Below are 72089 nucleotides of genomic sequence, written 5' to 3'. Positions count from 1 at the left end.
ATTTAAAACCTTAAAAGAAGATCATCATTTTACAAAAGCAAGAGAAAATAGCTATAAAGTCAAAATAAAAGCTTGTGAAAAAGATGTTAAAAGTTTAAAAACAAAACTTGCTGAAAAAATTGAAGTGATTGATTTAAGTTATGAAGTTTTGGAAGAAAAAACCAAACTAATTGCTGATAGAGAAAAACAGATTGCTGATTACCAGGTAAAAGTGATGGAACTGAATAGAAAACTAGAGCAGTTTAGAAATTCTTCTGCTATTCTTGATCACCTTGTTAGTGATCAAGGTTCCTCTGCTAAGAGAGGAGGAATCGGTTATCATGAGGTTCCACCACCTTATAATCACAATTACACTTTTAACCCTAGTGTTCAGAAATCTGTTGATTTTGAGGTTGCTCAGACAGTACCAGTTAAAGTAACTTGTAAAGAACCAAATTTTAGTGGAGGCGAAACAAGTTCGCCTGCTTCAAGTGTTAAAATTTCTGATTCAAGTCCAGTCTCATCGGATTCGGATAAGTCATCCGAGTCTGGTAAGGCAAAAGAGGAGGTGGTACTGCCCAATGGTGGAGAGAAAGATAAGACGAATAAAAAGAGTACTCCACTAAACCCGTACATCCCACCATATGTGACGAACGGGCGGTAATCAGGCCTCGACATCTAAAACACCGGTTGATAAAAAGGTTGAATATAGGTGCTGTTTTAGGTGTAATCAATTAGGGCACCTTGTTGCAGATTGCCCTCTGAAGCAGCGATTCAGAGGTGTTAGGCCTACTAAAACTGAGAATAAGCCAAATAATAATTATCAAACTGCTAAAAATGAAAACCATTCAAAATTCAAAAATGTGACTAATTCAGGTTTTCATAGAAACAAATCTCAGTCTTACACTGCTAATAACCAAACCACAAGCTATAATTCTTTCAATTCACAAAGGTTTGGAAGGCCTCACAATCAATCTTCAATGAGATATCCTAATGGGACTTACAAGAATTATCGAGATACTAACTTTGGAAAGCCAAAGTTTGGGATGTATAGATCCAAGACCAATTGGTCTTGGGTCCCTAAATTCTAATCTTTTGCTTTATTGTGCAGGAACAGTTGAACAGGGCTGCCAACAATCTTTGGGTTGTAGATAGCGGCTGTTCCCGGCACATGACGGGTAACAAAAACTTGTTACACGATTTAAAACCTGTTCAAGGAGGGAGAGTGAGCTTTGCCGGTGAAAGTGGTGGCAAGATTACTGGAATGGGAACGGTGTCAAACGGAAAGATGACTTTGGAGAAGGTTAACTTTGTAGAAGAATTGAAGCACAATCTGCTGAGTGTGTCACAGATCTGTGATAAGGAGTACACCGTTCATTTTACAAAGAATGAGGCGATTGTGTTTAAACCTGGTTTTCAGATACTAGAGGAGTGGATTGTGATGAAGGCTCCACGTGAAAGAAATACATATATTATGGATATGAGATCAACTGAAATGGCCACGGAAGAATCATGCCTTATGACAAAAGCGAGCGAATCGGAGTCCGAATTGTGGCATAGGAGAATGGGACACATTCATCTTCGGAAGATGAACCACATTGTCAGGAATGGACTTGTGCTGGGCGTTCCCTTGAAGAATTTCAATTTTGAAGATAAATGTATAGCGTGCAAGAAGGGAAAGCAGCACAAGAAATCCCATCTCACCAAGAAAGTCAATTCAATTGCCAGTACTCTGGAGTTGCTTCACATGGATCTCTTCGGTCCCGTGAATGCAAAAAGTCTAGGAGGAACTTCTTATTGCTTGGTGATCACTGATGACTACTCACGATATTCGTGGGTGTATTTCCTGAAATCAAAAGACGAAACGGCTCAGATGGTGAAGAGTTTGATTACCAAAGTTGAGAACGTTATGGATAAAAGGGTTAAGTTCATCAGGAGTGACAATGGAACGGAGTTCAAGAATTTTGAGATGGAGATCTTCTGCCTTCAGAAAGGGATTGAACACCAATACAGCGCTCCGTATACACCGCAACAGAATGGAGTGGCTGAAAGGAAGAACATAACATTAATTGAAGGAGCCAGAACAAAGCTGGCTGATTCGAAGCTTCCTGTGGTGTTTTGGGCTGAAGCTGTTGCTACAGCCTGTTATGTTCTGAATAGAGTCTTAACTGTTAAAAGACTTGGTAAAACGTGTTATGAGCTTATGCATGGGAGAAAGCCCAACTTGAGTGGTCTTGAACCATTCGGGTCCCCTTGTTCGATTTTAAAGACAAATTCTAAATTTGGTGAAGTAGCCGATGAAGGAATCTTAGTCGGTTATGTTGTTGGGACTCCCAACAGACGTGTCTTTAATACATCGACCAGCAAGGTTGAGGTGGTGTGTAACACCGATATCACAAGTTACCAACCACCAAAACCAAGCAACGGACCTGCTGAGTTTTTCGACTATGTTAAACTTTTTAAGTCTTTTAACATACCGTATTTGGATATTGCTGAAGAAGAAGAGAGAGTTGCTACGAAGATGATCTTTGATGAGGAAGAAAACCTATTGCAAAGACAGCTGATCGATAAATGTCAACCTTCCTCATCAAATGCTGTCGATACCCCTGCTACCTCGACTGAAGAAGAATTTTTCAATCCATTTCACTATCAGCATGAAACAACCATTGACGAGCTCTCTTCTAACTTGGAAGAAAATTTGCATGTCGGTTCTGTTCCGACCACGAGAATTCATAAAGATCACCCTTTGGAGAATGTGATTGGTGATGTGTCCTCCGGTGTACAAACAAGACGTAGCTTGAATGAGCACACCTGTATTTACACAAGCATCAAGGAGACAGGCATAATCAACGAATGCTTGTACACCTACTTTTTCAGCCAGATTGAACCGAAGAATTATCAAATGGCTCTCAAGGACAGCTCGTGGGTCGAAGCTATGCAAGAAGAGTTGGCTCAATTCAAGAAAATGGAAGTTTGGACTTTGGTTGAAAAACCGAAGCATGTGCATGCGATAGGCACAAAATGGGTGTTTAAGTGCAAGAGAGATGAGAAAGGGATTATCATAAGAAACAAGGCGAGGCTAGTCGTTAAAGGTTTTAATCAACAAGAGGGGATTGATTATAATGAAGTGTTCGCTCCTGTCGCAAGGTTGGAAGCCATTAGATTGTTTTTGGCGTTCGCTGCTTATAAGAAGATGAAGGTATTTTAGTTGGATGTGAAGAGTGCGTTTCTGAATGGGAAAGTTGATGAGGTAGTGTATGTTGAGCAACCTCCGGGTTTTCCTGACCCAGACTTTCCTGATCACGTGTACAAGTTAAGCAAGGCATTGTATGGACTACATCAGGCACCTCGTGCCTGGTATTCAACTTTATCAGATTACTTGCTTGAAAATGGGTTTGAAAGAGGGAAGATTGATAGCACGTTGTTCGTTAAGAGAGAAGGAAGCGACTTCCTGCTGGTGCAAGTCTACTTGGATGACATTATCTTTGCTGCATCTAAAGTCTCCATGTGTCAGGAGTTTGAGGCCGTCATGAAGAAAAGGTTTGAAATGAGTGCTATGGGTGAACTAACTTTCTTTTTAGGATTGCAGGTTGATCAGAAGAAGGATGGGATGTTCATTCATCAGACCAAGTATGTCCATGATGTGCTCAAACGCTTCAAGATGGAGGACATCACTCCATTCGACACTCCAATCTGCGTCAATCACAAATTGGGTGCTGAGTCAGACGGTGATGCAGATGTGGACCCAACTCAGTATCGGGCTATTATAGGTTCTTTAATGTACTTAATTGCTTCTAGGCCTGATATAATGTTTGCTGTTTGTCTTTGTGCTCGTTTTCAGGCAAACCCAAAGGAATCTCACATGAAGGGTGTGAAGAGGATCTTGCGGTATCTCAAGGGCAAACTGAAGTTGGGGTTGTGGTACCCGAGAGGAGGAGACTTGGAGCTAGTCGCTTACATAGATTCTGATTATGGAGGGTGCAATCAAAGTCGGAAGTCAACAACTGGAGGATGTCAGTTTCTGGGTGGCAGATTGGTGTCGTGGCAATACAAGAAGCAGACTTCGGTCGCAATTTCAACCTGTGAAGCAGAATACATGGCAGCATCCAACTGCTGCTCCCAGGTTCTTTGGATTCAACAACAGTTGCGCGACTATGGTCTGAATTTCTTACTTACTCCTATTTGCATTGATAACACAGCTGCTATCTCAGTAACTAACAATCCCGTGAAGCACAGTAAAACTAAACATATTGACATACGTCATCATTTTATACGAGATTGTGCTGAGAAGAAACTGATTGTGCTTGAAAAGGTGGATACGCTTGATAATTTCGCTGATCTTTATACTAAAGCGTTTGACAAAACAAGATTTCAAAACCTTATCGAGCTGAATGGGATGATCAATCCAACCATGCTTTTCATATTATATTTAAAAAAAAAAAAGCGTGCGTGCAAATACAATATCATCACAACCCATGAAGCACAATCAGCATCCAACTGCTGCTCCCAGGTTCTTTGGATTCAACAACAGTTGCGCGACTATGGTCTGAATTTCTTACTTACTCCTATTTGCATTGATAACACATAGACTTTAATGTAAGCCAATGGTACGGACTAAATTATCATCACAACATAAAAGGAATCACAATATCTATTAAAAAGCGTGCGTGCAAATACCCATTTGTTTTTAAGTTACCGTTGCCATAACATCCAAAAATGGAGATCACGTTATTAAGCTTTGTCAACAAAAAAAAAAAAAAAACGTCACTATCGCTTGTCAACAATAGAGTGATAGACTTTAATGTAAGCCAATGGTACGGACTAAATTATCATCACAACATAAAAGGAATCACAATATCTATTAAAAAGCGTGCGTGCAAATACCCATTTGTTTTTTTTTTTTTTTTTCATTTCAAAAAAAAAAAAAAAAAAAAAACGTCACCATCGCTTAAAAATATGTCGGTTGCCTCAGTTTGAAGGACTTGTCTTCGGATATGTTTTGGTCCTCATTCTCTACTTGTAGAATTTGAGGATAGCCATTAACCAAAGGACTGAAAGTGACCGGGGCGGTTTATGATGAGTTTTCATTCTTTCGCTTAAAATTAGTCGATCATATTAATTAGTTAGAAGGACACATACTAGTATGTGGTCGGTCCAGCTGATCCATTGGATCTTCGGGATAGCCGTTTACCTGATGACTTTGTTTTGGTCGGGGCGATTAATGTTAAAAATTTTTTTTGGGGGAAATGAAATTATTTTTCAAGTCTACTACTTCGTAAGAAGTTCGTTTGCTATGTTTAACAGAAAATTGATCCAACCTTGGAAAATGATAGATATACTGATTCTGTGTGCTTAACTAGTGAAGTTATTAGGCTTAAAAGGCTTTAGGACAGTTATTGTATGTCATGGTAGCTTTTTATGGTGCGTAAAGTAGATGTGATACAAGCTAAAACTACTTGATTTTACGTGGAAACTCCTTATAAGTTTTGCATGTCTCCATATATATCTTTCCGAATGATAGGCAGAAAAGCGATTACCCAGTCATACACGAGCCCGTAAGTGTTCTGATTCCCGTGAAGATAGCGTTTCAAGAAACAGCAGTGATCCAGATTCGGGACTTGCAGTTGTTTACTACTCTGAAGTCTATATGAATGTTTAAAAAAAAAAAAAAAAAAAAAAAAAAAAAAAAAACTTATGAGTTATTGAAACATTCTAGAGTTCAAAATATCAAGACTTCTTAATCATGGAGTAAGAAAGAGAACGGGAAGCAGATGAAGAGTATTTACAAACTTAATCAGACACTAAGGGTCGAGGTCAATTCGGGGTGACTTGGGGAAAGCCAAATATGCTTTGAGAATAGATAGGAGGCATCATAATCTCTGAGTTGTTGCCCACTTAATTTTTAAGCTTAATTGAACTTAACTCGTATCACAGAAACGATGAAAACCATCTTAAGTTATTTACCTGCTTACAACCTGTTTCTTTATGTCATAATACAGCTAAACACGGATCTATGTGACAGTCACGTAATTAGTATGATTCCTGTTCGGATCTTTTCTAAAACGTAGTAGTCCCTATCGAGACTGAAATTTGATCCCTTATACTTTAATTTTTTAAAAGTTTTTTCGTACTTAGGTAGTTTATGATTTTATAATTGGTTACTTGGACTTGATCGTGTCATTTAATTCTTAAAGGAAAGTTTTAAAACTTAATTGCAAAATGATTCAAATTATAAGGTTTGATTTTGTAAATATAGGCGATGTTGTTAAACAGGCGAACTTGTGCATAACTTCGCCTAGGCGAAGTTAACCATAACTTCGCCTGTATAACAGCGCCCCTATATAAGGATTTTCAAAGGTCAATCGTTCATTATTCTTAAATATCAGCGAACTTATTCTCTCCGAAATTTCAGCGAACTTATCGATCAATCTGTCAATCATCTTTGTTTTCTTTCTTCGATTTCAAACCGATTTAAAGGTTGGTTGGGTCATTACATCGTGTTATCTGTTCTTTGATGTTAATCTAAGGTTGTTTCGATAACCGGTTAATAACCTCGGCCGATCGATCCTTAAACCCGATTTCAAACCTTGTTTTCACGTGGTCATGTACAACCTGGTCGTCTAGTTATCCATAAAAACTTGTGTTTCAGAGTCCTTAATCTCCACATTAACCAGAAACACCAGATTTTCCGGAATGTAATCGACCTTACTGTCGCCGTTTCAGATTCAGGCGAACTTAAGGTTTGGGCGAAGTTATCCGTAACTTCGCCTGAGGCTTAACTTCGCTTGAGGCGATGTTCTGAGGCGATGTTGAGAGGCGATGTTCTGAGGCGATGTTGTGGTGAGGCGAAGTTAACATTAACTTCGCCTGGACCTTTTAACTTATCAGTTATCAGACGAACTTAAAGCTGAAGCGAAGTTGTTCTTAACTTCGCCCCAACTTTAACTTCGCCGATACAGATTTAATCACAACTTCGCTCATGGTAACAAGCGAACTTGTGTTATGCTTTAACGTGTATCTAACTTGATTCGTTTGTTGCAGATATGGCTGCTGTTGCCGGTGCTGGAGGTGCTGGAGGAGATGACGGAGGAGATAATCAGAGACAATTCTTCCCGGGTCACAACATGTTCATCACCTTAGACCCGGAAGCGAGTGGTGTGGAGGATTACAGCGAGATAATCACATTCCTCCTTCGCTCGAGGATATTCCACGCAATCACTACGACTCTGCCGATTTCCTTACCCAATATCGAGGATTTCTGGCAGACCGTGGAATACGATTGCCGCGTTGAGCCCCCGGTTATGCGAGCAACCGTCAACAATCAGGAGGTTCAGTTCTCATCTGAACAAATACGGGTGGCTTTACGGTTCGGTGAGGAGACTAGGGATGACCCTACAGAGTTTGTGGCTCCGTTCCGTGATGGAGCGTTTCTCCGAATGGGCTAATCTGGTCCATTAGGTGATACTCAGAGGAGGAAGGGTTTCCTACTCGATCAGTGGCGCTTCCTCATGCACGTAATGATTGTATGCATGTCAGGGAGGAAGGCGAGCACTGACGGTATGGGTGCGACCATGCAGTCCGCAATGACTGCTCTGACCTATAACAAACGTTATAGCTTCAGTCAGATGGTCTTTTATGAGATCGACAGACAGAGGAGAGCGATAGCCCGTGAGAGGTTCATCATGTATCCAAGATTCATTCAGATGATCTTGAATCATGTTGCTCCCACGTTGCCTCAAAGACGTCCAATACTATCACGTGGAGAATGTGAGCAAACGTATCTTCGCTCAATGCCGCACATCCAGTGCGAGGAGCAAGCCTGAACTGCGTCCAAGGCATACTCCACTCTTTGGGTACTTAATAAACCCGGGGTATGTGCCAGCTCGTGGGGATGAGTTCAGAGACCCTCAACCACGACAGGTAGGAGCACCTCGAGATGTACCTGCTGTGCCTGTTGTGTCGGCTGTGGAGGATGTAGACCTTGATGCTGCATTTGGCGGCCAAGGATTCTTCGACATGGACCGGTTTGATCCGCAAGAAGAGGTGCAGGTCTCTGCTGCACAGGTTCGGGAAGTGAATGTTACTAGAGCAGCTACGACGGTGGCTGACTCAGATCTTGATGATGTTATGGATGAGGCGAGAAGGATGTTGGTGAGACGAGAAAGGACGATTGGGAAGAGAAAGAGGACAGTTGATGATACTGAGTCAGAAGAAGAAGAAGAAGAAGAGGATATTCATAAGTTGATTAGACGTTCTAGACGGGAAAGGACAGGTGCAGGTATGGGAGCTGGAGAGACTTCAAGAGTTGTACGTTTCGCTCCATCCGCACTGTCAGGTATGTCGATTGTTCCTACATCTGTACAGGTCACAGGTTTAAGTGCCGCGGAAGTTCCCGTGGTGGCTACATCAGCTGTCGGCATCCCATCAATCACTACTATCCAGCTGACGACTCCGGAGATTGTGTCTTTACCACGTCCAACGCTTACTCCTTCAGAGGTGGTGGCACAATTTGTAGAGTCGACAGTCGTTGCAACTGCAAGGTTGTCGGTCACGATACCACCTGCGGTTACGTCCACAACTGCTTCTGATGTCCCGGTTACATTCGAGATCCCTGCTGAGTATACTCAAGACACATCTAACATGAGGTTTGATTTCGATGCAACCCTCTCAGACTCGGAGAGAATAGCTGCACTTGAACGGGTCGTGGCAGAGCAATCGAGGATAAACTTTATCCAGACCCAGGCTATTCAGTCGTCCCTCCTGGTTGAACATGGGCGAATTATAGATGCTATGAAGGAGTTCTTGGCATCTCAGGGGGAGACAAGCTGTAGAGGCGACGAGTTAAGGACAAAGAAGAGGAATGACAGAGACGATGATCCCAATGCATCGAAAGGTGCAGGTGGTGAGTTGCCAAGAACTACTCAAGCTCTTGGGACTTCCACAGCTCAGGGGGAGTCTGCAGGTGCGGCTGGCAGTTCTGGTGGTGATGAGGTGGTGTTGGTTGATGATGAAGGAATGGGAGATGATGTGATTGATGCTTTGAAAGAGTTAGATGATGATATGTTTAGTGATGATGTGTTGTTTGATGATGATGTGTTGCCAATTGAGGAGATTGAGAAGATTGGAGCGCAGATTGTGATTGAAGAAGATGTTGAGGAAGGTGAAATAGTAGAAGAGAATGTAGAGCATGACATTCCAGGTGTGGAGAAAGCAGATATGGGTAAGGAGACAGTAATCGATGAGACTGAATGGGAAGAGCAGCCTAGGTGGAAGGAAGGCTATGCTCAGTGGTTCGTCAAAACGAAGAAACCAGCGGTCCCTACAATGTTTAAGAAGAGTTACAATATTAAAGACTATGCTGAAGCGAAGAAAGGGATTATTTGCTGGATCTATGATGAGCAGTTGAAGCTCTTTGTGATTAAACGGTATGACGGCGTTCAGTATTTTAAAAGAATGTTAAGGTCGTTGAATACACTGCCGGAATGTGAAGTGAAACACTTAGCCAGATTGGGGTTAATCAATCGAAATGACGATAATATGTCTAGAGTCATTGAGAAAATTGTATGGAGAGAGAGTATAAAAGAGAAGAAGTTTGAGCTGTTGAAACCGCAGAAGGGAAAACTTGTTGAAGACAAGGATAGAGGTTTGAGAGCTGATGGAAAACCTTGGATGGTCATGAAGTATAAACCGATCCGGTGCCTTAAAGAAGTACCGATGAAGCTAATGCCCAAGGATGTGCTTAAAGACCTAAAGTGGTGGTATGTGGATTGTGAGACAGCAGAGGCAGTGATGGAAGACGAGGATGAACAGGAGCTCCTAAGAGTTTACGATCCGATGCATTTGGTAAACTTATCGCAAGCTGATCTGAAGGTGCTTAATGAGAATAAAATCTTTTATATTCCTGCTTGGAAGGACGAAGCGAGGAAGTATCAAAGAGTTGTGTCAGTTTGTGTTAGAGAAGGAGTGCATGCGTGAAGAGACAAGATTGAAGATTACGAGACAAGTGCTTAAAGATCAAGATATGAAGCTACTGCCAAGGGGGAGTCTGTTGGTGCATAGTGTCAGTAGTTCATAATCTAGTGTCTGTAATCGAGTCTGTAATGTTTAATTATGTTTTGTATGTTTAAGCGAAGTTACTGACAAGTTCGCTTAACAGGCGAACTTGTTAGTCAAGCGAAGTTATGGACAACTTCGCCTGAACATGCCAGGCGAAGTTGTCGTGTATTTATATACCAGCTTAAGGCTTGGTTTAGAGTTAGTTGTTTTAAGTTCGTTTCAGTAGTTCGAGTTCATTGTAACGTGAGGACGAGAGTCTGTAATAGTGATATTACGTCACGTGTTTGAGTTATAATATATAACGTGTGTTCGGTTATTCGTGTGTTTGTTTGGTTTGTGTTCTATACTCGTAACGATCTACGCAGGGATTCCGCACCTGAGTAGACCGATATATCTCGCGCGATCCGTCCAGGGAACCTACAATTCCTATAATTACCCAATGTTCTAAACATGCATGGCTTATTATTAATTTATAGACGAACAATCATGCAAGTGTACTAAGATGATATGCAATAATGATCAATTTTTGTTAATAATTTGTACGGATATTTAGCTGAATTTTGTCGATTGTCACATCTATGCATTGTGTTATAGGTTTTGGTCATTGTATTTTTAATTGGTACTCATATTAAAGATAAAAGTTAAAACAAAAATTACGTCATTGTGTCTTTTTATTCATCATTGTGTCTTTCTGTTCATCATTTCTTTTTCTCGTAATTGTGTTTTTCTATTCATAATTGTATTTTAGTCATTGTGCATTACATTCATTGTTTTTTATTCAGGATTGACATGAGGCATTCACTTAATTTGAGAAAAATAGTATTACGTTCATTGTTTAATATGCATTTTCTATTGTGTTTTATATTTCAGGTTATTGTGTAATTTGTGTTAACCATAGTGTTTTACGTTTTAGGTTATTGTGTAATATATATTTATCATTGTGTTTTATGTATTTGATAATTTGTTGTTATTTTATTTATATATACATATTATGATTACACAAGGGTGTTACTAGTATTGGAAAAAGAACACAATGATGATTAAAAAGACACAATGATAAGCAGAAAGACACAATTGCATAATTTTTATTGTAATATTTATATAACAAAGTCATACTAATATTAAAAATAAAAAAACGCTTGTTATTATGGTGATTTTTTTAATATCATATAAAAATGTTTAGACGTTTTAAATGATGGAGAATTAACATGCACCTTGCATGTGAAAAGATAAAATATGCGTTATTACTTTTATCTACTTCTCATTGACATATAAATTAATTATGGTTTCTCACACTTTTGATTTTCATTTGTTGTTTTAGAATAACTCAACCCATATAGTTTAATTGAAAACGTACACATTAGTTATTAATATGGTTTATTTCCTTAATTTAATTTGTTGATATCAAGCGTATCTTTTTAATATAATAATTGTAATTATTTAATAAACCCACTATATTAAAATTATAAAGTACTGTAAAAATAAAGCATAAATATTTAAAGTAAAAAGATATAACATAAAAATTTTGAAGTTAGTACTATAAAAGTAAAAACTAAAAGTTAAAAATATTAATCCACAGCACTATTAGGATAAATATCTTCATTCAACCATTCACTTAAAAAACATAAAAAATTCTCGTAACACAAAACTTATTCAGAATATTATACAATTGTGTCCAGAGTTTGAGGATGTTCATAAAACCTCCGGGGAACCTCCCACAAAAGCACGTTGATATCATCGAACTATAGATTCGAATAACCTACCACAAAATGCAGTTGAATTCTATGATAATAGGGACGTTTCGTTCTATTAAAGCAATTTCCTTGGAAAGAAACAACTAACTCAAGATTTTTGAAGACCTACGATATCATAGCAACAACCAACTATATCACATTGAAAGATTTTATGTTATTTTTACTAATTTTGTATAGTTTACGTTCCTATGAGTATTGAACAAAGAGATTGGCTCCTTTCACGTGTTAATAACGAAAACTTAACTAAGATTTGTATTTTAGTGGTTCATGTGGATCCTCATGCTGCAATTAATCCGGTATCATTCACATTTTGGCTTATCCAATGCTTGTTTCAAACGAAGTGATTGGTTCATTGTACGTGAAGTCACGAGGTTTTTTGTTTTTGTTGGTGTAAATCTCATGAAACTTGTTTGAACTATTCATTTGATTATGGAACTTGTTTAAAATGAAGATTTTTGAATTATAAATTTAGGATGTTTCACAAGTACAAACAATTTACTCTTATGTTATGTGTTGATTTATGGATCTTTGTGTTTGTTTTGTTTACCACTTTACTTTTAGATAAATACAAACAAAGCTTATGTTCTTTTGAAAGAACATGATAGTGTTTTGCCTAAGCACACTATCTAGATATCAATTGATGGTGAAAGACCTCACAGTTAAGATCCTTTTAGACCCTCCTACTTCTTTTCTTTATCTACTCCTAAATCCATCTAACTCATCTATTGCACGCCCAAAGGTCAAACGCCCTTTGGCAACGTGTTAAATCTTTATTCATCAAAGAAAGTATCTAGGTTCGATAGATCATAAACCAACACCGTATTTTAAATGCAATGCTTTTTCTTCAACACATAGAATTCCATCTTATTTTTATTTTACACTGCTCAACTTAAATATCATATCATGCAAAAATCTGTGAAGGGATCAACTATACAGACGCAGTGCACGAAACCATCTTATTTCACTCTCTTAACCTACGAATTCCTACTCGAAAACTTCTAACCTACATTGCAGATTGGAAGATCATCTCCGCAAGTTCCTGCACATTACGAAAAATCAATAATCCCCACCCTTAAAATAATAATTAAAAAATCTTACATTAAGTTAGTTAATTACCTGTTTGCCAGATGCAACTAGAGGTTCTCCCCATTCCATAGCTTTCTTTTCTAGCAACTCAAAATCAGCTTTTCCAGCCTGAAAAAAAAAACAAAATTAACAAGAGAAACAAATATTTAAACACGGGCCAAATTACATTAAGATGGGAATCGGATGATTACCTCAATTTGGGCACCAAGCTCTGAATCAAAGCTCTGATATCTCTTACGAACAAGCTCATCCAAAGAACCATCCTTTAATAAAAGAATAATTCTACCACATGTAAGACAAATATAAAAATTAAAATCTAAATGCAACAATGTAGTACCTTAATTAACTTTGCAGCATTACGAAGGCCGCGTGCAAGTGTATCCATTCCAGCTACATGAGCAATAAATAAGTCCTCAACGTCTGTGCTCTCTCTTCGTCTGTGAATCACATCATAACATCAATTTTTTTAAATCTCTATCGCTTTTTATAAGAAAAATAATATGAACCAATGTGACTTGTTAATAAGTGAAAACTCACAATTTGGCATCAAAATTGAACCCGCCAGGCGAAAGTCCACCCTGAAACAAAATTAGTTAAAAAAAAATAAAAGATACGCGTATTAGTATATTTTGACTTTACTTACTGTTTTCTAGATATCTGACAGATGGTCAAAGAATTATATATGAAAGTCAAAGATGCAATTTTGCTTACATTTCTGATAACGCTAAGCATAACTAAAGTGGCTTCATTAACATCCATCAAAAACTGGTCTGTATCCCAACCTATTATAAATCAAAAAACATTTGTCACATTCAAATAACTACACAAACATTAATAATAATAATAATAATAATAATAATAAGAATAAGAATAACAATTATAAACAAAATTAGCTTAATGTCAATATCATACCAACTTGAGGGTCACCGGTGTTTGCATCTATATTTCCTAGTAACCCATTGATTCTTGCAGTTTCAAGTTCATGATGACAACTGCAAAATACAAAAATAAAAATCAAACCTCATGAAAGTTAAATAGTAAAGTTGTAATTTGACTGTGAAACATTAAAGGTTGTGAAACATTTCATTCCTATTCTTCTATCCACTTTTTTTAAATGAACAGAAATATAAAAAAATAAATAAATCCAATTTGTCACACACCTGTGCCCGGATAAAGTAGCATGGTTGCATTCGATGTTCAATTTGAATTCACCTGCAGTGATTAATATACATTGTAGAAAAATCAGAATTGTTTTATTGAAAACTATTGCAATTATTAATTTTATAATACAATATTTCAGTCACAATCTTTGATACTTTTGCAATGAATATTATATAAAATGAATAAAATATGACCTGTAAGTCCATATTTTCGTAAGAAATTAGCTGCTGTGGCAGAATCCCAATCATACCTGATGGCATAAGCATGTGAACTCATGAGAATAACAAAAATTAAAGGGTTGATTATTTTTCTAAACAAAAATGTATAATATCTTACTGGTGTTTTGTTGGTTCTTGAGGCTTAGGCTCAATAAGAAGTGTTCCTGAAATCAAGAAAAAAATAAAGTTAACATGCATATAATTAACTTGTGACTAACAAGATACAGTTATTACTAAAATTAATCTGAAAATAAATGCTTAAATTACCATTGAATCCAATCTTCTTCTTATAAGCTACAGCAGCTTCAAAAAACCGTGCCTGCAAACAAGCAAAATTATTAAGTTTGGTAACACTATCAAAACAATTTAATTAAAAAAATGATAATATTATTTTTTACTCGTAATCTTACCATGTGATCAAGTTCTCTTTCCATATCAGTATTGAGAAGAGTCTGATAACCCTCACGACCACCCCAAAATACATAATTTTCACCCCCAAGATAATGTGTAACCTGTTTTTAAATAATAATTAACACAATAATATATCAACAGAAGATGTTTACTTCATTTACTTTAATTACCGACCTCTATTGCTTTCTTAACTTGCGCTGCAGCATATGCATAGACACCAATTTCAGGGCTGTGATGACATACAAAGTAAAGTTTAGATTTCTGATTAACTAAATATATTTTAAAAATAGATCTTGAAAATTATAATATTTTGAAAATTACCTGGTGGCACCACCGTGCATATAGCGGGGATGCATGAATAACTGAGCTGTGCCCCATAAAGGACGAATCTTGGTCCCCTGAGAAAATGTAAATTAGCGTATAAAAAAAACTGGTAAAATGCATTTTGATAAAATACACACTGAAATTTATATTAAACCAAGAGAAATTACCTAGGCCTGTAAACAAACAGGACGAATGCAATCGTATCCATTTGTTTAACTTTAACCGAACAAATGATCGAACGAGAAGAATTAGCAAACGAAGTTTCTTGCTCGTGTTCGTTCGTTTAGGGAATGAACATGTTCGTTTATGGTCGTTCGTTAATAGTACAAACGAACGGTTCACGAACGTAAAGAAACACAAAGAAACAAACATTACTTAACACATATGAATGAAAATCAATATTTTGGACCTAAAAAATTATCAGAACTAGATTAAATTGTAATTGGTGATATTTTAATTTCATAAAACTATAATAAATTGTAGTGGGCCTAGAAAATATTACGAATATCTAAACAAACGAGCGTAGAAAAACAAAAGTAAATGAACGAATGTGAACAAACATAAGTGTATGTTCACAAACACAATGAGTACACGACAGACGAGTTCATGTTCGTGCGTTTAACTAAACAAAAAAATTGTTCATGTTTGTTTGTGTATTAAATAAACGTTTATAAACAAACTTTCCACTAAACGGTTCATGAACAGTTCAATGAACGTTCGGATCGTTTACAGGCCTAAAATTACCTGAAGTTCTTTTGCAAGAGCTACAATTTCATCCAGATTTGCATTAGTTTCCTAAAAAGATAATGATATTGTCAACCAGTATGACAACATTTTCCACAAAAAAATAAATATCAAGTATAATGATAATAAATAGGGTAAAGTTACCTCTAATGTTCTAGCATCTGGAGCAATGTCTCTGTCATGAAAGCACCATCGGTCCACTCCAAGTTTTTCAAGGAACTCAAAGTTAGCTCTCACTGCAACAAAAATAAATTTTAATAAGTACAAACTCCTGCTAAATGAATACAAAAACTAAACATATAAAGTAGTGTTTTAAGGGTTCAAAAACAGTTAATCTTACTTCTCCGTTTAGCCATGCCTAACGAATTGGTACCATCTTCCCATGGCCACATCTTAGTCGCTGCACCAAATGGGTCACCCCCGGTCCCACGAAACGTGTGCCAAAATGCAACACTAAATCGCAACCAATCCTATATATTGTGAGCAAACAATAAGGTCGTTTAAATGTACAATGATCCTTTATATTTGATTAAAAAAATGTTCTAAGACAAATAGGGCTGTAAAGAGCCATGCCAAGCCAATTTGAAAGATATTCTTTTTAATGCACATATAATGCTTAACTAAGGGGATGTTTGGGATTACTTATGAAAGTTCTTTTATGACTTTTCAATAAGTTAACAAGTCACACTTTTGTGACTTATTAACTTTCCCCCCTCACACCAAAAGCAATCCCAAACATCTTATTACTTTTCAAAAAGTTAATTGGTTATAATTGGCTACTTGGCTATCCCAAACACCCCCTAATAGAATAAAATAAAAAGGTTACATATTTTATATTATAGGTTAAATTTGCGCTTAAATTTAATCTATCCAACAAGCCAGCTAAACGAGCCTAACAAGTGAGCCAACGAGCCAAGATTACTTGGCTCAGGCCAGCTCGGCTCAACTCGTTTACAAAGCAAGGTTTTGTGAGCGAGCTGTGAGCTTTTTGAACATCCCTAAAGATCAAGCTAATGTAATCTCTAAAATTCCCTAAATCAAAAGGTACAATCTTTAAAAGAATCTTTAAATTCCCTAAACAAAAAAAAAAGTAAAAAAAAAAGTGGACTTTTTAAAAAACTAACCTTCATATTCTTGCCAAGAATCTCCTCATTGGCATTGTACCATTTATACGCAAGCGGGTTCTTGCTACTCGGCCCCTACACGAAACAATTATATCAACAACAAATAATTCATCATCAAAAAAATCCAAAACTAATAATACTCAGTTCCATTACCTCGTACTTAATTTTGGGAATCCCGGGAAAGAATTCTCCTTCCCATTCACCGGAATCTTCGAAACCACAATCACCGCCACCAAGATTAGTAGCAGGACAAGTAGGTGGTTCACAAATCTACCAAAAAAAACATCAAAATAATTAATTAAAAAAAAACTTATTGATTGGGAAGCCATGCAGAAGTATTTACCACTGATTTAGAGATGACAGTGAAGCAGATTAAAGACAGCAAGAACTTCTTCATCGAATTCAAATATATATTCAATAACCTATAGATCAAATTCAAATGCAATTTTAGATCAGACAGAAAGAACTGAAAGAATTAGAATTAAAAGAAGAGAGACCTGATGGATGGTTTTGATAGGCTTCTAGAATGAAATTATATATTGATTTGTTGCAACAGACACCCGCATGTTGTTTTAGGTATTCTTATAAATATTAATGATGGAGATAAGGATGCAGACTCACAAGTTACAGCATTCTTGTCCAACCCTTCACGTTAGAGAGTGATTATGGGTGTTGTGAGTAAAGAGGTTTTATATTTTAGAAAAAACAGTGATTTTTCTGTATATTTGAAAAGTTACTGTTCACCCCCTATAATTTTTTAATATTTTTTGAAAGTGGTTGTGAGTGAGAGAAAGAGAAAAGTTAATGATAAAGGTATAAAAAAGTATTATTTAATTGAAATGGAAAGAGAAAATATAGTGAGGTTTAGTGTAATTTTTGGTTTAAGGATAGGGGGATGGATGAGAATGCTCTTATGTGGGATATTTTTAATGTTTTAAACATATGATAATAATAATAATAATAATAATAAGTTTTTATCCTGTTTTTAAATTGGGAAAATTCCCAAAATAAGTATTTATGAAAACAAAGTTCTTATTTTAGGTATCATTTGTAAAAAATTGCAGAAATAGGTATTATAAACTAGTCGTGACGAGTAGTTTGTAGAACCAATTAAAAATTGTCATGTGTCCTTAAACTAACCGTAACGAGCACGTTTACTAATCAATTAATCGTCACGACTAAATAAGTTTCATGTCTCGCAATCAATGCCCATGAGTTATTTATAAATGCTTTAGTCGCGACGACTAGTTTACCTGGTTTACATTTCCTACACGAGTAGTTTATTAGTAGTTAACACGTCGGGACTAGTTTAACCTTATAATTTACTCGTCACAACTAGTTTAACCTTATAATCTATTCGTCGCGACTAAAGAACTTATGAATTACTCGTGGGCGATGATTACGAGGCATTAAACTTATTTAGTCGTGACGAGTAATTGATTAGTGAACGTGCTCGTTACAGTTAGTTTAAGGACACATGACAAGTTCGAATTGGTTTCTACAAACTACTCGTCACGACTAGTTTATAATACCTATTTTTAGAATTTTTTGGAAATGATACATAAAACTAGAATTTTGTTTTCATAAATGCTTATTTTAGGAATTTTCCCTTTTAAATTTATGATAACGTTTGATATTTTAATATTTTATCTTTCCATTTCTTTATTTTGAAAGACTTGTATTCAAGATATAACTTCAAATTTTTATAGAATTTGTAATATATAAATCTAAATACATAATTCGTTTGGATATAAATTTATTAAAAGTTGCACTGTATCAAATATAATGTGCTTTTATACATTTGAGACAAATATGTTTTGTCAATATATTTATTTGTGTCAAAAGTATTGACCCTAACTCACAAACACGCAACTTTGTGTAAACGAACACGATACATTTAACATGTTTTTTAAACATGTCAAGTGGGTTGACAAGTGATGATCAAGTTATAAGAGCGTTAAGCATGTTGAACATGACCGGTTAGTCATGTCACACCCCGACCAAAAGCAGCGGAACATGCCAAGACGTAATTTATTGATTGGATAGTAGCTCAAAAGACACTAATTAAAGCGACAAAAATTATTTAATTTCATTAACATTAAACAAGCACACAAATTCAATAATCAGAACAAATACATCGTAATTTTGTATGTTAAAGTAAACTAGTTTTTCTACCTGGCGCGTTGCGCCGGGCAGTTTGCAAAACCCTAGCGTTGAAACCTGGGCGTTGGTAAAACCCGAGCGTTACGACAATAAGTTGACACGAATTCAATCAGTAACGGCTATGTTCGTCACGATATGGACACCATTGGCAAAATTTGAGGGTTTAATCCAAAAAATTAATTTGTCAAATTAACATATAAAAACATTAACATATAAGAAAAAAAATATTTAAGACGATATTTATTTGGTTGGCAAACCCGGGCGGTGGTAAAACCCAAGTATTGTTAGTCACGAGCATTGAGGCAGTAATTTGACATGAATTCGATCGATTTTGATTACGTGCCTTACGGTACCGGAACAAAAAAAAACGAAAAAATATAAAACTTAAGGTGGACCAACGACCAATTTGGCAGTCGGTAGTGTTGTCGGTCATGGGCTTTAAATAAGGCCGCGAGTCTGCGCAAACTTGGTCGGTTCGTTTTAAATTTGTTATGGTCCCGGAACTAAAAAAAAAATTGACGCTTGGATGATTTCTATTACGTTTATTATGATAACTAAACTAAAAAAGAATCGCCGACTAATACAGTGCCACCAAATGACCCAATAAGTCACTTGCGGCACCAAACATGTAAATTATATATATAGTAGTAATAATGTGGCCGGCTAGTATGTGATTCATGATTTTTCAGTTTTTAAGGCAACTAAATTTGCATTGACGTTAAATTAGATATTCTTGTTTTGTTAATACATTATGTTATATTAATATACTAGATTTTATTCCCCGTATTACGGGGATTATTTTACATTATTCGTTTTTAATATTTATATATGTATATTTGGATTTTAATTTTATTTATTGTAAGAAAAGTTAATAATTAATACAGTTGAGATTTGATGATAAAATTGTTTTACAAATAAATGATATGTTATAATTCGGTTGAAAAGCTATCTGGCTTTGGTGATACCCATTACCCGTTTATTTTCTTTATTACAAAATTGTTTTTTAATTATAAATAATATCTTTTTAAAAAATAAAATAGAATATTAATTTTTAGTATATTTCTATTTTATAGAATTTTCATATCAAATATTTGATGAGATTATTTTTAATATAATGAGATGTTATAACACGTTTAAGAGCTATCTGGGTTTGGTGAGACCTTTACCAGTGAATTCGGGTCAAATGCGTGAGAAGCCTTCATTTACAAATAAAGTAATCTGATGGCTTGAGAGAATGGTTGTTTTACATTTTTTATTTTTTAATATTTGTTTTTTGGATTTTAATTTTCTTTATTGTAAGAAAGTTAATAATATAGTTAGGATTTGATGATGAAAGCGTTTCATAAATAAATGATATGTTATAACCCGTTTAAAAGTTATCTGGATTTGGTAACCTATGACCTGCTTATGTTTTTTACTATAAAATTGTTTATTAATTATAAATAATATCTTTTTCTTTTTAAATTGGATATTAAATTTTAGTATATTCCTATTTTGTATGATTTTCATATCAAATAATTGGTAAGATTAATTTTTAATTTAATGAGATGTTATAACTCGTTTAAGAGCTATCTGGTTTTGGTAAGACCCATACCCATGAATTTGGGTTAAATCAATGAGAGGCCTCCATTTAAAAATCAAGAAATCTGGTGGCTTCCATAAAAGAGGGGAGCGACCACATCGCGACACATAGGATTTTTGGGTTTTCGTTTATATATATTATAGATCAAATATCTTACTAATATATTAAAGCAAGACTATGTGGGCACATGCCATCTTTTTAAAGTGTCCAATAGGATGGCACATAAGCTATTTTCCAAAATTAAACCATATTTAAATCTATTAAATTTAATATGCTACATTTATTATTATTTTTAAAATTCCAAATTAAATTTTCATTAACTCTCATTTAATGGTGATTTCCAGAAATAAAACAAAATATTTAATGTTTATTTATTTATTATGTGTTTTAAACTAATTTTTAAATATCTTATTTCAAAATATTATTATTATAAAGATCCATTTGATTTGTATAAAACAACAAACATATGCCTAAACTATTAAAGGTCTCTTTTTCGAGCGTGTGTACATTTAAATACCCAGAATTTGTCTTCTTTGAAAATTTAGTTAAACTTGGCTTGATTCTTGATTTATTTTACTATTTTAAAACTGAAGTTATCATATCGTACCATTGAATTGTATGTAAACATCTTTATTATTGATGTTATATTCTTTTATTCAGCCCGTGTATATACGGGTTACTAACCTAGTTAATTAATATATTAATAGTGTATATTAGATTGAACTAGTTTTTAACCCGGCGCGTTGCGCCGGCAAGGTCGGTAAAACTCAGACTGTGGTAAAATCCAAGTGCTGAGCGGGTAAGTCGATGCGAATTCGATATTTGTACTGGAATTAAAACCAAATATAAAACAACAAAACTATAAAAATTGAGGTGGACCAATGGGTTGGTGGCGGTCGGTAAAACTCGAGCGTCGATAAAACCCAACCGTTGTTGATCCCGGGCGTTGAAACGGTAAGTCTACGGGAATTCGGTCAGTTTCCATCGCGTTGTTTATAATACTGGAACCGAAAGAAAAATTAGCGTTCGGCCAGTCTCCGCTACATTTATTCTGATGACTAAATTAAAAAACCAAAAACAAAATTTACGGGTCAGATTGGTGCCGTCAAGTGGCCCAATAGGTCACGTGGACACCAAACTTGTCATTTGTTTATTTTGTAAGTTTTATTTGTATTTATCTTTATTGTAATAAAGATAAGGACGCTCAAAAGAGGACACGGATACAAACAAAAAAGCATAAAATTAACTGTCTCATTCAAATTTGCAATGCTTTACACACGTGTCATAAGGTTACCGGCTCCCCTTATGAACAGTATGCATATGTGAGTAAACCGTAATTTAGGATTTAGTATATATATAACTAGTTTTTTATCCCGTGTAAAACGCTGGGTAGGTCGGTAAATCCAGACGGTGGTAAAACCTAAGCGTTAACGGTCCTAAATGTTGAGGCAGTAAGTCGACGTGAATTCAGTCGATTTTGGTTACGTGTGTTATTGTACGAGAACTACCACAAAAAGTTATAAAAATTGAGGTGGACCAATGAGGTGGCCTCGATCGGTAAAACTTGAGTGTTGGTAAAACCCAAGCGTTAAGGCGGCAAGTCTATGCAAATTCGACCAGTTTCGTTCGCGTTCGTTACTTAACCGAAACTAAAAAACGAATCGCCGTTCGGTCGGCATACGCTACATTTGTTATCTATTGGAACTAAACCAAAAAACAGCAAGTCTTTGTAGATTAGCTCGATTTCAGTCACGCTCATTACGCAGATTATTTCAGTTTCAGTCACGCTCGTTACAGTATCGGAACTAAAATAAAACAAATAAAAACACAAAAAAAATAATTAGAAGTATAATTATCAAACTTAAAACAAAAAACAAAAACTAAAAAAGAAAACATATATATATATATATATATATATATATATATATATATATATATATATATATAAACTTGGCCCAATAACACACCGCCAAATGGACCAATCATGTTTCGACGTCAACAAACTTCTCTTTTATATATGTAGTAATATCCTAAGGTAACTAATGTTTTCAATCTTGAACAATATCAACTAGTTGTACCTGTAGCTTGTATAAAAATATGGTTTTGTCAACACGAATGTTGGTGAGAATACATAAGTATAGTTGAGATATATATATATAGAAAAAAAATCGCAATTCATATGTCAATGATAAGCATTGCAATTCTTAGGAAAATATAAACAGTTAAATAGATGTGGACCTGTTCCCATTGATACAAAATCAATGTACTTGGGTAAACGCATGATCATACTAGATGTGAATAGATGAGGATGAGATAACAAACCACTAAACATAAAATAAACATTTAAGCACATAGAGAATAGTCATAGATCATGTAATCATCACACGTAGACATAATTTGAATTGTGTTTTGAATAGATGTGGTAATAAAAACATGAGTAAATGTAAATAAGGTATACATGCTACCCTCAAAATATAAAAAATAGAAAAAGGGGTATGTAAACTCACTTGTTAAGTAAGCGAGTCGAGAGAAAAATATGCCTTTAAACGAGTGAACCGACAAAGTTTGGTTCAACGAACGACCCTAGATAAATAAATAGCTAGGCTTAAAAAGAAGTTGCGTAAAGAAAATAATTTGGCAAGGACGTTCGGTTTATGACAAAACAGTTTATAAAGAAAAAGTATTTTGGGTTTATTAAAAGGGTTTTTGGTTATTTGATTTGTTAAGTTAATTTATTTTAGTCTTAGAAAAATAAACGGGTTATAATAATTATTAGTTAATTTAGGTGAGAGTCTTGTTTGTTCCTACCGAACAATTAATTAAGAAAACTAGTTTAACGAGTGATTCGTTTTTTGGTCAGACACGAACTCGGTTTTTGAGTTGGGTTTGTGCCTAATATTATTTGAAAAAGATGAAGTAGTATGATAAAAAAATGTTTGTTCTTGATTATTAATTTGTAAAAATAAAAGTTGACTTTTAAACATAAAATTCATAAACCGAACATAAGCGAGCCGATTACGAAGAATGATACGTCTCCATGAATGTCGTTTGTGATGTCATCATGAAAACAATCATTATGCATAGCGACAAGAAATAAACATTACCCGAGGATTGAATCACAAGAGAAAAAGAAAATAATAATTATTGAGCAGTTAACATTTGAAAGTAAGACTTAAGAGAAATTGATAAACTTGGATGATTTTGAGTGTAAATTGGTTGTGTAAGGAAATTGTAGAGAAAGAGTGAGCTTTACATAGTCTCAAAATCGTTAATAACAAGATCAAGGTAAGTTAATTTGATAGCTAGTAAAGAAGCTAGTCATAAGGCTAGTAATCATGGATTTTGATGTCTTTGACTCAATTGATGAAAGAAAGGTGATATAACACTTAGGATTAAATTTGTAACATCATAAATAATAAAACAACATGATAAACATAAACAACATCATGAACATTAATACAAAAACAATTCACCATTTTATTAATAAATGTAGATGAAAGGTGTCGAAATTTTAAAATGGGTCGGATTTTTGTGTTTCAAAATTAAAGAATTTTACAATCATGTATTGCAACCCAAAACACATTATATTCTAGGGTAATGAAAACAAAATTTATGTCGATGGTATGTGATTTGTTGTAAAGATAGGGTAACCTGAAAGGTACGTATGTCGCCAATTTAATATCCTAGACTATGATGGAGACAAAGTAAGTCAATCTATTAGGAAAGTTTTAAAATAAAAGATAAAAAGTTGAATTATGTCTAATGATGACGTGAAAGAGAACTAGAAAATGTTCTACTATAATTTTATATCTTATGTGGGCTTGATCTTCTTGTAAAAAAAAATAGGGAGAAACATGTTTTGGTGAATTGAAGGGAGCTATACTATTTGAGATTGTAGAAATATTATGGTTATTTGATGATTCAACATGAGTGTTGTTTGTCGAGGGATGGCTATCATGATGTTCAAACTTTTCCAAATTGTTAATAAGTCATAAATTGCTTAAATTAAGCAATCCCAATAGAGGTATGGAAGTTGTGCTTTATCTAATGTGTATAACTTTGTGATTATCTTATGTTGGAATGACGTTTAAAAGGAGAAATAAGACAACATTGACATATAAGGGCGTAGGACATGCTCACTGTCGTACAATACGTTGGTCTGAAATATCTAACTATAATATTCTATGCTAGCTTAGAGTTGTAGGAGCGCTGCGGTACACCAGGATGGCATACAAAAAGGCAATGCATTAATTTTTGGGCTTAGACCATATGTAGTAGAGCAATTTTTGCGGCGTTTTGGCCGGGGCACCCCCCCCCCCCCCGCGGGCGTTTGGGGGGTTTTTATAGGCGTTTTGTAGATAATGTTGGTATGGAATGAATTTTGAAACATTCCACAAATTGATCGTTGAAATCAACGGCTATTTAAAAAAACAATTTTTTTCTTATATAATTCATCTACTCTTCAATCAAAACTCATACTTCTCAAACTCTATACACAACCAACTCTCTACAAAATCAAACATATGGATTCTCCACTACTATGTACAACCATTTTTTGGCATCCTCAACAAGCCGATCATAACGCGGAGGAAGAGGCAATTACGAGTGCGGTGTTGCTCGTGACAAATTATATGAGTTCTCTTCATTTCCTTCCACCACCGGTTAAGAAAAGAGCATACATTGAATGAGACCGTATGGCCGCAATTAAAGTTGGTGAAAGATTGTATATTGATTGTGTTGAACATAACACGATAGGTTCTATATTTATAGATCTACAATAGACTTCTAGGGCCGGCTGACATAAACCTAGGGCCGGGCCATATGACCATAAAATGTATTGATTAATATTCTCCCTCAAGCTAAGACGGGGATCGGCTCTTAGCTTGGACTTTAAGAATAGAAAACGATCTGATGGTAGTGGCTTTGTGAACACATCAGCAATTTGATCATGTGTAGAGATAAACTGATTTAATTACTTTCTTCGGGCAACTTTCTCGCGAACGAAGTGAAAATCTACTTCCACATGTTTTGTTCTAGCATGAAAAACCAGATTAGTAGATAAATATGTAGCTCTCAAATTGTCACACCATATAGTAGGAGCATAGTGCATTGGGACATGAATTTCTCTCAATAATGTTTCAAGCCTGGTCAATTCAGTAACCGTATAGGCCAAAGCCTTATATTTAGATTCAATAGATAACCAAGATAAAATCTTTTGTTTCCTAGTTGACTATAAAATAAGATTTGACCCAAGATAAATAGCATATCCTCCCATGGATCGACAGTCATCTGGGCATCTGGCACAATCTGCATCAGAAAAAACGGTCAACTGATGAAAAGAAACATCTATATAGGCATGCAAAACAGGAGACGAGCAGCTGGAAATCAAGAGAGCATGATTAGCAGTTCAATGTAAATATCATAAGATGCGTTTTACAGCAGACCCGTGATTTTCAGTAGGAAAATGCATGAACTGGCAAACTTTATTAACCGAAAATGTGATATCAGGCCAGGAGAGAGTAACATATTGTAATGCACCAACTATTTGTCTATATTATACTAATCCTCAAATCGAGAGCTGTCACCAAGATAAAGAGGGTTGCCTGTAGTGCATGGTGATGGAACCGGCTTGGATTGGGACAATTTTGCCCAGTCCAATAATTCATTAATGTATTTCTGTTGTGAAATAATGATATCAGAACTTTTACGAATCACCTCAATACCCAGGAAACATGATAAGGGCCCCATGTCTTGTATATAAACAATTTACTAAGACATTGCACCACATGGTTGATAGCCAGGTTGTTGTTACCAGTTAAAATAATGTCATCGACATATAATACAAAAGTGCCCTTTTACTAGAATAAATAAATAAGGAAGGATTTGTTCTAGATCCCCTAAAACTGAGAGTAAGTAATGCAGAAGAGAGTCGTTCAAACCAAGCATGTGGTGCCTGTTTGAGAACACACAAAGACTTATGTAGGAGGCACACATGATGTGGCTTACGAGGGTCAACAAAGCCTTGTAGTTGTTTCAAATAGACTGTTTCCTTCAGATCACCATGTAAGAAAGCATTTTGAACATCAAGCTGTCATAGAGACCATTGTTTGGTAACAGCTAATGATAAAACGACCCTGCTAGTAGTGGATTTCACTACTGGACTAAATGTTTTAGTATAGTCTAAACCAGGTTGTTGATTAAAACCTTTTGTGACCAGACGCACCTTGTAGCGCTTAATTGTCCCATTTTGGTCTCTTTTAACTATGTATACCCATTTGCAATCAACCACATTTGTATGTGGAACACGAGGAACCAAAGACCAGGTACCATTGTGAATTAAAGCTGAGTAGTCGTCTGCCATGGCCTGGCACCAATTTGAATCTTTGTTGGAAATAGTAAAGGTGGAGGTTTCTGTATGAGATGTAGGAATGGAGGTATGAAACGAAGATGGATTGCATGATATAGTTTGTTTGGGCTGTGGGCGTAGGTTAGCTGGACGTTGGCGTTGTGGAGGAGGTGGGTTTGGGTTTGGAGTTGGTGTGTGAGTTGACTGTAGGCTGAAATAGGTTGTGGATTAGGTGTATTAATGTCGTTAGTCGGCTGGTCAGATTGTAGGGTGGTAGAAGGTGGTTGAGTGGTGTTTGTTAGGTGAACATTAGTTGACTCGTGGTATTGATCAAATGCAGGGGCAGTGGAAATCTGGTTTGTTGTGGACCAGCGGGTGTAAGTATGAGTTGGTTGATCTATAGAATGAGTATGAGTAGGGTCTGGTGCTGGGGTTGTGGTGGTATTTAAGGAATCCACCATGTTTAGGAGAGTGGAAGTTGTGGGGTAAGATGAAACATATGGATCAGGAGATGAATCAGGGGAAGAGGTGGTAGGTTTAGTAAGGAAAGGAAAAGAATTTTCGTTGAATCAAACATGACGGGCAATATAAATACGTTCTGTGAAGGGGTCAAAGCATCGATATCTGTGATAAGAGGTGCTACACCCAAGAAAATACAAGGTGTAGATCGAAAATCCATTTTGTTTGGATTATAAGAACGAAGGTGAGGAAAGCACTGGCAACTGAGCACGCTAATAAAGAAGAAATCAGGTTTATGGTGGTATAAGTGTTTGAAAAGGGAGGGGTTAGAGTTTGTACGAGAGGGCATTATATTTATTAAGTAAACGGAAGTTTCAAAAGCATAATGAAAGAAACGTTGAGGGGACATGGGATTGTGCCATAAATGTTAAGCCCGTTTCAACAACATGACGATGACGCCTTTCAACAACACCATTTTGTTCGATGGTGTGAGGACAAGAGAGACGGTGAATAACTGATGTGCTTGAAGTAGTTTAATAATTATTAATTAAATTAACTAAAAATAAACACTAAGTAATACTCTAGACTCTTTAAAACTCGACTAAACTACTAACCGGCAAGTGAACCGGTCGACTCTAGTAAAGCTAAGTAAGTCCGGATATCGAACCCACGAGACTCTCTAAATTACGTTTATTAGCTAATTAGACTCGACTACAAAACACGACTTATTAATTATATTTGTTTTGGGGTTTTTTTTTTAAATACTAATTTAATACTATAATTAAAAACTAATTAAGAAAACAAGTAATTTAAACAAAAGCAAGAATTTGTTATTTAAAATAAGATGATGATGAGAAAACTACCTAGGCTAGAATCCCCTAAATTTCAGTTATGACTTAACCCGGGAAAATATTTAGTTATGGACTAGGATCGTAAAATAGACACTTAAAAGAAAACCCGAACATGACCCTTGACCCTTCTCAAGAAGACACCTATGGGTTTCTAATAAATTTTAACGCACACCAGTATTAAAAATCAAGTTCCCTTACGGTCACCTAATTAATTATGATTTAGTTCCTTTATACGAAATCCTACCTTACAGCGCGGAAATCAAACGCAATTTAAAATATTTAATTGACTCAATAGACAATAATAAATAATCAACCCTAGACGGACTCCTTACGAAGAACTAAATCTAGCAAGATTAAATAATAAAGATCTATCAATAACCTAGCACTTTACATATTTTAGGTTAGCAGCACACTTAGGTTTATTTGACAATATTATTCCTATGATCATATCATGACATCAATCATAAAATAATCAAGAACACAAAGTAATTGATCTAATAGCAACCTATCATATGACAAACAATAATCAAGGAAAGCTATGGAATAAAACTCATCAAACAATCCTAAGCATCCATATGCATCAATTTAATATAAATAAATCTTTTACTAAAACATAAAAACCATAGCAATAATAATCCCAAGTCAAATCAAAACATCAAAGTAGGTTCATCATAACCTAGGCAGTATAAGGGTTTAGCCAACAACCATACTCAAGACCAAAAGATAATAAATAGATTCAAATAATAAATTCATAACGAAAATAATGGATTCAAACCAAATAATAATGATTCTTGGATGAGTCGTGTTGAACCCGGACACTATCTGCTCGGACCAAAGGCTTCCTTTCCTTTTCTCTTCTCCCTTGAGGCTGACCACTTTAATTCGTAGGGTTCTTCTGTTCGTCCGTGTCTTCTTAATCTCCTTTTTTTTTAATGATAGGAATAATAACAATATATAGCTCTCCCATAACCGACTTCCTTTTTCATGTTTATATTTGTTTTGGAACCCAAATTACTTGGTCTTCACTTAACTTGGTGGGCTGATTACCGAAAGCCCACAACCAGGTTGAGTCTTTGATATACTCTGACCAATAAATCATATTGCAAAGAAATTAATTCATACATTTTATATATTTGTTGAATGCAATTATTGTGTACACCCGTTAACTCCGGTTTGAAGAACTAAAGATTGTTGAGTATGTATAATTTTCGGGATTCATCCGACGTTTCTCGGAAGCCTTCATGTCATCCCGGTACGTTAAAGGACCTAACCATTCCTTCCATTTTTCCTTACACTTGAATCTACAAGGACTAGAGTGTAATATCTTAAGTTATATCATAAAAAAAAATAAAACCCTAAATCATTGTTGCAGCTGCCGATCGGCCAACACCAGCCCCCCCCCTTCATTGCTTCGACTTTTTGATCGATTCCAAGTTCCTAGAGGTAGTTCAAGGTATGTACTACAATCCTCTACACTCTTTTTGCTCACCCCTAATCGTTTTGATGCTCAATTTCGCCGAAACTTTTCGTTGGGCAGATTTCGGCTAGAGTGCAATTGACCCACTTCCCGATGATAAAAATTAGAGTTTACGGTGTAGAAAGACCCGCAGGTATGGCATTTACATCATATTAAAATTTCATGGTCATTGGAGGTGTTTAGGTCGGTCAATCGATTTTAGTTCGAAAACTAGGGTTTATCGGGTGTAGAATTGCAAATTGTTGAGTTTGATGCGTTAGTTGATCGGATGACTGACCGATTCAGTTTGTGCAGCCCTAGGGAGGTTTAAGGGCTGTGGAAAAATTATTTTTTTGGTGCTCGGGGCTGTCGTGGTTAGTGCTTGGTCAATCGAGTCGGCGGTGCGCGAATTTTCGTTTAAATGTTAAAGTAAGTGTTGTAAAAAGGAACCGTCAACCCTATCAACTCGGGTGACATAATTATGATGAATTAAAATAGTTAAGATGGAATTTGGTTCATTCGGGGCTGATTCGGTTAACAAATGGTTTTAAGAATTATTTCACGCGCATTCGACCCGATTTGACTATCTTTGGGCCTTGGGCCAAGTGTTGGGCCTTGGGCCAAAGTGTTGGGCTTGTACGGCCCATTAGGCTAGAGTGTTCCTACAGTCTAGTTTAGTAACGCGTTATGTATAATTTACAGGCCCTTGCTTGTGATTTTGCCCTTAAGAACTTCCTAGCTCGTTGCAAGTATTCGATCGATCTCAGGTGAGTTCATGATGCCCTTTTTACTCATTTTACTTTTGGGCTAGCATGCGCACCTAAATGTTTTCTTACTTGATGAAACGTTTTTAAAATGATTTTATATAGGCTTGCTAGTATATGGTAAGCCTTGGGATGTTAAATATATATATGTGTATATACATTTCTTGGCCTCTATTTGGCGATGTTGTAGTCGTTTCGACTACTGATGTTGTGTATGCCTACTTTGTGTTTGCATACATTGATGTTACGTGTTTGGGTTGTACGTTTACTCGACCCTGATGTTATACGTGGATGATATATATATACTGTTATGTATATAGGGATGTTATTGAATGGATGTTTACATATACATTTTGTATATGTATGTATGAGGATGTTTAAGTTCGGTAATGATGATTAGATGGATGTACCCTTTTACTTTAAGAAAACCTTTGATATGACTATCATGATTTTACTACTGATATCTTTTACTTAAAACTTGAACTCACTCAGCTCAAGCTGACTTTGTGTGCATGTTAGTGTAAGTTTCAGGATTCGGAAGAGGATGCCTTATCGCTTGACGTGCACGGAGCTACTTGGATGGTGAAGGGCATACTGGAAGGAAGAATTATTATGAATGTTTTATGTCAAGGAAATTTATAAATTTATACTTACTTCGGATTTTGGGCAAAATTCCCGGGTTTCGGTAGCTTATTTCATTTTTCATGTTTTTCGCAAAATTGATACTCTGAAATGTTTGTTTGAATGGAAGAAACAGTTTTTGAGTTTATTTAATTTTACGAGTATTTTGAGTGATTACCAACTGTGGGGTTCCCGGGGTTCGGGGCCTTACATATTGTAATTACCTTTTTTACTTCCAATTATCATTAGGATTTAATATATTCATGAGATTATTAATATTATTTAAGTTATGAACAATGGTGAATAATAATAATAATCGACCATTCACTAGTCGGTCTCAAGTTTAGTAAAAATACATTATATTAGCTCATTGTCTTTCCAAACTCTTAAAACTCATATATGAACCATATAAGAATAATATTCAATAAAAACATGGCTCAAAAGCACTCAAAAGTATAGAGAATATTTATATAATAATATGTATTATTGAGACCATATCAAATATCTCCACACTTAAACTTTTTATTCCCTGAAAAAGTCTAATTGCAATGGGATCAGAATCGGAGAAATACGATCTTAAAAACATATAGGTTATCTTAAAATTTAAAACAACGCAAAAACTGCGATCACCGATATTGTTGTCCACTTAAAACCATGCCTTTGTCTTTACCGGGACGAGTAAGATCCGACTATTATTATTATTATTTGTATATAATCTAGTGGAACCCACAGTCAAGACCCGTTTTATTTTAGATTTTACCGGATCAAACCACCCCAACTTGACTTAAACCTCATAATAGCAGATTAAAACATTGATGCACATTTTTCATAAATAGCTAAGACGATCAAGGGTATTGTTTATCCACCTAAATTTAAACATCAGAGTATACCAAGCAGCCATTAGATACGATTAAGGTTCAATTATTCAACTGATTAGCAAGTGTTCCCCACTACATGACATACCTCCGTTATAAAGCAACACCTCGGACCCATTACCACACGTGATTTTACAAGTTTCCATATGTCGGTTTACATACGTCGTGTCTCTAGTTGACCCTGTTCTTAATGGTATGGGAGGCAAGTAAGAGGACCACGTATGACTAACAGCGGGATGATCACTGGATCATCAAGATTTTACTTCACTGTAATTGATGTAAGTGAGTGTAATGGCAGTAAACTGCGGGTTTATGCTTAAAAACTTTTATTTGTTAAATATCCGAAGATACCCACATGAACAACCGTAAAAAGACCCGCGGTTTCCAAACCCGTGGCTACCCATCAATACAGGATTTAAGGCTATAAAACCATACGCCTATGAAGTGTTAAGCACTAAAACTAGAAGTGTAAGATTTTAAGTATATATCACCGGCTACACTGTATACTTTAACGTTTAAACCTACCCAAACATTGTATGATAGCGTATTCAGATTTCTTTAAAAATTCATAATTTCTACTATCAAACTAAAAATGAGGCTTGAGTATGGCCCGACCTTTCATCTCGTATTTTATACAGACTTAACATGTTTCCCACTAAAAATCATATTTATCGTTTAAAACCAACTATCAAATTGCCCTTTCATTCTCAAGGCTGAGCCTACCGAAACATCCCAAGTTAAGTTCGTGTTCTTTTAATTATATCTTATTATTAGTAGTTTGAAAAACCGATTCCTGATAAATATCCTCATCTCCCATTTATACGCAAAAAGAAACAAATTCAAAGACATTTTTCTAAACTTTTTTTTTTAAATAAGTAAGACCAAACAAATTAAAAACATGTGTTCCTATCCCCACACTTAAATTTAGCATTGTCCTCAATGCAGAGACGGAAACACGACTCAAAAAAAATTTAAAAACAAAACCTAAAAATACAAAAAATAAATAAGAATAAAACAAAGCTAAAAAATTAAAAACTAAAAAAATATAAAAACAAAGTAAAAAGGAAAAGACTTAGCTGGTAATATGCGAGTAAAGTATGATGCTGAAGTCTTCTTCCATAAATTCCCTCCATCTCCGAACATGCTCAACAACCAGTATCTCCTTTCTCTCGTACATGAGCGGAAACGACAACAATACAAACAATATCTAAAAATTCATCTTATCGACCTGATAGATATTAAGCATTCAAAGTATGGAACCGGATCAACCAACCAAACATGAAAGAAACAAATAAATAATAAGAAAAGTATACGGCTCCTGCTGCTCCATCCTCACACTTGAATGTTGCATTATACTTCAAGGGGATCTTCTATCTCACACTCTCTTCCTTCAAAACTTAAAAACAAATAAAAACTACAGAAAACTACGTTAGTGACTCAAGAAAAAATAAAAATAAAATATAAATTAAAATAGGAAAGAATATACAAATTCTACACTTGAGTATTCACTAAAGAACCTCGTGTGAAAATTCAGTGCGATGGATCGAGAGGAGTTTCCTCCACCTCGATTGATTCATCCGGTCCTCCAAGATAGTGCTTTAAACGATAACTCTTCACCTTCCATAACGTTCCATTATCTGGATTCTCCAACTCCACCACACCATACGGGAAAACTTCCTTCACCAAGTATGGTCCTGTCCACTTTGATCTCAACTTTCCTGCAAACAACTTCAAACGAGAATTAAATAACAATACCTTATCGCCTTTCTTGAACTCTTTTCCGCCTTTCAAACGCCGATCGTGTAGAACTTTTGTCTTTTCTTTGATGTTCAACGATCGAGAATATGCCACATCCCGAAGCTCTTCCAACTCATGAATCTGAAAGTACCTTTTCCTCGCGGCTTCAGTAAGATCGACATTCACCGTCTTCAACGCCCAATAAGCTCGATGCTCCAACTCCACTGGAAGATGACAAGACTTACCATAAACAAGCATAAACGATGTAGTACCCATCGGAGTCTTGTACGCAGTTCGGAATGCCCACAATGCATCATCTAACTTCTCCGACCAATCTTTTCGACTCGCCCCGACTGTCTTCTCCAAAATCCTCTTCACCCCTCGATTTGCATTCTCGACTTGACCATTCGTTTAAGGGTGATAGGCAGTAGAGGTACGATGAGTAACCCCATAACGAGCCAATGCTTTCTCCATGACGGTATTACAAAAATGGGTGCCCCGATCACTAATAATAGCTCTCGGGGTACCGAAACGAGTAAACAACTTCTTAAGAAACCTCACAACAACTCGTGCATCGTTCGTGGCCAACGCTTGGGCTTCTACCCACTTCGACACATAATCAATCGCCACCAAAATATACTTATTACCATTCAACGTGGGAAACGGTCCCATGAAGTCGATGCCCCAAACATCAAAGATTTCAAGAATTTGAATGGGGTTTTGAGGCATCTCATTCTTGGAAGAAATATTACCTGTTCTTTGGCACGCATCACAAAGCTTCACGAACTCTTCAGCATTTTTAACAACTATCGGCCAATAGAACCCACTATCAAACACCTTTTGTGCGGTCGCGTGCGCACTATGATGACCTCCAGTCAACCCCTCTTGAACATGCTTGAGAATATCCCAACCTTCCTCTTTCGTCACACATCTCCTAAGAATCCGATCACCACCAATCTTAAACAAGAACGGGTCATCCCACACATACCGATTAACATCTCGGAAGAATTTCCTCTTTTATTGCGTAGTCATACCCTCCAAAACAAAACCATTAGCCAAATAATTAGCAAAATCAGTGAACCATGGCATACCTTGCTTCTCCGCTGCAACAAAGTCAATTGACTTGTGAGGGAATGTACCTCCAATCTCCTCCTCATGGAACTCTTCTCTCCTCGGGTCCTCTAGACGGTATAGATGATCGGCCGCTACGTTTTCCGCACCCCTCTTATCTTTGATCTCGATGTCAAACTTGAAAAGTAGAAGAATCCACCGTATAAGACGAGGCTTCGTGTCTTTCTTGTGAAAGAGAAAACGCAAAGCTGCATGATCAGTGAAAACGGTGGTCTTTGAAAGCACGAGATATGAGCGGAACTTGTCAAATGCGAACACAACGGCTAAAAGCTCTTTCTCGGTGGTGTTGTAGTTCTCTTGAGCATCGTTCAACGTCTTGCTAGCATAATAGATGGGGTGAAAATGTTTATCTCGCCTTTGCACCAAAACCGCTCCAACCGTATAATCACTAGCATCACACATGAGCTCGAACGACAAACTCCAATCGAGAGTACAAAGAATGGGAGCACTTACGAGCTTTTCTTTCAAAAACGTAAACGCCTTCACACACTCATCATCAAACACAAATGGTACATCTTTCTCGAGGAGTCGGGTCATCGGGCGGGTAATTTTTGAAAAGTCTTTGATAAACCGCCGATAAAATCCTGCATGGCCCAAGAAACTCCTGATCGCTTTCACGTTCGTTGGTGGAGGAAGTCTACTTATACTATCAATCTTCGCATGATCCACCTCAATACCATCTCTCGAGATCTTATGACCCAACACGATCTCTTCTGTCACCATAAAATGACATTTCTCCCAATTTAACATCAACTTTGTTTCAATACACCTCTTCAACATCTTCTCAAGAATTTGCCAAACAATGATCGAAAGAATTACCGCAAACCGAAAAATCATCCATAAACACCTCCATGGACGTCTCTATCATATCCTGAAAGATGGCCACCATACAACTCTGAAAGGTGGCCGGCGCGTTACATAGTCCAAACGGCATGCGACGGTACGCAAAGGTGCCATACGGACATGTAAAAATCTTCTTCTCTTGGTCTTCCGGTTCAATGGGAATTTGAAAATAACCCGAAAAACCGTCAAGAAAACAATAAAACTGCTGACCTGCCAAACGCTCCAACATCTGATCAATAAACGGCAACGGGAAGTGGTCCTTCCTGGTGGCATCATTCAACCTCCTGTAGTCAATACACACTCGCCAGCCGGTAACCGTACGCGATGGGATAAGTTCATTCTTCTCATTCATCACAACGGTCATACCTCCCTTCTTTGGAACAACTTGAGTCGGGCTCACCCATGGAGAGTCGGAAATCGGGTAAATCATCCCAGCATCCATCAACTTCAATACCTCCTTCTTCACTACCTCTTGCAAACTCGGATTAAGACGTCTTTATGGTTGCACCACTGGCTTGTACTCATCCTCCATTAGAATCCGGTGCGTGCAATAAGCGGGGCTAATACCATGAATATCGGAAAGTCTCCATGCAATCGCCCCTTATGTAACTTCAACACGTCTATCAACTTCGTCTTTTGTTCTTCCGTCAGCTTGGATGACACAATAACGGGCAAGTTCGAGCCCTCGTCAAGATACGTATACTCTAAGTGTGACGGGAGTACTTTCAATTCCAACGGAGCGGGTTTCTCTACTGAATCCGCCTCACTCTCACAACTAATCTCATTTACCTCTATTGTCTTGGGCAAACCCGAAATCTCAACCAACTCATCACAAACCGAGTCGTTCCCACACAGCTCATCCTCACCCAAATCATCACAATCAACCAAACCATTACTTCCCACGAGATCCGCACCATAAATATAATCGAAGCAGCTATCAATACCTACAAATAAACGAGTTAATAAAATAAACCGAGTAGCTGGACCACTGAAATCATCTTGATCACTCGGATGCTTCATCGACCTCATGACATCATAAGTAACATTCTCATCACCAACCCGAAGCGTGATCTTCCCATATACACATCGATAAGCGCCCTTGCAGTACGTAAGAACGGACGACCATGAATAATAGGAACCTTCTCGTCGGCCTCCATGTCGAGCACCACAAAATCAACCGGGAACACAAACTTATCCACCTTCACTAGCAAGTTCTCAATAATACCTCGCGGATACTTAACCGAACGATCGGCTAACGATAAAGACATGCGAGTCGGTGTAATACGGCATCAAATTAATACTTGCACCCAAATCCGCCAATGCTTGGCTCATCGCATCACTACCAAACAAAACTGGAATTGTAAACACACCCGGATCTGACAACTTCTCGGGTATGCAGTTCAACACTATCGCCGAACAATCTCCCATAAGGGGAATCGATGACACCTCCCCCAACCTATCTTTCCTCTTCAACAGGTCCTTCAAAAACTTTGTGTATTTCGGCATGTGTTGGAGGGCTTCAATGAACGGGAGATTAATCTTCAACTGTCGGAACATATCAAGAAAGTGCCCATACTCCCGCGTATATTTCTGGTGTTTCGCCCAAGCGGGATATGGGATACGAGCATGGTCAATCAAAGGTGATGGCCGGACTTCAACCGGCTTCTTCTCTACTGGCGGTGCAACTGGTGCGGTGTTCTGCACTTTACCCGTTACTTCCATCCCGATTACTTCATCCATCACCTCTTCATCTTCCACTTCAACTTCATTCCTTCGCACCTCGGGACCCAACACCCTACTGCTACGAGTAGTAATCGCCTTTATTTGAGCGGCCGGATTCTGCTGAGTAGATCCTGAAAACTGACCTGGAGGTCTTTCATTTAATTGTCGAGCAATATCACCAATGGTTCGCTGCATGTCGAGCATAGCTGATTGTTGATTCTTCAAAAGCAAATCATGGTCTACAAGGGTCTTTTGAGTGACTTGATCTCTATTAAGGATTTGCTGCATCATTTCTTCCAATCTTCCCATTCCACTACTCGAATCTTTCCCATTACCCGAACCTTGCTCATTAGAACTTCCACTGTTATACTGACCTTGATTTCGGTTATAGGGAGCTTGGAAGCCAGGTGGCCCACCGGCCGGACGCCAACTCGAGTTATTCTGACCTTGATTTTGATTTTGATTCTTGTAGCTGTTCCAGTTCTGATTGTTATTGTTGTAAGCATTAGGGAACTTGTTCTAACCAGCCACAAAATCAACATCCTGATTATTCATCAACGGACAATCCAGCGTACCATGACCACCTTTACACATCTCACACTTATCCACCTTAGTTTTTAACTCTTTTATCTCTCGGGTGAGATTCTCCAAAGCAGCAGCCATACCAGTGTCCAGATTAACCTGGTTCACACCTCGAGCAGATGAGGGTGTACTGGTGACGGGATTGGAATTCCCGCATCGTGGCTTCTTCGCGTACTCAGATTGCACGAAACTTTCAAACATCTCGTTACACACGGTCACGTTCTTCTTGTCCATTAGATTGCCCCCAGCAGCTGTATCAAACCTTGCTTGAGCCTCATAAGTAAGCCCATTGTAAAACTTCTCAACAAGGGCGCAAGGGGTGAGACCATGTTGCGAACAATGGGATAGCAGATTCTGAAAACGCTCCCAAGCTTGGTAGTATGGCTCATCCGGCTCCATGTGGAAGGAGTGGATCTGATCACGGAGGTGAGGGGCCTTAGCAGGTGGGAAGTACTTCTTGAGGAATGCATTACGAAGCGCCTCCCATGAGGTGAATGTTCCAGCAGGTTGTGAATCGAGCCAAGTGGCGGCACGATCTGAAAGTGTAAACGGGAACAATTGAAGGAAGATCGCATCCCGGTTAGCACCTTGCAAATTGAACGTTTTGAACACACGGGTCAGACGGTTGATGTGTGCCGGTGCATCTTCATCTTCACGGCCATGGAACTGGTGGTGATTGGTGATGTTGTTCATGACATAGGATGGGATGTGCCACGAGTTAGGGTTATTAATGTTTTGGGCGACAATGGGTGAGTGATCTTCATGGAACCCTTCAAAAGCTTGCTGATACACGGTGCAGTTATTCTCAGCCATTGGAATGGGTCTAGGACTTGGTGGTGGTGAATTTGCGGGTGAATTGGTGGGTGATAATTTCGGTGAAGTATCTATGGTGATCGGTTGCTTTTTAGACGAACTTGCCTCGGACTTCAACGGAGTAGGTCCAAAACAATCGAACGGCGGTCCTTGCGAACGCAGATGTGGCATGTACCTGAAAAACAAACAAAACAAAATTGGTAGACTCTAATAAAAGACTCGAAAATAAAAAACTGAAAATAGATTAAAATAACTAACACTTAAAATTAGACTCCTACGACTCAAAGCAATAAATAAAACAAATAGCACATATATAGCAAGCAAGTCTAATCAAATCTAATAACGCAATCGCCAAGAGTCCCCGGCAACGGCGTCAAAAACTTGATGTGCTTAAAGTAGTTTAATAATTATTAACTAAATTAACTAAAAATAAACACTAAGTAATACTCTAGACTCTCTAAAACTCGACTAAACTATTAACCGGCAAGTGAACTGGTCGACTCTAGTAAAGCTAAGTAAGTCCGGATATCGAACCCACGAGACTCTCTAAATTACGTTTATTAGCTAATTAGACTCGACTACAAAACACGACTTATTAATTATATTTGTTTTGGGGGTTTTTTATTTAAAATACTAATTTAATACTATAACTAAAAACTAATTAAGAAAACAAGTAATTTAAACAAAAACAAGAATTTATTATTTAAAATAAGATGATGATGAGAAAACTACCTAGGCTAGAATCCCCTAAATTTCAGTTATGACTTAACCCGGGAAAATATTTAGTTATGGACTGTGTAATGCCCGTAAATTTCGTTAATCGGCTCGATCGTTTATTAATGTTGGTCAAAAAGCCGGGGTTTCATCTTTCTAATTTAGAGCCTTGTAATACGTTTTAAAAGTCCGTTTGTCCATCCTTTTTTTCCCAAAACATCCCCTCTTACGACTTAAAGTATTATACTAGTATGTAGCACCCGACATTTTCGTTTATCGGCATGCACGTTGTAGAGTTTGTATATTTATCGGGTTTGAACCGGCTTACTTCGGGGACCTCCTTGTCATACCCATAAGTTGAATTACTTAAGTTTCATTCAAGTCTCACAACTTTCAACTTGGAAGAGCCAGAACGTAACATTTTATATTATAACCAAAAACCAAAACCCTAGCCCTCCTAGAACCTGCGATCGGCAGCAGCAACTCACCCAAACCATCCGATTTTTCTCTTTGCAGCTGTGATTAGGTCGTAAAAATCCAATTCAAGGTTAGTCCCATGTTCTCTCTAGCCTTTTACACCTTAAACCATCCTTATACATCGCGTATTGGTCGTTAAGGTTGAGTTTTGATGATAACAGTTTGCTGACAGATTCGTATAAGTTTATTGTAGGGTCTGTAAAAATATACTGTTTTTGATCAATTCTTGATTCCATGATGTTCTACTTTGAGTCTAGTTTCCATAAAGTTATAATACATACTTTTTGGACGAGATTTGAATACTTTTTATGATTTTATAAAATCGAGTGTCAAACCTGATGCGGGACGACGGATTCTGGTCCGTCTTCCCGACATCATAACCTTTTTTCGACAAGTCTAAATTGGTTGTTTCCACTTCTGGAAGTTAATATTTTGAGTTAGGAACCAAACCCAATTAGAATCGTTTAATTTGGCTGGGTAATGAATTTTATAAAAATATAACCATTTTGTTGCGTAGCTGAAATAGCTGCACATACCTTTCTGTGTTGGAAGAATTTTTATGATTTTTGTGTCCACTAGAAAAATATAATAAAAATATTTTTATAAACTTAAGATATTTATGCAACACTGGTAAAAATTTAATAATTTAATTCTATGGTTTTCCTATGTAATAAAATACATCTTTGCATGCTAAAATCTGCATGTTATATTTGTATTGATCGATAAGTTCGTTTTAGGCTTAACCGGTGGCTGCCCTTTCTCGCATCTTTCGGGGCTGTTATAATTGAAGTTCGTGCTCCGTCAACTTCCTAGGTATGTCACTTACAACATACTAAAATTTCTTGGCCAATGGAGGTGTTTAGGTCGGTCAATCGATTTTAGTTCGAAAACTAGGGTTTATCGGGTGTAGAATTGTAAATTGTTGAGTTTGATGCGTTAATCGGTTGGATGACCATGATGCACGGGGTTGTTGGGGTTAGTGCTTCGTCAATCGAGTCGGCGGTGCGCGAATTTTCGTTTAACGTTAAAGTAAGAGTTGTAAAAAGGAACCGTCAACCCTATCAACTTGGGTGACATAATCTTGATGAATGAAAAGATTTAAAATGGAATTTGGTCCATTCGGGGCTGATTCGTTTAACAAATGGTTTTAAGGTTTATTTCGCGCGCATTCGACCTGATTTGATTATCGTTGGGCCTTAGGCCAAGTTGTTGGGCCTTGGGCCAAGTGGTTGGGCCTTGGGCCAAGTGGTTGGGCCTTGGGCCAAGTTGTTGGGCCTTGGGCCAAAGTATTGGGCCTTAGGCCAAGTGGTTGGGCCTTGGGCCAAGTTGTTGGGTCTTGGGCCAAAGTGTTGGGCCTTGGGCCAAGTTGTTGGCTTAAACGGCCCATTAGGCTAGAGTGTTTTTACAGTCTAGTTTAGTAACGCGTTGTGTATAATTTACAGGCCCTTGCTTGTGATTGTGCCCTTAGGGATTTCCTAGCTTATTGCAGGTGTTCGGTTGATTCAGGTGAGTTCATGATGCCCTTTTTACTCTTTTCAAGTTTTGGGCTAGCATGCACACCGTAATACAATTTTACACTATTTTACTCGTTACATCTATTTGTATGGTATTACATAGCCTCTTTTATATTTGTGCATTTATGAAACTATTTGTGAACTATATTTTATGCCTTAGGATATTGTAGACTCGTTTATGGTCTTATATTCCTTAAGGTTATATACCTGAATATGGTCTAGACTCGATGATGTTAATAGGCTTGGTAGTAATTGAATGCGAGTAGACCTATTTACTTAGTTCATGTATTGGACTGATTAATATATATTACCTTATGGCCCATAGGCTTACCTGTTATTTGGAATGTCTTGGGATAATATATATATATATATATATATATATATATATATATATATATGTATGTATGAATGTATGGAGGTATGTATGTATGAGTATGTGTTACCTTATAGCCTATGGTTGTGTGATGATATTTAGTTCCTCGAGACTAAGAATGATGTGAGTAGGCTTATTGATGTGTGTGTGCATGGTAATCACGTCCGGGTCAAATTTATTACTCGGGTTTTAAAATTACTTGTGGTCTAGGCTCGAGGTTGCTATTAGGCCTAGTATCAATTCCTAGTATTAAACGATTTTTCCTGATGAAACGTTTAAACTAATTTATATAGGCTTGCTAGCATATGGTAGGCCTTGGGATGTTAAATATATATATATATATATATGTGTGTGTGTGTGTGTGTGTGTGTGTGTGTGTGTGTGTGTGTGTTTGTGTGTGTATGTATATACATTATTGCTTGGCCTATATTTGGCGATGTTGTAGTCGTTTCGACTACTGATGTTGTGTATGCCTACTTTGTGTTTGCATGCATTGATGTTACGTGTTTGGGTTGTACGTGTGCTCGACCCTGATGTTATTAATTGGACGGTATTTATAGGGATATAAATATATGGATGTATATAGATGTCTAAGTACGAATACTTAGTGTTGATGATGGCCTAACTGTTCGTATCCCGTATTATATTTTAAACTCTTGGAATGTTTTATAGTCCTGTTTTTATATTTAAACTCTGGGAATGTTTTATAATTCCGTTTTTATCTTTAAACTCTTGGAATGTTTTATAGTCCCGTTTTTATATTTAAACTCTGGGAATGTTTTATAATTCCATTTTTATATTTAAACTCTTAGAATGTTTTATAATCCCGTTTTTATATTTAAACTCTGGGAATGTTTTATAATCCCGTTTTTATATTAAAACTCTTGGAATGTTTTATAGTCCCGTTTTTATATTTAAACTCTGGGAATGTTTTATAATCCCATTTTTATATTTATACTCTTAGAATGTTTTATAATCCCGTTTTTATATTTAAACTCTTAGAATGTTTTATAATCCCGTTTTTATATGTAAACTATTGGAATGTTTTATAATCCCGTTTTGATATTTAAACTCTTGAAATGTTTTTAAACGAATTTATATAGGCTTGCTAGCTTATGGTAGGCCTTGGGATGTTACACACACACACACACACACACACATATATATATATATATATATATATATGTATATACATTATTCCTTGGCCTATATTTGGCGATGTTGTAGTCGTTTCGACTACTGATGTTGTGTATGCCTACTTTATGTTTGCATGCACTGATGTTACGTGTTTGGGTTGTACGTTTGCTCGACCCTGATGTTATACGTGGATGTTATATATATACTGTTATATAAAGGGATGTAATTGAAAGGATGTTTACATATACATTTTGTATAAGTATGTATGAGGATGTTTAGTTTTCGGTAATGATGATTTGATGGATGCACCCTTTTACTTTTAAAAACTTTTGGTATGACTATCATAACTATTACTACTGATATTATTTACTTGAAACTTGAACTCACTCAGCTCAAGCTAACTTTGTGTGCATGTTAAATTGACTTTCAGGTTAAGAAGTAGATGCTACCGCTTGGACGTGCTGGATGCTAATCGGGAGGTTGAAGGCATATCTAGTCGAAGAATTAATAATGCAAACTGTTTCTTTTAATTTATCACTATAAGCATTTAAAATTTGGTTTTGGGTACTTTTCCGGGTTTTTGGGAATTTTGATGTTATTTATTCCGCTGTTGATTACTCTGAACTGATTTTAATAAGATGAACATGTTTGGTTTTAAATTTTTGTGAATTTTTGATTATGATTACCAACTGTAGGATTCCCGGGATTCGGGGTCTTACAGACTGGGATCGTAAAATAGACACTTAAAATAAAACCCGAACAGGACCCCTGACCCTTCTCAAGAAGACACCTATGGGTTTCTAATAAATTTTAACGCACACCGGTATTAAAAATCAAGTTCCCTTACGGTCACCTAATTAATTATGATTTAGTTCCTTTATACGAAATCCTACCTTACAGCGCGGAAATCAAACGCAATTTAAAATATTTAATTGACTCAATAGATAATAATAAATAATCAACCCTAGACGGACTCCTTACGAAGAACTAAATCTAGTAAGATAAAATAATAAAGATCTATCAATAACCTAGCACTTTACATATTTTAGGTTAGCAGCACACTTAGGTTTATTTGACAATATTATTCCTATGATCTTATCCTGACATCAATCATAAAATAATCAAGAACACAAAGTAATTGATCTAATAGCAACCTATCATATGACAAACAATAATCAAGGAAAGCTATGGAATAAAACTCATCAAATAATCCTAAGCATCCATATGCATCAATTTAATATAAATAAATCTTTTACTAAAACATAAAAACCATAACAATAAATAATCCCAAGTCAAATCAAAACATCAAAGTAGGTTCATCATAACCTAGGCAGTATAAAGGTTTAGCCAACAACCATACTCAAGACCAAAATATAATAAATAGATTCAACTAATAAATTCATAATGAAAATAATGGATTCAAACCAAATAATAATGATTCTTGGATGAGTCGGTGTTGAACCCGGACACTATCTGCTCGGACCAAAGGCTTCCTTTCTTTTTCTCTTCTCCCTTGAGGCTGACCACTTTAATTCGTCGGGTTCTTCTGTGCGTCCGTGTCTTCTTAATCTCCTTTTTTTTTAATGATAGGAATAATAACAATATATAGCTCTCCCATAACCGACTTCCTTTTTCTTGTTTATATTTGTTTTGGAACCCAAATTACTTGGTCTTCACTTAACTTGGTGGGCTGCTTACCGAAAGCCCACAACCAGCTTGAGTTTTTGATTTACTCTAACCAACAAATCATATTGCAATCATATTGCAAAGAAATTAATTCATACGTTTTATATATTTGTTGAATGCAATTATTGTAATTAACTTTTTTACTTCCAATTATCATTAGGATTTAATATATTCATGACATTATTAATATTATCTAGTTATGAACAATGGTGAATAATAATAATAATCGACCATTCACTAGTCGGTCTCAAGTTTAGTAAAAATACATTATATTAGCTCATTGTCTTTCCAAACTCTTAAAACTCATATATGAACCATATAAGAATAATATTAAATAAAAACATGGCTCAAAAGCACTCAAAAGTATAGAGAATATTTATATAATAATATGTATAATTGAGACCATATTAATAACGCCAATAGAGGCAAAAGGGGATGAAAGATTTCTGAATTCCCCACCCCAATCGGTCTGCATAGTTTTTAGTTTAGTGGAGAATTGTCGTTCAACCATAGTGACAAATTGTGTAAAGGTTGCAAACACATCTAATTTTCTTTTTAATGGAAACAACCACATAAATTTAGAGAAATGATCAACACATAAAAGAAAGTAGTACACCATCAAACGAAGTCATAGTGGCTGGTCCCCAAACAACATAGAAAACTAAATAAAAAATATGAGTACTTTTATAATCATAAGACAATAAATTAAGTTTGGAGGATTTTCCAACAAAACAAGTAACGCAATGAGAGTCAAAAGTCTTTGCAGAAATAGGTAAACAATACTTAGAAAACATAGTCTAAAATAACTGGGAATGTGGATGTCCCAAACGTTGTTTGCATGTGGTTGTTGAAGCTCGAGATGTTGAAAAAGAAACTTTTGGAATTCGTTGAGTGAGTGGTAGTTTGATTGAGTAGATTCCACCGTCAGTTGGACCCGTGTGGAGGGTATTGTGGGTAGAATTGTCCTTCACAGCAAAAAAAGTCGCATGAAATTCAAAATAAGTATGATTATCCTGACAAAATTTTTGTACAGAAAGAAGGTGTTGTTTGATCTCAGGTACATGAAGGATATTGTTTAAGTGAAAAGTTTTGTTAAATGAGAAAAGTTTTGATGAACAGATATGTAAAATGGGAAGAGCGTTACCATTACCAACACGAAGATGATCATCACCGTAGTAAGATTCGGCAGAGTCAAAACCAGACAAATCCCATGCTACATGGTGATTGGAACCTGTGTCCGGAAGCCAAGAAGTAGAGGCTTGTGAGCGATAATCTGCATAATATGGCGGACGGTTGTCTCATCCGGAAGGTGGAGGGATCTCGTATTGGGCATTCAGATGTCACATGTCCAATTCCACATCTGTCACAAGAACCTCATACCATGTTTTGATTTGAAGCCCAACTAAATTGACCTTGACCTGAGTTGTGAGAGGTGCTTCTCTGGCTGTGGTTGTAGAAGTTGTTCCCACGGCTACCACGACCACCACAATTACCACGACCACGATTATAGTTGGACTGACTGGGTCTGTTTATGTAAAAGGCTTGAGGTGCGGTGGCGGGTGATGAAACAGGAGATGGTTGTAATTGAAATCCAAGACGGCTAACAAGTTGTTGAAGTGCCATAACTGTATCAGTTGGAACAGGAGGTGTACTAGGTGCTGTGGCAGCTGTAAAGCATGTGGAATTTCAGGGGTTGGATCATAAACTCATGATCTTCAAGAAGACCAGAAAGTTCATTGAAGAGAGCTGTATATTGTCTAGCAAAGATGGTTTCCTCACGTAGACCTACAACAACAAGCTTAACAATATCTTTATCAGGCATGGGATGACTAATATTTGCGTACGCCTGTGCCCTTGCAAGGTATGTAGCAGATGTCTCGTCTTTATCAGTTTGTATCATTAACATTTGTTGTAACATTCGTTACTTTTCAAACCCGACCCCTTTTGAATTTTTGGTTTTTGTTTGTAAAGATATGTATATATCTCAAGTTTCGTTTAATGTGTGTTATGTTCGTCGATATTTATTGAATTCGTTAACTCGACACGATTTATCATTTGCGCGCATTCTTGTTCGTTATACATCGCTAACATTACATTCACAAGGATTTAAATTGTGGTTCGTTCGTCTCCTTACTCATTTTAATCGATTATTGAAACTTGGGAATTTAACGTTTTAAAAATTAAAGTTTATTGAAGTTAAGTGAGTTGAAAATTATCCGAGTATAATATAATATCCAAAATTTATAACTTTCATTTCACCTTTAAATACGCTTCAAAATACAAGGTTATTAATGAAATTATAATATAATTTCTGTTTTAATAAATCTTGAAACTTCGGGGGTAACTATGAAAATTGTTTAAAAATTATAATATTAATATATCAACTACCCAACCCCACCAGCCCATCCCCATTTTCGTTTTCACGGCAGGCATTCCGGCGACCGGAATTTCGGCGCCGGCAGGGCCTCAAAATTCGCAAATATCACAAAACTAATACAATCAAATACCAGTAACAGCCGTAGACTTCGTCGATGAATGAAAATCTTCAATAATAATACGTTATAACATTCCATAAATCACGAATTAATCCCGTTAACATCACTGGATTTTTCGGCCAACATATTAATCACGAATTAACGATGAGACGCTCCTCTAACTAGTATAAATAGAAACTTAGCATCGAACTAAAATCGCTCACACCCATTTCTTTTTCTCATTCTCTCTTCATGTGACTGTAATCTGAGTCGAAGATCTGTCTTCGGCGAGCCTCGAATCTCCGTCAAAAAACAGCGTATTTAGGTAATTAAGATATGTATAATAATGGTTTTCAAGCACTAAACAAAACCTATAACCTAAATCCTTCTAAGCTATAACAGAAATCTCGAATTGAACATCTAGAAATTGTAGGTATATTTTAAATATTTGTATTCCTGTTCATGAAACAACTAAGAATGAGGTCTGGTGGTTAAGTCTTTTTGTTGTAATATCTTAGACTCGGGTTCGAACCCGGGTCAGCGCATAATAGGTTGATATTTTTTAGAAACATGTTTTATTATATATTATTAATCAATTTGTTTTTAATTAAAAATCATAATAAATCAAATATAATTATTTTTAACTTAAAAATATATTTTTCCAACTAAAACCCAATCTCCACACTGATTAAAAACTATCTTTTTATTTCGTTAACTTTAACCTCGTTAATATAATACTGTATTATTATTGTAGTCGTTAATCTTTATAATACACCAACGTAGTCGTTTTTGAGATAAAACTTGTACCCTTAAAATCCATATTCCATAAGTATTAAAGTTTACTTATTAATAATAAATTATTAATTAAATAATATGCAAATAAGATATTTCGTTAAATCATTTAAAATTAGTTTATATCATGATTCGTTAACGTTAACTCGTCAACTTTAATTTATTAATTTTAATTCGTTCATTGAACTTTAATTCGTTAACTTTTAAGCCATTAAACCTTGATTCGGTAATGTTAATTCATAATTCGTTAAACTTTATTTCGTTAGCTTAAAATTCGTTAAAACCATTAACACTTAGATTAATTAAAATAACCCATGCCTTAAAATAATAAAATAATGCATGTTCTCAACAAATAATAAACTTTAATAATTCTGTGGGATTTGTCTTTAAATTCCGTATTTATTTCATTATAGTTTGTGACGTTTGACCGCTTCGGTTTCGTTATAGTGCTTTCAGCTTTTATTACAAGTTTGTCTTCGATTTCGAGGTGAGTTTCTCACACCCCCGTTTTAAACGTTTTCATATCTTTGGGGGTAGTATATGTATCCTATCAACTCAAGATTTACAATTTTGCTTACAAACTACAATTCATATCATGGACTTGTGTGCTTACTTTCTTATTTATTATATACGTGGATTTCAAGTGGTTTCCTCAATAAGTATGATCATACGCCCCCCTTTGCACTCAGGTCCATTTGTTTCGAGTGGAAAAGGGACCTCATATCCGAGTACGTTGGTAGCCCCAACTGGAAAGGACCTTCGTTTGTTCTTTACACTTAGGTCCATTGCATCGAGTGTAAAGAACCCTTATGTGATCATTTCACAAGTTTCATGGAATTGTATGCTTTTTACGTATTTGTACAAACTGTGGGAATCTCACCAGCTATGTTCATAGCTGACTTTATTTTATACATATGCTACAGGTGTAGAGATACGAGGATGAAGGTTAGAAGACACATAGCATGCTTATAGGATATTTAAAGAACAACTTAACGTTTCATTTATTTATTTGTTTACAACTTGTATTCTTTTAAGAAATTTGTGTTACATGATGATTTAAATGAATTAATTTTATTATGGTCACCTAATAGTGTCACGTGTGTTTGAGCAATCTGTACGTCACACTCAGGTGTTTCTTCTTTAGCCGGGTGTTACAGATTTGTATCAGAGTCGGTGGCTATAAGATAGGACATTAGACGTAGTGTTTTAGGCAGCTATAGCTTATTTGTTAACTGTTTAGGTTGCATGATAAAATTATGTGAACTTTACTTGATTGTTTAAACGCACTTACTATTACTATATTGCTATACTGCTGATTTCATTGGCGCCTCATGAACACAAGTACACAAACACACACACACACACACACACACAAGTCCAAGGCTTAGGCCTAAAACAAGTTTTCTCAAAAGCAATTTCAAGTAATTTCAAAATTCTGTGTTTCGTTTTCTTAAAGACGGTTCTATGTGGCCGGTTCGTAATAAATGTAAGGGGGACGTGCTTGTTTCCCGAACTCTTGACACCAAGGTTATTGAAACCTAAGGATAAGCAATGCACATATATCCAATCAGACGTTGGACCTGGTTGCTTACCTGGATTCGGGAAGGGCATGAAACCTATTAAGCCAAATCGTTCCCCAACAACGCCATTCGAATCGCAACTCTATGCTTTCAAATGTGACCATGCCCCTTTGTGAAAAGGATATGGTTGCACTCCTTAGGATGTCACACAAGTCATGGTGGTTCATGCGACGTGTGACTCCAACCCTCAATGTTTTACAATGTATTTTAACTAAAAGACTGACAAGTCGTGGTGATGCACGAATTACCAGATTTTGGTTTGATTTGATTATGCATTTGGATTTACGTGTTTTAACTAAAAGTTTATCAAGTCGTGGTGATACACGTATACCCAACTTTCGGTTCGATTTGATTACACATTTTTATTTTTTTGGAACATACAAGTTATGATGATTCATACAACGTGTGATTCCGAATACTCAATCGTTTATATTGCGGTTTTGACAAGTCATTGGAATGTGTGAATACTCGAGTTTCAATTCGTTTTCTATGTTTATATTCATTGAAATTTCTAAAAGTCATGCTAGTACGTAAATTGTTGAATTTCAACCCGTTTCTTAATTCAATTATTATTATAATTTGAAAAAACAATTCGAAAGGTCATGGTGATACATGAATAGTCGAGTTTCAATTCGTTTTTCTTTATTTGTATATATTCATTATATATTGAAAATTGTGTGTTTTACGAAAAGTCATGGTGATACATGAATAGTCGATTTTTCAATACTCATTTTCTCGTGTGTTTTAAATTGAGAATTCGAAAAGTCATGGTGATACATGAATAGCTGATTTTTCAATACTCGTTTTCTCGTGTGTTTTAAATTGAGAATTCGAAAAGTCATGGTGATACATGAATAGCCGATTTTTCAATACTCGTTTTCTCGTGTGTTTTAAATTGAGAATTTGAAAAGTCATGGTGATGCATGAATTGGCAATTTTCAATTTGTTTTCTTTGTATAATTCGTTTATTATAGTTTTAATTGAAAATTCGAAAAGTTATGGTGATACATAAACACTTGATTTTCAATTTGATTGCATTACTCATATTAGGTTTGTATTAATTCCATGTTTTATTTCAAAATTTGCTATACTTTTATTCGAAAATTTACGAGGTCAGCATTGACTCATGAGCACTTCGATTTTGATTTCAAATTTTGTTTCATTCGATTGTACTTATTTATTTATTTACATATTTATAGAAGGATTCCGATTTTAGGAATCTCTCATGTAATGTTTCTTTTGATTTTGATATGAATTTCATATTTACGTCCAATGTCACGCGAATTGTTCACACTTCTTGCCTTCTCGTTCTCCTCGACGCTGCTCTTGAAACTCAACCCACAAAACGACAACCCAAATCATCAAGCAATTGACCATATCAATCCCGACCATGACAAGCCAAGATAACCTTATCAACCACAAACAATACATTCAAACCTCCTCAAAGCTATAACTAAGTAAATCCCAACCTAACCCTTGGATAATCAAACCCAGCCCAACCAAGATATTTACACGAGAACCTACTCTTTGTATAACAACGATTCCCCCACTCCGCTACCGCGATGTCGAACGGTTCCAAATGGTGTTAAGTTTAGCCAACTCATCAACTTTGTCTCGTAACTATGCATACTCGACACAACACTTTTATTCCCTCGACCTATTACCCCCCTCACCTTCTGCCTTACCTCATGCTCGAACTTCAAACTCGCTACTATTGTAGTAACTCGAGCACACCCGTTATAAGGCCTAACTTGTTTCCCCCACACAAAACCTTACCCCGCATTCCTTGACCTCTCAAAGGTTCATATGATTTTCGACTTCAATACTTCGCCTTTTCAAACCTGTTATTATTATTTCATGCACTCTTTTTCCACATTTATTTCTTTTACAAAACATTATCTTTCGTGAAATTTCAAACCTTTATTATTTTAAATAAATCATTAAAAAGTATATTCTGTTATACGAAATATATTCAAGTAGTTTTTGCATCAAAAGAACTTTACGAAAATTCAAATGGTTCATTTTTATCACTATTATTATTACTACTACTACTACTATTATTACTATCAATATATTACTACTATTATTATTACTATTACCCTTAATATTATTAATACTCTTACTATTACTATTATTATTATTATTATTATTATTATTATTATTATAAAATAAAGTATTTTTCTTTAAACAATTCTTAAGCCGTGAGGCTATTATATTACCATCAACGAGTTACTTTATCTAACGACTTCCATTTTCTTAAAACGTCACTCAACCGGGAAATCCTTTACATCGAAAGTTTTCCAAAGTTTTCTAACTAGCTAAGTATATATGCAAGATTATTATCATAAGTTTCCTTTGAGTTTTAAACATCGCGTCCCGACAAACGATTTTCACAAACAATGTCATCAATTATTTTTTTTCCCTCCTTTGTCAAAGCCAACGAGTTTCGGATTAGTAAACCATACCACCGCACCACAATAACTTACCTTCTTGTCTTCCTTTCTTACATTGTTATAGGTATTTTTCTGTTTTGGTATTTTCATAAAGTTTTATGCATCGAGTTCCTTTCAAAGGTTGTCTATCAAGCTTGATTATTCGTTAATTTCTGAACTATTCCCATTCATAGACACATACTGAAGCGGTTTACTTTGTTATTTCAATCTCGTGGTCTATAACCGATTTCCTATAAACATAATCGTTTAGTGGAAGTTGGAGACTATGAGCATGTTTATACACATGTTGAGTTTATTTTGGTTACGCGAATGGTTTGGTCATATTATTGTATTTCTGCTCAACGTTTGGTTCGGGTCATTTTGTTATTCATAATTCCAATGTTTTACCAATTCAAGATCAATATTTTAATTTGATCTTGAAATTTTGATTATTTTATTCTCAATGTTTTACCAATTTGAGGTCAATGTTTTACTTTGATCTCGAAGTTGCAATTATTTATTAATCTCAAATATGGCTCTTATTCACGTTGATATTTTCATTTGTTTATAGAGTCATTATTGACTCCAGGAACTTACTTGATCCTTTTACTAAAGTTTTGTTCTCGGATCCAATGCTTATCGACTTATGCGTTTACATTTTGTAGCTCAATGCAACGTTTACTTAACATGTTATTCTCAACTTTATTATTTCATGTTCATGATTTCAATTGATGTCATCCGTTATTATAATTATTTCATACTACACAAGAGTTTCGCGCATTTTGTTTGGTAAACATCGTTTGTATCTTTAAAACTTCAATGCTTCTTATTCTCGCTTATCCTTGACCGTAAGGATTGATTTCTTTATTTTATTAAATTTTGATCTGTTTAGTTCATCTTTCATGAATTCTAAGGTTTTCATATAAGGTCTTATTATATTTTAAACCCACACAATGGGACGGATATGTGGACCATTCGACAATAAAGGTAATTATGGGTCGACACGTAATTATCCAAGTCCTCGCATGGAAGACATCATGAGTACGTTGTGTGCAATAACTCGAAACCTGGAATGATTTTGAAAGACGGGGCAAATGCAGTATGATAAGGGCATGGTGGATACGCCGCTGGTACATCCTATATATAAGTGTCCTTACCATATTGCCGTTTGTGGCGTCTTTCAGGTCATTCAAAAATCGACGTTATTGTTTTCATTTAAATATGTATATAAAAATAATTAAAACTATTAAACAACTCTTCACATGAGTTGTTTTCTTTTAAAGATGTATTTTTCTTTTAATTTCGGGACGAAATTTCTAAAAGTTGTGAGTCCTGTAAAATTCGTTACATTTCAAACCCGAAAACCCGACCCGTTTCGAATTTTTGGTTTTTGTTTGTAAAGATATATATATGTATATTTATATACATCTCAAGTTTCGTTTAATGTATTTTATGTTCGTCGATATTTATTGAATTCGTTAACTCGACACGATTTATCATTTGTGCACATTCTTGTTCGTTATACATCGTTAACATTACATTCACAAGGATTTAAGTTGTGGTTCGTTCGTCTCCTTACTCATTTTAATCGATTATTGAAACTCCGGGATTTAAAGTTTTAAGGTTTAAAGTTTATTGAAGTTAAGCGAGTTGCAAATTATTCGAGTATAATATAATATCCAAAGTTTTATAACTTTCATTTCACCTTTAAATACACTTCAAAATACAAGGTTATTAATGAAATTCTAATATAATTTCTGTTTTAATAAATCTTGGAACTCCAGGGGGTAACTATGAAAATTGTTTAAAAATTATAATATTAATATATCAACTACCCAACCCCACCAGCCCATCCCCATTTTCGTTTTCACGGCAGGCATTCCGGCGACCTGAATTTCAGCGCCGGTGAGGCCTCAAAATCCACAAATATCGCAAAATTAATACAATTTAACACCCGTAGCAGCCGTAGACTTCGTCAAAGAATGAAAATCTTCAATAATCATACGTTATAAAGTTCCATAAATCACGAATTAATCCCGTTAACATCGCCGGATTTTTCGGCCAACATATTAATCACGAATTAACGCTGACACGCTCCTCGAACTAGTATAAATACGAACTTAGCATCGAACTAAACTCGCTCACACCCATTTCTTTTTCTCATTCTCGCTTAATGTGAATGTAATCTGAGTTGAAGATCCGTCTCCGACGAGCCTAGAAAACATAGCCTGAAATAACTGGGAATGTGGATGTCCCAAACGTTGGATGGCATATGGTTGTTGAAGCTCAGGATATTGAAAAAGAAACATTTGGAATTTGTTGAGTGAGTGGTAGTTTGATTGAGTAGATTCCACCGTCAGTTGGACCCGTGAGGAGGGTAGTGTGGGTAGAATTGTCCTTCACAGCAAAAAAAGTCGCATGAAATTCAAAATAAACATGATTATCTTGACAAAATTTTTGTACAGAAAGAAGGTGTTGTTTGATCTCAGGTACATGAAGGATATTGTTTAAGTGAAAAGTTTTGTTAAATGAGAAAAGTTTTGATGAACCGATATGTAAAATGGGAAGAGCGTTACCATTACCAACACGAAGATGATCATCAACGTAGTAAAGATTCTACAGAGTCAAAACCAGACAAATCCGATGCTACATGGTGATTGGAACCTGTGTCCGGAAGCCACGAAGTAGAGGCTTGTGAGCGATAATCTGCATAATATGGCAGACGGTTGTCTCATCCGGAAGGTGGAGGGATCTCGTATTGGGCATTCAGATGTCACATGTCCAATTCCACATCTGTCACAAGAACCCCATACCATGTTTTGATTTGAAGCCCAACTAAATTGACCTTGACCTGAGTTGTGAGAGGTGCTTCTCTGGCTGCGGTTGTAGAAGTTGTTCCCACGGCTACCACGACCACCACAATTACCACGACCACGATTATAGTTGGACTGACTGGGTCTGTTTATGTAAAAGGCTTGAGGTGCGGTGGCGGGTGATGAAACAGGAGATGGTTGTAATTGAAATCCAAGACGGCTAACAAGTTGTTGAAGTGCCAGAACTGTATCAGTTGGAACAGGAGGTGTACTAGGTGCTGTGGCAGCTGTTAACGGGATTAACAATATCTTTTTCAGACATGGGCTGACTAATATTTGAATACGCCTGTGCCCTTGCAAGATATGTAGCTGATGTCTCGTCTTTATCAGTTTGTATCATTAACATTTGTTGTAACATTCGTTACTTTTTCAAACACGACCCGTTTTGAATTTTTGGTTTTTGTTTGTAAAGATATATATATATATATATATATATATATATATATATATATATATATATATACATACATCTCAAGTTTCGTTTAATGTATGTTATGTTCGTCGATATTTATTGAATTCATTAACTCGACACGATTTATCATTTGCGCGCATTCTTGTTCTTTATACATCGTTAACATTACATTCACAAGGATTTAAATTGTGGTTCGTTCGTCTCCTTACTCATTTTAATCTATTACTGAAACTCCGGAATTTAACGTTTTAAGGATAAAAGTTTATTGAAGTTAAGAGAGTTGAAAATTATCTGAGTATAATATAATATCCAAAGTTTTATAAATTTCATTTCACCTTTAAATATGCTTCAAAATACAAGGTTATTAATGAAATTATAATATAATTTCTGTTTTTATAAATCTTGAAACTTCGGGGGTAACTATGAAAATTGTTTAAAAATTATAATATTAATATATCAACTACCCAACCCCACCAGCCCATCCCCGTTTTCGTTTTCACGGCAGGCATTCCGGCGGCCAGAATTTCGGCGCCGGCAGGGCCTCAAAATTCGCAAATATCACAAAACTAATACAATCAAATACCAGTAACAGCCGTAGACTTCGTCGATGAATGAAAATCTTCAATAATAATACGTTATAACGTTCCATAAATCACGAATTAATCCCGTTAACATCACCGGATTTTTCGGCCAACATATTAATCACGAATTAACGATGAGACGCTCCTCTAACTAGTATAAATAGAAACTTAGCATCGAACTAAACTCGCTTACACCCAATTCTTTTTTCTCATTCTCTCTTAATGTGACTGTAATCTGAGTCGAAGATCTGTCTTTGGCGAGCCTCGAATCTCCGTCAAAAAAACAACGTATTCAGGTAATTAAGATATGTATAATAATGGTTTTCAAGCACTAAACAAAACCTATAACCTAAATCCTTCTAAGCTATAACAGAAATCTCGAATTGAACATCTAGAACTTGTAGGTATATTTTAAATATTTGTATTCCTGTTCTTAAAAAAACTGAGAATGTGGTCTGGTGGTTAAGTCTTTTTGTTTTAATATCTTAGACCCGGGTCAGCGCATAATAGGTTGATATTTTTTAGAAACATATTTTATTATATATTATTAATCAATTTGTTTTTAATTAAAAATCATAATAAATCAAATATAATTATTTTTAACTTAAATATATATTTTTCCAACTAAAACCCAATCTCCACACTCATTAAAAACTATTTTTTTATTTCGTTAACTTTAACCTCGTTAATATAATATTATATTATTATTGTAGTCGTTAATCTTTATAATACACCAACGTAGTCGTTTTTGAGATAAAACTTGTACCCTTAAAATCCATATTCCATAAGTATTAAAGTTTACTTATTAATAATAAATTATTAATTAAATAATATGCAAACAAGATATTTCGTTAAATCATTTAAAATTAGTTTATATCATGATTCGTTAACGTTAACTTGCCAACTTTAATTTATTAATTTTAATTCGTTCGTTGAACTTTAATTCGTTAACTTTTAAGCCATTAAACCTTGATTCGGTAATGTTAATTCATAATTCGTTAAACTTTATTTCGTTAGCTTAAAATTCGTTAAAACCATTAACACTTAGATTAATTAAAATAACCCATGCCTTAAAATAATAAAATAACGAATGTTCTCAACAAATAATAAACTTTAATAATTCCGTGGGATTAGTCTTTAAATTCCGTATTTATTTCATTTATAGTTCGTGACGTTTGACCGCTTCGGTTTCGTTATTGTGCTTTCGGCTTTTATTACTTTTATTACCCTTTCTGCTAAAGAGGATGTATTGAACTCATAATTCATTAGATACTTTTTATGAATGTCAACTAAGTCTCGTAAGTAAATTGCTCCCGGTTGTTCAATCATTTGATAACCAGAGTCATTCTTTGATAAATGATCACTATGAGTCAGACTCAATAAAATTTGATCAATCAGTTTGTCTTCGATTTCGAGGTGAGTTTCTCACACCCCCGTTTTAAACGTTTTCATATCTTTGGGGGTAGTATATGTATCCTATCAACTCAAGATTTACAATTTTGCTTACAAACTACAATTCATATCATGGACTTGTGTGCTTACTTTCTTATTTGTTATATACGTGGATTTCAAGTGGTTTCCTCAATAAGTATGATCATACGCCCCCCTTTGCACTCAGGTCCATTTGTATCGAGTGGAAAAGGGACCTCATATCCGAGTACGTTGGTAGCCCCAACTGGAAAGGACCTTCGTTTGTTCTTTACACTTAGGTCCATTGCATCGAGTGTAAAGAACCCTTATGTGATCATTTCACAAGTTTCATGGAATTGTATGCTTTTTACGTATTTGTACAAACTGTGGGAATCTCACCAGCTATGTTCATAGCTGACTTTATTTTATACATATGCTACAGGTGTAGAGATACGAGGATGAAGGTTAGAAGACACATAGCATGCTTATAGGATATTCAAATAACAACTTAACGTTTCATTTATTTATTTGTTTACAACTTGTATTCTTTGATAAACTTGTGTTACATGATGATTTAAATGAATTAATTTTATTATGGTCACCTAATAGTGTCACGTGTGTTTGAGCAATCTGTACGTCACACTCAGGTGTTTCTTTTTTAGCCTGGTGTTACAGTTGTGCAGTCAATGTAAATTCTCTAGAAGAAGTGTGTGGGGGCATAGGCTCGTTCAAGACCAAGCAAAAGGTCACGTGAGGTAACACCTTGCACGTGTTGAAAGGATGTCTCCTAGATGGGTAAGATAATTAGCATATTAACATGTGCATCATTGCACAACCAAATCATGTAATTGGCATTTGACTGGGTGATAAGTATTGTATCCTCCTTTGCAGAGGTTCTTGGGGCGGAGATGGTGGGAGGAGGACAAGGAATACTCCCATCAACATAACCGAATAGGCTATGCGTAGTAAGAAAGGGTTGAATCAAAAGTTTCCAATAACCATAGTTTGTAGGGGGATTGAGTGAAACCATACTTATGAGAGTTGTGAGAAGTTTTCTTTGTGGTTGTGAAGGCTGTAATTATTGATCAACCATGGTATGAATTGATCGAAAGAAGAAAGGTGATGAGGGTGTATTTGTGGAGGGTGACGGCAGAAAGAGGAGGGTTAGAACCCTAAGCTCTGATACCAAGTTAAACTTGGTGAAAGATTGTATATTGATTGTGTTGAACATAATACAATAGGTTCTATATTTATAGATCTACAATAGACTTCTAGGGTAGGCTGACATAAACCTAGGGTCGGACCATAAGACCATAAAATGTATTGAATTGACTAATAGCCGCGAACGCTCTTTTGATGGAAGACTTCGATGAGTCACCTAGATATAAGAACCCGAAGACTTTTAGGCTACAATTTCGGACGTCTAAACGTTTATTTTTGCGCATTGCTGAAGATTTCGAGCGCGAGTTTGATTACTTTAAGCAAAAACCGGATGGTCGAGGGACGCTAGGATTCACCGCAATCCAAAAGGTTACTTCGGCTATACACGTGCTCGTCTATGGAAACACGATCGACATCAATGACGAATACTTAAAGATGGCCGATAAAACTACCCGAGACATCTTGGAGTATTTCTGCTAAGGTATATTTCAATTTTAAAAAACATATATATCTCTTGTAGTTTTTTTTAAATTGATTTTAATTAATTATTTTTATATAGGAATAATTAAGGTGTATGCTTCACATTATCTACGAACGCCAAATTGTAACGATCTAGAACGGATTTACGAGGCGCATGCAAAGGTGCATGGTTTACCCAGGATAGTCAGGAGTATAGATTGTATGCCGCTGGGAATGGGCTAACTGTCCAACCGCATGGCGAGGTCAATACATACAAGGTGAACAAAAAGGACCAAGAGTCAGTCTTCAAGCGATTGCTTCATACGACATTTAGATTTGGTGGGTGTTCTTTGGTGTCGCCGGCTCCAACAATGACATAAACGTCTTAAAACAGTCGTCTGTGATGGAGGGTTACATCTCCAATATCATTCTCGTAGCTTCGTTTTGGGCTAACGATAACCACTACCGACACGATTACTATTTGGGTGATGGGATATATCCGGAGTATGCGATTATAGTGAAAACGTTTAGAGACCCAATCAATGAAAAAAGAGAATATTTTAAAAAAGTGCAAGAGTCTTCGCGAAAGGACATCGAGAGGTGTTTTGGGGTTATTCAACAATGTTGGCATTTTGTTAAAAATCCATGTTGTCTATGGTTATTGGAAAGAATGAAAAGTGCTATGTATATGTGTATCATATTGCATAATATGATCATCAAAGACGACGATCGAGCAATATGTCCAACTTATATACCGGACGATGATCCACCACCAACGCCAACAACTTTGGAGCAGAAACTAGAAAACGCATATTTTGTGCATTCAAAAGAAATACATAACGCTTTTATGGCGGAGTTGGTCCAACATGCTTAGATGTTTCAGCACATTCCGGGTGAAAATGAAGTCGAGGCGAGGGCGACGATGAAGACGAAGACGAAGACGAGTTTGATTATGAAGACGAGGACGGTGATGACAGTGGTGCTAATGAAGACGAGGACGAGTGAGCCGAGTAGGGTTTTTTTTTCATGTAATGTTTATTATTTATTTAATGAACTATTATTTGGTTAGTTTTAATTAAAAAAATTAGAAATGCAAAAAGAAAAAAAAATGATTGAGTAATGATTGCTGCAGAGTTATGAGGAGAGTTATGACTACACCCTATTTTTGTAAAATGTGAAAAAGCTGGCTGGACGTCACATGACGCAAAATGCCCAAGCGTGAGGCATTTTGACTACATTTGGTCTTATATACTTAGAGCATTCCCAACAGCTCCCCTAAAATGATGTGAGAGAGTTTTGTAAAATTATAGAGTGGGGTTATTAGTGGTTGTTATTGCAAATTATAGGGTTGAGAAAGAAATATAGTGATTCTTTTGTAAATTTGGGACAACTTTGGTTGCTCCAATTTATTTTTTAATATTTATTGAATTGGTTGTGAGTAGAGAAGAAAGAAAACTGTAATAATAAATATACAAAAAAGCATTATTTAATTGAACATGAGAGATAAATGTAGAGATTTTTAGTGTAATTATAGAGATAGAGATGGAGAACCTGTCGGGAATGCTCTGGTTCTTTTATGTGAGCTCACTTAACTCTAATAATGATGATGATTACATGTACTTTCAGGTTAAAGCCCATTTAAAGGGTGGTAGTCTTGTGAATCATCAACCAAAAAAAAGAAATTAAAAGTTATTAAGTAGGTTGTAAATGCCAACATAAAAGGCAAATAAGTCAATTTCACGCGTGTTGATTTTAAAATAAATTAGAACCTATTTCAGCAATAAACTTATTCTCAAGTCATAAAAACACGAGTATTATGTAAAGACACTTAACTGTGGAGTACCAAGATCGAAATGCAGTTAATGAGGATTTGAAAGCTAGAAGCTCATACATGGTTGTAAGATTGTAGAAACTACAGGATGTTGGAAAAAAGTTGCCACCAAATAGGTTTTTTTTGGCAAAACAATCAGCATTAGACATCTCAAATTGAATTCCACATGTGTATATTGCAGGACATCTTCAATAGAAAACCAATTTTAAGTAGAGGACTATGAGAACCACATAAGCACTTGCACATGTCACTCGGCATTTATATGTGGAAAGAGCGGTATAGAATTGCATGAGCAATCACCACGTGTTTATGATACAGTTCTCTACTTGGTATGTGTTAATGATACAGTTCTCACTTATAATTGGTATTTGTCAAAGGAAGGAAGAGAATATTTAACTTTTAATGAGGCAAATTATTCAAGATATTGCATACCCAAATATGCCAACTACTCATAGTACTGGTTTATCTTCTCTTGATAGATTTTTTATCATACTACTGCACTCTACTAATGAGCCCTTTAATGATGCATCAAAATCTTTTGAAATCAAATAAGAGTTAATCAACACATATCGAACAAAATGAATTTAGTTTGCAGATGTGCAAGATAAAAAAAAATATAACCATCCCCGACTTCAAGGATTATATTATATATACAACCCGATAAACATACAGGGCGCACAAAACAAATAATATAGGCATCCAAAAACCTTTGCAGGATGCTAAACACAGAAATTATCTATCATATGAAGAACCACATCAGCACCATCAGAATTTAACCAATAAATCTTCACCTGAGTTTACAACATAAAAACATAATCAGTAACTGTTTTATCACTTAAGGATTCATAACATTCTTTTAATTTGTATTAAAATACTTGCCTGTATAGTACTATGCGCAATATATCTTTGTGTACTGTTATGGAAACTAACATCGACACGTTCCCACGGTTTTTGAGTAAGACCTCTGATCATTGTCTCTGGATAACATTATCAAATATAGTTGTTATTTAAAATTAATAAGCAATATTTATTAGCAATTTGATAATATTACCTTCGTAATCATCAGGTGAAACTGATGCAGGGGTCCCGTTTGGAACTGTTTTACCGGCTTCTCGTTGATCTCGCTCTACATAAACGATGTGCGGGTACTTTTCATTTTCTGAAAGAAGATTTGACTAGAAGACGAAACAAAAAACAAAACAAAATTAAAATATTTTTATTAAATTAAGTGATAAAGAAAAAGGGAAAACGCAAACCGACATTTGGAAGTTCATGTTGGCGGCGAATAGAAGATGTTTCCCATCCAACCATATCTTAACAGTCGATGAAAGTCAAGAAAAACTGAACAAATTGTAGGCAATATAGGCGGGTAAATGAATCGAACAAGCACTAACGGAGCATGCTTGTGTTTGTTCGTTTAACTTTAACTGGGCAAACACTTGAGCACGGATAACTAAACGAACAAGGTTTTCTTCTTCGAGTTCCTTCGTTAAGAAAGTTAACTTGTTCATGCCCGTTTATGTATGTTGGTTACCGATATAAACGAGCGGTTCATGAAGGTAAACGAATTCACATAACCAAATATAAATGAACGAACAACATAACTGAATATAAATGGATGAACATAACTGAGCAAAAACAACTAAAAGCAAATGTGAAAAACAATGTGTTGTGGGCCTGAATTGTTATTCAAACTAGACTAAATTGTAATTGACCTGAAAAAATTTAAATGAATATATTTACGAACGCAAACAAATGAACTTAAACAAATGTAAACTAACGACCATAATTGAACGTTAAACGACCCATCATAATTGAATTTAAGGAATGAGCGTTCACGAACATAAATGAAAGAAAGAGATGTGTTCATGTTCGTTCGTTTAACTAAATGAACACAGTTTTTGTTCATGTTCGTTCGTTTATTAAAAAACAACGCACATAAACGAACTTCCCGCCAAAGGGTTCACTGAACGGTCAGTTCGTTTACATGCCTATATGGCTATAGGCCAACCATACCTCCATCCCAAGGGATAGAGAGATTGCTTCCAGGGAGACATCTCCAAACCATACCTGGTCAATGAAAGTTAACCAAAGATACGAAAACAATCACCAAAAACAACCAAAAGGGTAAAAATTTATAAAGGATACGGTCATAGTGTGCATTAGCATATGCCACGCGTCGCTTGAAAGACCCTAAAGCAGAGCTGCCAAGATTCAAAAACTGCAAATTCTCAGGAAAAATAAAACTTAAAAAAAATGAGGGTAAAGAATTAGGCATGCAAATGAACTGAACAATCTGTAAATCGTTCGTGAATCGTTCGGCGTGAAGTTCGTTAATTTAGTAAACGAATGAACATGAACAAAAAATTTTGATTTACTTAAATGAACGAGCATGAACACAAGTCTAGTTCATTCATTCATGTTTGTGAACTTTCGTTCATTTAAGCTCGTTTATGTTCGTTAGATTAGTTTTGCTCGAGTTTGTTCGTTTATATATTCATTTAATTTTTAGGATCATTACAATTAATTCTAGTTTTATAAAATTAAAATATCACCAATTACAAATTAGTCTAGCTTTATAAATTTTTTAGTCCCGACAGATTGATGTTCACGTTAACTTCTTTGGTTTTCGTTCAATTATGTTTGTTCATCTATGTTCAGTTACATTCATTCGTTTCTGTTCATTCACCTTCGTGAACCTTTCGCTAATACTATAACAAACGTACATGAACAAACTCATTATCTTAATGAATAAACACAAACAAAAACCCCCCATTCGTTTAGCAGTTCCTGTTCGATCGTTTATTAGGTTAAAGTTAAGCGAAGGGCACGAACATGTCTTGTTCATGTTCATTTGGTTCATTTACACACCTAAAAAGATTAGAAGACTAACATGAACTTAATGTCTTTTGAGTCATTAACCATCCGAATCAAAAGTGGAAGTTCTCCATCATCATTATCCGTTAGAAAAAGATGCTTCCCAGATCTTCCGGCTATCCAATGTGCAGTTTGTGATGCACTTCTTTCAAGAAACGGGACACCGCAGAGCAATGGGAGCTGCATGCATTTCATAAACTCGTTAAACCAACATTAATAAAACTTTATAGAAACACAAATCATAAATTTAATAAACCATACCTGCTTATGTCCTCTAGAACCAAGATGTGGCGTTGCAACCGTTATAAAATTAAAAGGTTTCAAACCCGCAATTCTACCTTCAGGATGGTTTCCATAAAGTTTTCCGATTGCATAACGCGCCACTAGACCACCTAATGAATGCGCCACAAACGAGATTTTTGACACGTGAGGCCAAAGTTTAGCAACTTCCAATACCTGTAACATACTTAAATGTTATACCTTGAAAACATCATTTTAAAAGCATAGAAAGATTAACGAAACAAGAATAGTACCTCTTCTGCTAACCTTTCGCCCATGCGATCGACCCCGTCAAAAGTCAAAGTAGATGAATTGCACTCGCTACCTGCTTAACACATAAGAACAACAAGTATGCATTAGTAAACAACCAGATCAATGCACATTGTGAAATAGATCAACTTACAGTGAACGATAACTTTATCGGGAAGCATTTTAACAAACTGCTTAGCTGCATATCCCCAATCTGAAGCACTAAACACAAATCACACAAATTAAAGTTAACCACAATTCAAATTACGCCAAATCGTATATGAATTTTATGTAACTGCATCAAAACCAGGGAACTTTGGGCACAAAAACGATTTAAAAAAAAGTACGCTTATATAAGGGACCGGGTGTATATATATTCTTAAAACTTATTCAAAAAGTTGAAACATAATAAAATTAATGAAATTTATATAAGCATTTTTGATGCTCGAAATCTCTGATGAAATTAATAAAATTAAGGTAATTGCATCAAATCCAGTCCCGGCCTTGACTCCATTCAGGGCTCGGCCGGGGCACAAAAAATCATTTAAAAAAATTATATGTATAAAAAATTACGTTTACATAAGAGCCCGGGTTTATATAAAGTCCAAAAAATGATTCAAAAAGTCGAAATACAATAAAATGAATGAAATTTATATCATACTCGAAATCTTGGAGACAGGTCTAATCAAATCAATCAATAAAATGAAGGTAATAACATACCTGCCAATGATGCCATTAACCATGATTACCAGATGATCAGGCTGGCCTTGATTGCCAGCTGAGACAACGTCGAACCCATCATCCGAATCGGTCAATTCGACTGCTTGATTCGTCTTATTATTCTGCTGGCTAACGAAGAACAGTTTGCCCAATTTTGGAATTAGGTCCATTTCTGGAACGGATACTCTCGGGTGCCCGGGTTGAAACGACCCTAGATTGAAGCAGGTGAAATTGAAGGGCAAAGCATAGGGGTTTTTAGCCACGGCGAACATGCGTGTCAAATTATTATATCATTGATTTGATTTGATATGAAATGATTGAGAGTAAAGTAAAGATTAAAGGTTAACTGGAGCTGTAACGGTCGGCTGTTGCAGGTGAGATTTTAACAGTGGTGGAGGTCCAAGGATGCGGTTACACCACACGGTTTGTTGATTATTATGAGTTATGAATATGGCTCGTTAAACTGGTCATGTTTATGGGTTTCATAGGTTATACGAGTTACACACAATTTAGCGGGTGGGTTCATGTGGACAAGACGCGGTTAATATGAAAATATATATATATATATATTTTGTAATGGTCAATCTTTTCAAACCTAGCGGCTACGATTAGTAAATGTTTACCAAACTCTATACTTTTAAGCTTGATGTAAAAACACTTAAATAGTTGAAGTAGTTACACAAATGCCTAGATATACAAAAGTGATCAAATGGGATAAACGGGTAAGCTCTTGAACCGACCTGGTTAACACGAACAAGACCTATTTTGTAAACATATTAGAGTTACGTTCTTTTAGCGGAAGTCTTTGAATAAAATTTTATTATATTAAAAGCTTGAAATTAAATACTCGTTTGATAAGTCAAATGCATATCTTTTGAAATTATGATTATAAATTTCTGTATAAAATATCTGAGCTATCATATAGCGTCTAATAACTATATTTCCAATCTACTATCCTGTCTTCTTGTTTGATTTAACATTTTTGATTTCTTGTAAAACGGGTTGGAAAATACGTCAGTACACAACTGATTAATAACGCTGACTCTATTGTAAAATCTTTTGAATATCATTGTGAAATCAACAATAATACCTTTGTGATAACTCATTAGGCACCCAACTTAATGGGTTAGAATTACTCTAAGTACATATACAATTAAAACATATACACAATATCATTTCTCTGAACAGCCCCATAGACATCTAGAGGCATATAAATGATTTGCATGGCCTCAGGTAAACCTGAATCACCATATATGAATAAATCCAAACACATGTATACTTTTAATCAGAGTGTCCGCTAACACAAGGTTTTAATGATTTATAGATCCTATGGAAATTTTCTGACTCTTAAAGAGTTTGTAAAAGTTTAGGGCATACTCACCTTTTTGTTTATGACTAGTTTATGTTACTGATTTTGGCTTCTGATTGTTATATCGGACCTATATTACGAGAAAAACATTTGTATAAATATTTAGATCAACGATCTAGCTTCAGACCTTTAATCTGTTTTGTATAGCTTTAAACCTTGATAATTTATTTTTTATGTAAAACATTTGGACCTTTAGTCCGATTGTTTTATTTACCAATTATGTGCTACGTTTCTTCTTCATGAAGAAATATATATATTGGATTTCATCTTCAAGAAGAAACATTAATTTAACTATAATTATATTTAAGCATTAAATTTCTTAATCATCAAGAAATATTATTTGACCATACCCCTTGTATGTAAAAGCTTACCTTTCTTAATCATAAAGAAACAATATTTTGACTATAACCTCTATTATGAAAAGTTATATTATGCTTAAATGTGATCAAGGTTCGGACTATACCCCCGACTATGGTCTAAGCCATTATAATTAAAAAAATAATACTTAAACGGAACCCCTACCTCACACGGGTATTTGGAGTTAAACGCCTACGACTGATCGAGCAGCACTTTTACTCTATAGCACGTACAGGGGCTTAAACCATTAGAACTTTGGTGCTTGGCACGTACTTCGAGACTCGGCACGCTTCCCGAGACAAATGTGTGGAAGTGGAGGTGTTTTAGTGTGTGGAATGTGAGATGCCATTAGCCCCCTTTTATAGCAAATTTAATGACCCATTGCGTATCGTGATGGCCTTTATGAAGGGCCATCGCGTAGCACAATGACTCATTATATTCAGAGGCTGCCACGTGCCCGACAAGCATCACAGATTACTTAACCTGGTCATCGCGAAACGCGATGACCTAAGGTTCAGTGCTGTCACATAGCGCGACATTGCCCTTTCTAGGGTTTGGTGAGACTTTCATCGTGTAAGCTATTGCCCGCCGTGTAGCGAGATGGGTTAAGATATCCAAAATTTTCATTTTTAGTCCTTAAACTTTTCCAAAAATACTAAGTTGGCTCTCAAGCGGGTTGCGGCGATGCGATCGGGCGAAGTGCAAAGTGCGCAATTAAAGCGCAACATTGCGCCCATCGCCCGAGCCCGTGCCCATGCGCGTTGGGCGCTTTGCACCTTTGCTAAGAGCCTAAGACCACTGGATACATCTAGGCATATAAGAATATTCTTGTGTGAATTTTTTCCTTATAAGGAGCTTACAAGTTTTATAATTTATCTATATAAGAGTAATTTCTCTTTTCTTTTATGCACATGTGGAATACCTCTACTTTTTTCATTCTTCCAATGTGGGATGGATTTTCTTATTTTCTTAGCATGAAATGCTTTTATATCCTTATCTCATTTTCACATTACTTATCTTGAGAATATTTTTAATCCCTCATCTTTTCTAAATTGTCAAATTTTGAACCGAAATTTTCAGGATGTTACACTAACCAATGTGGTTTTTCTTCTTAGCCTAAAATGAAAACTTATGATAATTAGCCCATGCTATTAAATTTTGGTTGCAAGTTTAGCCACTAAGGCTAAACAAATGTTAAGTTTCTTTTATTTATTCTCTACTTTCTTTTTCTATTATTTTGTAGACATGACAAAAAAAATTATTAATAACCAACATAAAATAAACTAGATGATGTCCGGCGTGTTGCTATGATGGTCTAATGTATGGTTTTTACCGGCTTAGTTAAGTTATGATTTTTCATTTGCAATTGATAAATTCAGTTTACTCAACTTAATAGTTTTAAGTTCCAAAAATAACAACATAAAGTGTCTAAAAGTAATATCAAAAATAACAATACAAAATGTCCAGAACTCATCATCAAAGTGTTTAAACTCATAATAAAATAATTTGACGTGAGAAATATAGGTATATAATAGAAAGGCTAACATGCTAACAACAATGGACCTATGCTACAAAAACTTCCTGGAGGTACTTCAATATTAATTAAATATTGAATTATTTTCTCTGCTGATGGGGTAATAATATATACCTCTCCTAACAACATGACAGACAATACAACTGAGAAAATTAGTTCCATTGCTTTGATAGTGTGTGTAAAAAAACAACTTTCCCAATACTCATGTTTCTGAAAAGATTGCATGATAATATGATATGCTCACCATAGCCAATAGAAGGATTGCTAAAAGATGCATGTTAGCAGCTAATTAATAAAACATAAAGAAATATATTATCCATAACGTGTGCGTACCTTTGCCCCGTGAATCTTTGACCGTTTATGAAAATTTAACGACCACATCATCAACACAATGACAGTACTCCCAACAGCAAACTATACTGCATTCACAATTATTGGATTGTGAAAACTTTCAAAATTGTTCAATGATAAGCAATGTTCTGTAACATGGACCGAACCGAACTGTCCGACCTCTGACCCGGTAAGGAGTCCGGGTCGATGTCCGGTCCGGGTCTGAAAACATTGATGATAAGATTATAAATAAGAGTTAAGTGCCATTTTAGTACCTGTGGTTTGGCCAACTACGCAACTTTAGTACCAATTTTGAATTTTGTGCAAATCACTACCTCAGTTTCCAAAAACCTGCAATTTTTAGTACTTTTTTTAACCCCGTTAGTTTTCTTCCGTTTAGTCAGGGGTATTTAGGTAATTTCATTATTTAAATCAGAGGTCTTTGGGTAATTTCATTATTTTCTTTTTCTTTTTCTTTTTCTCCTTTTCTCTCTCCCCGTTGATTAAACCCTCACCCTCTTATCATACCCTAAATTCCCAAATCCAAGCAAAACCTAATTCCTCAAACCATGGTGTTATGCTCTTGTGGTTCGCCAACCATCATTCGAACGACTTGGACATCATATAATCCTGGTCGACGATTCTATTGCTGTGCTAGGCCGGTAAAGTTTGTTTATTTTAACCTAATTCGTGTATGCTGCTTCAAATTCTGATCTAATTCATATTGTTTATTATAAGGGACGAAACTGTGGGTTTGTTCTTTGGCTTGATCCTCCAATGTGCCAAAGAGCGGCTGCTATTATACCAGGCCTATTGAAGTCAATTAACGAACATAAAGAAACAGCAAGAACCATGGTTAAGAAGAACTTAAAGCTTGAAGCGGTTGGAAGAAAAATGGCAATGGAGAACAAAAGGCTGAAACAAATGTTATGTATTTCATGGTTGCTTTTCAGTTTATATTATGTATCTCATTGATTCTATTTGTGATATGTAATAGAGTTTTCTATGTACTGTTTATGTTTGTAGTCTATGTATCAAAACTAATGCAAGTAATCTAATGTGTTGTTTGGCTGTTTATTGAGTATGTTTGGTTGTTTATGATGGATGTTTGGTCCTTTATTATAGTCATTTTCACCATTTCATGAAAAGGTTTCGCATATACATAAGGCACTTTGTTTTGGTCGATTTGCATGATGCGAAATGCAATTTGCAATCTTCAATCTAAATAATGCAAGAGTCATGCAATATTTTTATAGCAAAAACTTATTAATGCACTTTTGTCATGAAACAGTATAGCCAAAACTGCAAACGAGCCGACCCGAGCCCGAACTCGACTAGGCTCGAGCTCGGCCCATGAGTAGATTTTCAAGCCCGGGCCTGGCTCAGCCTCGTTTAGTTTTTATATAATTATAATTGTTTTATATATTTTTCTGTTATAATTTTCAAGCCCGGGCTCGTTTATTAGACGAGCTTACTTTTAGGCTCGATCGAACTTTTTAACGAGCCGATTTTGATTAGCTCGCAGGCGCATAAGACGCTTTATTTTGCAATCTGCAGATTGCAATCTGCAACCTAAATAATGCAACTTGCAATCAAAATGCAATTTACTTATTATAAGTAATTTTCAAGTGCAAAATGATTATAATTTTTAAAAATTTTTGAAGCATGAGTTCTTGATTCAGTTATATGTAATAACTGTTTTAAAGTTGTAATTGATGAAAAAAGATTAGTCACTAATTGATTTAAGATCAAAAGGTACTAAACCTGTAGTCATTTGATGAGGTCACTAGTGATGACAAACAATCATATATGAACTGCAAACCCGATCCAAAACCAAAAGACCGGAAAAACCGAACCCAAAACCAAAACCTACAGTTTGATTTTATGTTTATGTAAAAATCGAACTTACGGTTCGGTTTTAGTTTTACATGCGATAAAAACCATAGAAAAAAAAGAACGCGGACTGACTTTAGTAACTTTCATTTTATTTTAAGTTAGAGTTAAGTGCCATTTTAGTACCTGTGGTTTGGGCAACTATCCAACTTTAGTACCGATTATGTATTTTGTTCAAATCACTACCTCAGTTTCCAAAAACCTGCAATTTTAGTGCTTTTTTTAACCCCGTTAGTTTTCTTCCATTTAGTCAGGGTTAAAATAGTAACTTTAGTTATTATATTTATATTCTCTTTTCTTTTAATATCTCTCTCCTTTATAATTTGATAAAACCATAACACTTAGCATCTGATAGTTAGATAACAACATCAACAAATCGATCCTTCAATCAAATCATCAATTGAACAATCGATCTTTACAAATATTGCTAAGATGTGGGTTGTTCGACAAGAATCATCTGAGTTTGAACCTTCGGTGGAATACGGTTAGTTTGGTCAAATCTCTGTTTAATCATCATGTTGTTTAATCTTTTCTTCGATCCTAATATGCTTTTTACTTTAAAATTTTAGCAAATAACCCTTATCAGTTTACACTACAAGTTCACCATGGTGGCAAATTTAGCAATGGTCCAGGAGGCAGAAGATATGATTTGGGTCATGCTGACTTTATTGATAAGGTTCACTCTGAATATTTTTCTGTGGTTATCATGAAGAATATGAGAACTAGGTTATTTAGAAGACGATGTAGTAGCATACCATTACCAAGTCCCTGGAGTAGACCTAGGTATTGGTTTAAGACCATTGGGTAGTGATAAGGATGTTATTGAAATGGTTGATCATATTCAAAATACTAGAGTTATTGAGGCATATGTTGAACATTTCAAAACACATCCTAGGAAAAATTTGAATGTTAGAGGGAGAAATAATGATGTTGAAAGGGGAAATGATGAAGATTTAAATGTTGGATGGGAGGATTATCAATTTAGTAGTGATGACGGTATTATTGACAAGAATGTTAAGGGGTCGTGTGATATTAGTGATTATGGGAGTGATGTCGGTAGTGATGATGGGAGTGATGTTGGTAGTGATAGGAGTGAAGATTCTGATTACATAGTAGATTAAGATTACCTAGATGAAGATATTAACATAGATATGGATGAATTTATGGCTGCTGTGGATGACATAAGTGATGAAGGTGAACAAGATGATGGAGATGAACTTTTAGATGTGGTTGATTTAGAGGAGTTTGATGGTATTAGTGGTGATGAGACACCATTACAACAAGCTCTTAGACTCAATAGAAAGAACAAGGGTACACAAGATGTGAATTCCCCTTTTTATGTTGGCAAAATATTTGAAAATAAGGATTCCATAAAGTGGCTGGTCAAACAACATGCAATTGAGACAAGAAGACAATTACATGTTAAGTTAAATGATAACCGTAGATATCAGGTGATTTGTTTAGGTGTGGACCCAAGCCTTGTTAGGTGCGAAAACAAAAAGGATATGACAAAAGAAGTGGGGATTTCTAAGGGGGAATCTTCAAGTGGGACTAAAAAAATGGGTTCAAAGGGCAAGTTAGTAAAATCCACACCTAGAAAGCACCATGAACCCACTTGCCCTTGGATTTTACACATATCAAATGTTAGGCAGGAGGGTAGTTGGATTGTGAAAATATACTTTAAAGATCACACTTGTTTGCAAACAAGAGATGTTAACTTGTGTACCGTAAATTGGTTGGCTAGGGAAATTGAACCAACCATTAAAAGCAATT

The 72089-nt window shown here is 35.6% G+C and overlaps 2 protein-coding genes across 2 annotated transcripts; both read right to left on the bottom strand.

Annotated features, from left to right (window-relative positions):
* Positions 1-12700: 12700 nt before the first annotated feature.
* LOC143596529 (xylose isomerase-like) lies at positions 12701-17292 on the bottom strand. The gene is made up of 20 exons (XM_077075286.1): positions 17201-17292; positions 17011-17127; positions 16858-16932; positions 16074-16203; positions 15878-15969; positions 15734-15784; positions 14987-15063; positions 14840-14894; positions 14665-14766; positions 14522-14573; positions 14373-14418; positions 14231-14286; positions 14036-14087; positions 13788-13867; positions 13587-13657; positions 13413-13453; positions 13213-13312; positions 13067-13138; positions 12906-12983; positions 12701-12828 (listed from the first exon to the last, which is right to left on the bottom strand). Exons 1-20 carry the CDS (start codon positions 17252-17254, stop codon positions 12793-12795), a joined length of 1437 nt encoding a protein of 478 aa, XP_076931401.1. The 5' UTR covers positions 17255-17292; the 3' UTR covers positions 12701-12792.
* A 43913-nt stretch (positions 17293-61205) lies between these two features.
* Positions 61206-65128, bottom strand: LOC143596528 (lipid droplet phospholipase 1-like). The gene is made up of 9 exons (XM_077075285.1): positions 64834-65128; positions 64268-64335; positions 64119-64189; positions 63847-64041; positions 63602-63765; positions 62857-62912; positions 61969-62021; positions 61760-61883; positions 61206-61685 (listed from the first exon to the last, which is right to left on the bottom strand). Exons 1-9 carry the CDS (start codon positions 65103-65105, stop codon positions 61552-61554), a joined length of 1137 nt encoding a protein of 378 aa, XP_076931400.1. The 5' UTR covers positions 65106-65128; the 3' UTR covers positions 61206-61551.
* Positions 65129-72089: the final 6961 nt, after the last annotated feature.

The sequence above is a fragment of the Bidens hawaiensis genome, unplaced genomic scaffold (genome assembly GCF_021521415.1).
Source record: "Bidens hawaiensis isolate Kalapana, Puna unplaced genomic scaffold, B.hawaiensis_p1.1 tig00046676_1, whole genome shotgun sequence".
In the NCBI taxonomy this organism is placed as follows: domain Eukaryota; kingdom Viridiplantae; phylum Streptophyta; class Magnoliopsida; order Asterales; family Asteraceae; genus Bidens; species Bidens hawaiensis.
This window is presented reverse-complemented; position numbering and strand designations above follow the sequence as displayed.

What these genes read in the sequence shown, in the direction of transcription:
- LOC143596529 (XM_077075286.1), bottom strand. Translation starts at nt 17,254, where the DNA reads ATGAAGAAGTTCTTGCTGTCTTTAATCTGCTTCACTGTCATCTCTAAA. An exon ending in CTGTCATCTCTAAATCAGTG is followed by an intron (nt 17,128 to 17,200) that starts GTAAATACTTCT and finishes TTTTTTTGGTAG; the next exon opens with ATTTGTGAACCACCTACTTG. An exon ending in AAGTTAAGAAAGCAATAGAG is followed by an intron (nt 14,767 to 14,839) that starts GTCGGTAATTAA and finishes ATTTAAAAACAG; the next exon opens with GTTACACATTATCTTGGGGG.
- LOC143596528 (XM_077075285.1), bottom strand. Translation starts at nt 65,105, where the DNA reads ATGTTCGCCGTGGCTAAAAACCCCTATGCTTTGCCCTTCAATTTCACC. An exon ending in GTTAATGGCATCATTGGCAG is followed by an intron (nt 64,336 to 64,833) that starts GTATGTTATTAC and finishes ATTTGTGTTTAG; the next exon opens with TGCTTCAGATTGGGGATATG. An exon ending in TCAAAAGACATTAAGTTCAT is followed by an intron (nt 62,913 to 63,601) that starts GTTAGTCTTCTA and finishes GAATCTTGGCAG; the next exon opens with CTCTGCTTTAGGGTCTTTCA.